Source organism: Calidris pugnax, unplaced genomic scaffold (assembly GCF_001431845.1).
Source record: "Calidris pugnax isolate Ruff unplaced genomic scaffold, ASM143184v1 scaffold81, whole genome shotgun sequence".
NCBI lineage: Eukaryota > Metazoa > Chordata > Aves > Charadriiformes > Scolopacidae > Calidris > Calidris pugnax.
The window spans coordinates 12,069,144-12,129,728 of record NW_015090880.1 but is presented as its reverse complement, the minus strand read 5'-3'; the positions used below and the strand labels follow the sequence as shown (position 1 = coordinate 12,129,728).

Here is a 60,585-nt window from a genome sequence, read left to right as displayed (position 1 = left end):
GGGCGCCGGGCCGGGCCCGGGCCGCCTCCGCGGCGGGCAGCCCCTGCGTTTCCATCTTGGGGGTCCCTGTAGCAGCGGCTGAAACCGGAGCCGCGGGGCGGGGCCGGCGCGGGCAAGCGCGGAAACGCGGAGCGCGGCGACACGGAGCGGGCGCGGCGCTGGAGGCGCCGGGGAAACCCGGAGCGCGGAGCCGAGGACGGGGCGGAACGGGGCCGGGGCTGGCCCGGGGCTACTCGGGCTCTCCTCTCCCGGGGAACGGGTGCCCCGGTGGGGACAGCTGTTGCTTTCGCTGTCTGGCGAGCTGCTGCACTGCCGCTTGTACCTTTAATTCCACTGGCTAGCTGATGTGGCGTAATTGGAATTAGTTCAGTATTCGGGGATTATACGAGATCTCCGCTCTGGTGAGACCCCACCAGTCCTCGGCACAAGAAGGACATGGACATGTTGGACCGCATCCAGAGGATGGCCGTGGAGAGGGCTGGAGCACCTCTGCTGTGAGGACAGGCTGAGAGAGTAGAGGTTGTTCAGCCTGGAGAGGGGAAGGCTCCGGAGATGCCTATAAGCCCCTTCCAGTAGCAGAAGGCTGCCTACAGGAGAGATGGGGAGGGACTCTTTGTCAGGGAGTGTGGCAATAGGGTGAGGGCTAATGGCTTCAAACTGGAAGAGAGTAGATTTAGATTAGGTATCAGGAAGAAATTTTTCATTGTGAGGGTGGTGAGGCACTGGAACCGGTTGCCCAGAGAAGCTGTGGCTGCCCCATCCCTGGAGGGGTTCAAGGCCAGGCTGGATGGGGCTTTGAACAACCTGTTCTAGGGGGAGGTGTCCCTGCCCAGGGCAGGGGGGTTGGAACTCAATAATCTTTAAGGATCTTCCAACCTAAACTATTCTATGATTATTCTAGTACTTTCTATTATTCTATTATTATTCTATTCCTCTTAAGAGCCAGGAAGAAGCTGTGCCAGAGCAGAGCAATTTTAAGCTCGCAGCCACACTTGGAGAGTTGCAATAGGTAAAACTTTAGCAAAATACCTTGTTCAGCTACAGTGGAAGTACAGAAACAGCGTTAGGAACCAGCCTCGAGCAATGTAAATTTCCTGTTGGAAGCGTGGCTGTGCCACTGCATCACCCCAGACAGCCCGACTCAAGAGCACCTGGACCTGAGTGACAGAGGGCCATGAGGAATCCCACACAGAGGGGAATGGGCTGCAAAGGAGGGAGGGGAAAAAGGACAAACATAGACAAAAGAGGCTGAGGGTAGGAAAGGGACTCTGAAATGCCATATTGTTGCTGAAATCAGTTGAACCTATGCAAAAAAAAATTCTACAAAGTCAGATAAAGCATAAAAGCTTTTCTGTTTTTCATTCTCAACCAAAGCTTTCTTTGGGAGAATGGTTCAGCTGCCTTCTGGCTCTCCAATACTTAAGGAAAAGGGAAAATTAACCTGTATTTGAATGTGGAAATGACACCAGTTCCCTCCTGCTGTAGGAGCCATGAGCAGTCCCAGCAGATGGTGCTGTGATCCTTCACTGGGCAGATTATTTCTCCTTTTCGCTGAGCAATTTAGCATCACATCTCAAACGTCAAGGATGGGAAACTGCTGGCCAGGCACCCTCAGCTCCAGGGAAGGTGGCATTTTTTGCCTTGAGCACACTGGCAGGTACCACAGTACTAAACAATACAAAGATGAATAGTTCATAATAAATATTTCCTCGATATTTTGTCCTTAGTGGATTTTCCACTCGGAGTTAAGATGAACCTGTGGAGCAGCTCTACATCCCTTAGTACAGAAAAGCCAGTGTGTTTTCTGGTTGCTCCTCACAATAAAACAGTACCCCAGTGCTTTTGGGCTATGAAGCGTAGAGTGGTTTTGTACAATAACAAGGCAGTAACTTTGGACCCAGTCCAGTGTGGTTATTAATGATAGGTAATGCATAACATATGTCAAAGCAAAGGCTGTCAAATCTGGCTGACAACTACTCACATCTCAGTCGCATAACTTGGCAATGGGGGTGTTTTTTCCATAATATAAAGCAATTCCAATCAACTGCAGATTGCACTTCACAGAAGGTTCGGTTACAAGCAGATGCCAGGCTCTCACTATTCATCTGGAGACATGTACAGTACGTGAACAGAGTAAAGAACTGATTTGTGATTCAAAAGAAATGGTTTCCTTTACTTGGCACCAGAGGCAATACGGAGTTGCAGAGTTTGCTCACCAGGCAAGTACCACAGGGTCTAATGGTTGTGTAGTTTCTTGAGACCCCACAGTGCTGAGGACGGCAGCTCGTCACACCCCATCTGCAGCTACCAGAGCATATTTACCTGTGTAACCCCTTTCCCTTCCAAGGGTGACGATGCTGTGCCAAGGAGACTGAGCAACAGGCCACATCAAGCCCAGTTCCACGTGCACAGCAGGGCAGGGATTGCTGATGCTCTGTGGTCCTCTCTGGATGAGGCCCACGTGCAAGGGCCATGCTTGGCATGAGATGTGATAGCTAGGAAGAGTTATTTTTGTACACGCACATGTATAGATGTGGATGAAAAATAGGTTTCTGTAAATATTTACATGTATGTATCTACGTATACGTATGTGTATAGGGGATTCAAAGTAAGCCTCAACTTCTGGTTCAGCATCACAGCTAGTTAGAACAAAATACTCCAGTGAGTTACTGTTAACACAAATACAAGAGTAGGTTCAGGTGCAAAATATGAGGTTTCTTTCAGTTGCATCGAGGCACACTGGGTTGTGTGCCTTCCTAACTCTTCCCAGGAAGAAGAGGGGAGAGCAAAAAGACCTTGCTGTCTCTATTTTAGTTTATAATCAACTTCTGTGTACAGGAAGCCCAACACCATCTTGTCTTTGGTGCTTTAGTTTGTTTCACATCAGTTGTGTTTTATTTCAGAAGGAAGGTCTACATGATTATTTTGTTATAGTGCTTTGCTAATTGCACCGTTCACACCCAAAGGGGTGAGTAGCCCATGTTTTTGCATTAGAAAGCAGCAGCCAGTACTAAGGATCTAGGTTTTCTGGAGGTTTCCATCCATTTAGAAGCTGCTTATGTGCAATGGGCTTCTACAGAACAAACTCATCGTTGTGTGGCAGCAAAGCACACACAACATGAGATTCACCAGAACAGCACCATCTCAGACTGATCCAGAATTTGGCTCACGCTAATTTATAATGAGTTGTTCCGTATTTTCATGGCCTTGCTTTAAGATGTTTGGAAATGATCTAGTACTTACTGCCCTCAGGCTTTTCCACCTACTTACCTGGCACTGCATTCTGTTCCTGCTTGGGGTGAAGATTTCAGGGAAAACACAGATGCAGGCTGGCTGCGCTTAACCAGCTACAGCTTATCTGTCACTTGCTACTGCAATCACCAAATGCTTTTATGGCAATAAAAGAAAGCTCGAGTCTAGCACATGTGATATCAGTACATCCTCCACCAGCTGAGGGATAAGTTTGTTCACACACTCACGTGTTTGGCTACTGGATTTCATGGCTCTTTGTTGATAGCAGCAGAGTTAGCATTAAGAGTTCCAATTTCCATTCCACATTTGATCTATCAGACCTAAGAGTCTCCTTAATTTATGAATTACCCAGAATAAGTGGATTTTTTTAAATTTTTATTTAATTATCAGGGACGAAATTCCAGTTCCTTTCCTTACAATAAGTAGTTTCTTATTGCAAACACTGTTCCAAACATGTTAGTGAAAAGACTGTTCTTGACATCACTGGATCTGTCACAGACAGATACAGCTTTGCCTCATCAACAAGTCAAAGGGGAAAAAAATAACTCACATGGAAAAGGCATTTGCAAGGCTTTTATCATTTGTCCAGAGAGCGAAATGGGCTATCAAGGAAGCAATTTCAAATGTATCTGCAAGGACAACATTGCACTAGGAATACCACTAACGTTTCAGGGCTTGCTCCAAGATGTTCTCATCCACCACCTTGTGAGGGAGAGTCACCTTCAATGTAGTGTTCTCTTTCATTGCCTGGCAGATCGTTTCATAAGCGTAGTCATTACCCGACCAGCAGCGTCTGGCGACCTGTCAGACCAGAAAATTAATGGGTGTAAAAATCGTACATTTCTCTTGCCACATCCATCTTACACAATATTTGCGCAAACCTGGAACCCGATTTCATGCCAATAAATCTTTCAACCCTCTGCCAGTTTCTAGTTTCCTTACTTATTTTGGAAGTAGTTTTTGTAATATCTACTTCATTTTTATGAGTAGTATTTGGATAGACTTGGTACATTTTCATGCAGATACATAACATTAGACAGATAATATTGGTAGACTAATATTTGCATAGATAATATTTGCTTACTCCATTGGAGACGTCCCAGCTGAGCATCATCTTAGCCCGTTCTTCAGCCTCTGTGGACCCATCCAAAACCAGGCCAAATCCCCCATTGATCACTTCACCCCTAAGAAATATAAATGTAAGAGAATTAAATCAAAATATTTCAAACTAATCCCAAAAAATTCACAGAATTTGTTGAGTTCCACGGCAAGAAGAAGGATGAGAATGTAGAAATAGTGATGAATAAGAAATACTATCTGTGACCTCTTATATGGGGGGGAAAAAAAAAAAAAAGGAATTTAGCAGGGCAAAGGCCTTGTTTCCTGACTTGCAGCAAACCTATTCCATCTTTTTTGTAATGCCCAGCCAGCAGTCAGTATTTGCTCTAAGCAGGAATCAAAAAAAATTAAGGTTGCGCTGCATCTCCTGCAGACTGCACGCTGTCCTGGCTCTAGAAACGAGTCAAGAAAGGTTAGTGCTTCCGAAGGGCTGGAGAGTTACCTATCTCAGGGTATTTTTAAAGGTTAAGCTATTCATGTTTGCTACACTGGAGCCTGCCATATAGATAGGATCATGAGGAGGATCGTGCGCTTATTGAAGCAGACAGATGGATCTATTTATATTCCCTCGGGACAAATGAGAGAGCACAAGTATTTTATTAAAGAAGCGTTAACCACCACTTAATGCACATCTGCCTCCATCATTTGAAAAACAGTCCTTCATTTTGTATGAGATACATAGATGTTTAAAAGCATCGGTGCCAACTTTTCAGGAAGCAGACTTATTGGCAGAAGAAGAACAGAAATATGTTAAAACTAACAGATTATACTTGGGAGAAACACCAGTCTGGTTCTTAAAGGACAGGGAAAACACGTAGAGCAAAACATCTTGTCTGACTTCAGAGTCTGGCCTGCTCAAGTTCCTGTTTCGTTGCATATGGTGAATAGTGGTGAACGCAGACAGATCATTATCTGTTGCTGTAAATCCAGGAGAGTTCTGGCATTATAACTCAGCATCAGCCTGAGGGACGGGGCAGATCATACACCACATGGTGTGAGAGGCTACTAATGCAGATCCCTGGAGGCAGGATTTTATCCTCTGTGTTTTATAGTTAATATAATCAATAAGTTTATAAAATTTACATAGCATAACATCAGACATATCCCTGAATCAGACAGGAATTAGGTGTCTTCCAGTCCAGAAAGGAATAATTTATTACTGTATATTTTCTAGCGGTAACATAAGCTTCTCAGGATATGGGGAAATGAAGCTACATTGGAGCCTCACAGACCTGGAATATGCTTCCTGAAACTAGAACTTGCATTTTCTTGTTTTCAGTGTAATCTTGTTACTTATGTGATGTTAATTCCCTTTCACTAGTTATATACACTACCTGTCTAAGCAAGGAACTTCACTGTGCTGTTCTGTGAATTCCCTCCACTTTACCATTATTGGATATATTATTATTACAAATTTCTGTTGAAAGGCACGGTTTTCTTGAAACTGACAGTTCTCACAGCAGAATGTCAGTGAATGAATCAGTTTCTCATCATTAAGAGGAGAATCTGAAACAAAGTTATGTTTTCAATTGAAATGTTTGAATATTGTAAGCTCTCTTCAAAATAAAGTGTTTCTTTTTGATTGACACTGTCAACACTTTTCAGCCTGGAATTTAATTCCCAGGATCTTTTTACTGTGTGAAATCTTCCATTAGTTCTGCTCTTAGTCTCATTTTAGGTTGAAAACAAATATCCAAACACCTGTATTTCTTGCAAATTCTACTTTTTGAATAGCTGATGTTGTTACCATCTTCTCCAAAAGAGGGGACCAGACTGGATGACAATATTAAAAATATAATTGTATCAAGACCAGGGCCAGTCACCTCACCATACTTTGCTGTTTCTGTGTACAGAAACCAAGTTAGCACTATTTTTACTGTCAAAGTACCAAGCTAGAGTACTCTTAGGATGTCAGTGATGCCATGGCAATGTAATTGGGATCACAGTATCAGCACACCTCAAGACAGCCTACTGCCAATAGCAGAGAATAAGAAAGTCAGACCTCTGGAACTTCATAAAGGAATACCTTTATAAGGGTATTCCACATGGGAAGATGATGGTCTTCCAGTGGCAAAGATCCCCTCTGTGCACAGCATCCCAAAGAGCATCCTTTGAAGCTTAAGCATGAACAGCGAGTGTCTGATCTCACTTGCACTCCATAAATTTGGAGCCTCTCCATTGATTTCCATGGAGTTACTCCAGTGTAAATCAGAATCACTCATCAGAATCTGTCCTACTGTCTAAAAATCACTCATAAATTAAATGCCAATGTTTGTTAGGATGGATTTTTTTATCAAAACCTCTCACTTTTAAAGGGGAGCTCTCTGCCTTCATTAGCATTGGGTCACATTTTCAGGTAATTAAAGAAACATGTGGCATTTTGACCTAAGCTACCTCCTATAATTTCCAGATGTCTCCTTCGAAGGTGATCAAAGAAAACAAGGCCTCTCTCACAATCAAGATGTCACACTGCCAACATTGCAGTTCGATTCTTAAATTGCTTCTGCCTTTTTTATACTACAGGTTACTCAGGCTCCGTGCTAATATACATTCTCCTGCAAATAAACAGGCAGCAAGAAATGAATAACATTCATTTGCTGTAATTATAGTCAAGACTATGTTAATCTTAAGTCTCTCAAACAGCACATGTGATGCAGATTCCAGCTAAATAAATATTAAGCCTGCTTTTTCTGTTTGTCCCACAAGGATATAGCAGAGAAAAATCAAAGCAGGTAAAAGGCATTTCTCCAGATTCACGGGAAGACACAGCAGATCCATTGGCAGTTCCAGGCAAGTCCAGCCTCTGCAGGGAGAGCTGGCAGCTCAACACCACGCAATTGCATTTTCTGAACTCCCTGAACAGAAACTTGCCAAGGACAACTTGATTTCTTTCTAATCACGTGCATATTTGTTTATAAATATATGTATAAGCTTCCACGTGCACTTTCACATTTCCAAATCAGCTGATGACAAGAAGATTTTGTCAGGCACACGGAGATTTCTTTATGGCAAACTCAGCTGAACTTTTAACTCTCCAAAGAAAAAGAAAAACAGGGTCCTAAAATCTAAAGGTATTTGTCTCTTCCAGGCAAAGAAAATAATTTGTTATGGTTAGGGGTTGGGTTTGCTTCTTTTATCAGATTAAAATTATTCCTCTCTTTCTCCTAAGGTCACAAAGGGATGCAGTGATTTAACTAGCCAGGGTTGTGCCACGATTAGTTAAGCAGAGCAGAACTACCTGTCGTGCTGTGGCTCTCAGGGGCTCTCCAGACCACAGCATCTAATGACTGGACATCGTTACCACATGGGAGTCTCAGCACAGTGTCTGATTAAGACTCATGCAGAGACAGGCCTAATTTTCAGGCTCTGCATTCTTCACTAAAGCACAGTAATTTAATCACAGAGGGCTATGACTGCTCCTCAAAACAAGGTGAGCAGACATAGTTCCACGATAACAAGCCACTAAGCAGCCATAGGAAATGTCAAAAAGGATAACCAAATTCTGTTTTTCCATTGATATCTTCATTTCAGAGAACAGCCAGATGCTATTTTTCCGATGCACGACCTAAATGACAGCATCTCTGCTCTGCCTTGGGGAAGAGCCTCTTTCTAAACTCCACTTAAGAAACAACTGAAACACCACAACTGAAATTGCAGCGTGGTCAGTGCCGGTTTTCTAGAAGTAAGGGCGTCTCACCATTCAGCCGATCTCTTTGAATTGCGCAGAGGGCTAGAAATGTGCAGGAGGGATTTGTCTGACAGAGGCCAGAGAGACAGGGAACATGATCTTTTGCATCCTTTGAATGAAGTATCACCAGTGCTCAGAACGTTTGTGGCACAAGCAATTATTTTAGCAAGTCTAATGATTATCATAAAAATATTCCAACTATTTTGCACAACAGATAGTGGAAAGATATTTTCTTTGCTTGCAGTTCATAAGCAGATATTTTAAAATGTTAAACTCAGCTAAGGCTATTCAGACAGATCTAGTCTTGCTATCTCTGCAGTCTGAGACTGAAATGTCCAGAGTAAGCAGATATTCTGATACATATTTTCCATTCAGAATTATGGAAGTTATGAATAAAATCCTGGCCGTGGTGGTTATCGCCCTCAGAAAGCTTTTTTATCCCACTGTTTAATTTTGCTCTCACATACCTTCTATTCAGTAGTTACTTCACTGAACTCAAAGGAGTTAAAGTACAGGAGAGGGAATTCTCCATCTGACTTGAAGGGCTATTTTCTAGATCCAGCTCATCTGGATGAGTAATAATTAAGTATCAAGTGTCTCTGAGGATAACATCTGCTACAAGTTATTTGGCTTGCAGTTGTTGGCATATTCCAGAGCTGGATGGAACAGGGAACTGGGAGGATTTGCTACAGAATTTAATAGAGGGTTGTGCCCCTTTTGACTGGCAACACCACAAAATGAGGATATGAGTGTAAATGGGAGAGACTTTGCTGGACTGTGCTGGAAGGAACAAACCAGAACTAAAGTCAAGCTCTCCTTTTCCCTACACCCCCACCAATCCAGAGTAACCTTTTAGTAGCATACAAAGGAGATCAGTTTCCCTCTCCATACAAGGTATTTCTTTCATTCTGCTTCTCAGTTTAGGCATTTCTTTTAGTCCTGCATGTTATGTGAAGGAGGTGGTCATTCCAATTCTTGCTTGGCTGTGGTCTTTTATCCTACCAGGGATGAGCAATGGCAAAAAGATCACTGGGGGGTTTGCTGGCACCTGGGCTGCTATGTATCAATAACCCCTCATTGCACTTTAGCACATGGGCATTTATATTGGGGTCCTAAGGTCACAGATTTAAATACAGCTTAAAGGGAAACCCAAACATAATCCATCCACTAACACTCCGGCTGTGCATGTGTGAAGACAACTTTGGAAGCAGGATCTGTTCAGAAAGACCAAGGCACACTGTGCTTGTTTGGCCAATTAAGTTCTCCAAACTATGCTATGGCCAATGTCCAAAACACTTTTTCTAGACATAGGGGTATTAATTAATAAATCATTATACACTACTACACTTTACCTTATAATACATGCTTTCAGCCCTTTTCTCCAAACCCATCCTTCCCATGATCATGACATTGTACTACTCCAGTAATAGACACATCTTTCCTGCAATTCCCTTCGCCACACATGTACACAGTGGTGGTAACAGGATTCAGAGTCCAGCTTTAGAAACGTAAATAAGTTCTTACCAGCCAACTCCACCACCGTTGTGCAACGCGACCCAGGTTGCTCCTCTGAATGCATCTCCTACAAAATTTTGTACTGCCATGTCTAGGAGAAGAAGAAGGGTGTTATCATGGCTCTGACATGCCGCATTCATTGTATGTTGGGGTGCTCACTCCTTCCACTGACACCTTGATTATGGCTGTGTGAAGGCAATGTTGGAGGCAGGGTTCACTCACAGTTTCTCTCACAGATACACAGTGAACATCTCATCACAGTGAACAGGCAAGAGAGATTTTCCTCCCGCTCTTTGCCCCTACCCTTCAAATGCCAATTTCACACTGTGGTTTGTGAGGACTCTGGTGCTTTCTGCATTTGTGATCCAGTTCAAGCAGTTGAAGAACTTAACTACTCAGCTGGGAGATACCTCCTGAGGGTGGAAAGAAATACAATCCTCTCCTTGGGGATGCCTCCGTCATAAAAGAACAGGCTGGACACATCCATGTGGAGGGTTTCAAAATGGGAGGGACACCTGGAAAACTACACACCTTGCAGTTCTCAGAAGCCTGAAGTATTTTCAGATCAGACTGCAGAGTTAATTTAGAAAGACAGTATAAAGCTAAGGAGTTGCATTTTAGTAACACAGTTGTGATGAAAATAATATTTGCCCCGATTCTCTGAACATGGGGGAATTTTATCTTGAACATGAACTGCTGAAATCGCACAGGAGGTTCCTTTTGTTTTTTGTTTTTGTTTTTTTGTTTGTTTTTTTTTAAAAAGAAGAAAAGTAATTTAGCAGACAAATGTCATTTGACTAATATCAAATGCGTCATTTCCACTGAAATGTTCACTAGAATCTTGTATGTTCACTAGAATTTGTGCTAGAGGAGATAACCAGAAAGGTAGAAAGAGGTACATGCAGAGGATAATTGGGTAACATTTCCTGAATTTTGTAATTTTCTGTGCTTTTAACAGCAAAAAATAAGAGACAAACAGCAGTATTCCTAACTGCCACATTTGCACCCCCACCGTTGTTACATGTATGATGGAAAAATGAGTTTACTTGAGCACTAATCTATGTTAAACCCTGTCAAAAGCCCCATTATGGCATCTTTCATCTGGCATTATGTCACTTTAATAACCCAATTATCATAATTACAGTGCTGTCAAGAGGGAATGGGAGAGATCAAAATCCCCATATTCTAAAAATGCACAGATTTCCTCAGCCAGTGGTACGAATGGAGGTTGGACAAGAAGCATGGCAAGTGGACTAATGATGTAATAACGCCCTTCTCCCTGGCTTCGATAAAGGTCACAAACTGCAAATGTTTATGCTGAACTACGCTTTGCCAAGCAGTGGTGACCCATGTTTGCCAAGGATCAGGCTGAGGTACTTACTGCAAAACAAAATAAGACAGGCAAACACTCTGGAAAATTCCTGTGTGCTACAGAGGAGCCAATTTCAGCTGAACCAGCTCAAATATAGTGTTAAAAGTACAGGAAAGAAGGGAGGAAGACCTAAGATGTTCTTCTATTACCTCCAGAGGCTCATCTGGTAAAATAGAGTTGGGCTTGGTTTCAAAGACCAGTGAAATCAGTGGTCAATAGGCTTTAGATAAGCCCTTTGAGAAGGCAACTGGTTTATGTAAATCACAAAATGTAAAGAAAAACACATAGCATGGTGAGCAATGGGGTTTTAGAAAGCCTTGTTTCTATTGCCTTCTTCTGAGGGCATTGCCCGAGGTTTCCTTACATTGCCAAGCTCTTTGGTGAAGACATTACTTTGGATTGCTTTTTTCTGTGCAGCTGCACCATTTTCTCACAGCTTGTCAGAATCAAACATCATTTGAGGCATTGATCCATCTGGCCTATTAGAACTAGCCAACATGCTCAAGAAGTGTTGAAGTGGGACTGACAGACACGGCTAAAAGCCTCATTTCATCAGGAAATCCAGTTAAGATGGCAGGGAACTTTCCTCCTTAGAATTGACCCATAATTTGGTTCTATTATGAATTCCCATAATGGAAGTAATTCAATATGCTCAGCTACCTCGATCATAATTTCTCCTTCTGCAGCAGCTTGTATCCTCCAATCTCAAGCCACTTTGTGATTGTCAATTCATGACATGCAGAAACACTACTGGGTGAAAGCCATTATCATAATTCCCACTTTATGGATAGAAAATTGAGGAAGATTTAGGTTACAAATTGCTTAGTGCTTCACACATTTTTTTCAGGTCTCCAATCTGATATTTCTTGGGTTTATTTTTCTAAAGCACCATTTCACAAACTTAGAAGCAGAGGCTGGTTAGCTCAGGTCAGGTGTGTAGAATTAAAGGCTCCTTTTGTGTAGCAAACCTACGTGATTTGCCCACAGTCACATTCTAAGTGAGCAGCAAGGCTTGGAGTCTAATCCACAACGCCTGACTTCCATTCTTACACTTTTACTATCCAAGTATGTTCCCTTATGACCAGAAAAGTTCCTTTCAGAAACTCCAGACTGTTTTCCTGAGTCCTCAGGCAATGAAGTGAACACAGCTGTGAACCTTTTTGCTTTAAGCAAAATACTATTATACACCTGATTTTGATTTTGTAGATCCCAAGGAAATACAGCTGTAATTCTGTAAGATCAGCTCTTTGAAATAATGAGGTGCAAAATTAAAATCAAACAGAAGATACAGTCCTGAGATAGACTGCTCTCCATTTACATTCAGGTAAATCTGGTGCATCTCCATTGAATTTTCAGCATTCTCCTGGACCTCTATTTAACTAGCTCCACATTCATGTTTGTATCACTATTAAATCCCACAAAGCTTCTCAAGAAAACACATTAATTAGGACTAACGGGTTAAACAAAAACATTTTTAAAATGCTGCATAAAAACCCTGTTTCTCTTTTAAAGCAATTTCCTTGTTTGCCCAGACAGACAAGTCTCAGGTGCTCTGCTGACCTGCACAAAACGCTGATCCATCATAGATGTTTGATGTTTCTCTGTAAGGACTGTCGGTCCCACTCACATCATGGTGATCTCTGCTGAGGACTACTGGAGCCTGCAAAAAGCCAAGGACAAGGAAATTGAATCCTTCACAGACTGTCAATGCTACCTACTAAGTATCATCATTTGCTGAATTCATGTCTGTCCTTTCAAACCTCAGCTTTGACCCCTCTCCTAAACCCCCTGAAATATATTCTCTGCCTCCTATTATTTATTATAAAACTGTTGTTCACATACCCACCACCATCCTTTCATAACTAAAAACAAGAGCTTGGTTTTATGCCAATGGCATCCGCAAAGGAGGGCAGGGAGGAGAAGGGAAGCACTATGGTTATTTCATCTGAGCATTTCTTTGCTGGAATTTCAAAGACGTTTCAGTATGGAAAAATCTTCATTTAAAAAGCATCTTGTTTGCTGTTGGAAAGGAAAACTAACAGTAAGAAATTTTACACTGGTTCATTCTTTTGGAAGACTTCAAGACTAAAAATAAGTTACCAACAAAAATCAGTGATTTCATACAGCTCAAACAAGTCCATTCTTGGTCTGGAATTTAACTGACAGTATGAATCTAGAGCAGCTTGCAGGTCTTCTTTATCATTTGCCATGCACAGGGTTTATATGAGAGTAATTCCCTCTTGGCATGGTGTGGTCTGGAATTAGCTGGCTCTGGTTTACACTGGCAGCGAATTAGAAAATCATTGAAAATAGACAGGAGCACCCAGCTTGCAAGAGGGGAATGGATATTTGCAGAAATGAAAAAAAGGACGCAACAAAATCTAAAGGGCCTGGGAGTGTGACCTTGTCAGCCATAGCTCCAAGGGTGTGCTCTGTCTAGTCAGGTTTATTTTTTAAGACTAGCTTGCAATGACGTTCATTTTAAATCCTGAGAAGGTCAACAGCATTTGAAATATTTTAACAAACATTTTCTGAGTAACAAAAATCAGACCTTTTCTAGCTAGAATCCATTCTAAGTTTTACTTGAGTTTGCCCCTTTAAAAAAGGTAATTTTAACTCAGCTAGAAAAGAGATGGAGATGAACGAGTGAACGTGTCTTGGTCTGATGCTGCAGTACACACAGGAGGTAATGGTATAATTACTGAGTGGTGCCTTCAGGATCTTGATCCGCCATGATGTCACATTGCAGTACTCATTGTCATCTGCAATACTGATGAAGAACTTAGAAAATCCTTACACAATCTTGCCCATCGTATGTACTTTTACCACCACCACATATGGCCAGTGGGATTTTATTCAGATAATTAAGATATTACTTATTGCACACTACAGTGGCAGCATCAAGCCTAATGATTTTGTTCATTCACATATGCAATGCAAATGAAAATTGATTGCAGGGCTGGCTGTAGTCTTAATATGGCTGAAGACGAGGGACAGAAGCACTGGGCAGTGGCACAGTCTTCTGTACATTTAACGTTTGGGGCACACTGCTAAGGAGTTACAGTCCCTGCCTTGTGTTTCTAGCAAATCACAGCAGGATTGTTGTGCTTGTAGATGCCCAAATAGAAAATAAGGCAGATTCCCAACATGAAATAAAAGGTAGCATATTTCAGAGAGTTCCTAAAGCTGTCTCTCTTCTATTATGTAGTGCAACAGTAGTAACATGCAGAGAGGAAGGCTGAGCTTTAACACATGCTAAAAGAATACTGGTCCCATGTAAACAGCAGGCACTTCTGCTCTCACTGGTTGGAGCCTTTTCTCCTTTCCCACCTGCCACCCCAGTCTCAGATACTAAACACATTTACCAGACCATTTCAAGACAAAAAAGACAAACCTTAATCCTGCCTTCGGAAATCGCTCGATTAATAGCCACCGCTATAGACACACGACCTCTCTGATCAGAATATAAGATTCTAGCTTGAGAGCCAACAACCTGGAAAATAAAAATGCCACAGTGATAAGGTTCTTGTGCAACTGGCTTATCTTCAGGCCCCAGATAAATGGAGTCACAGGATTGACCCCTTCTGTAGGAGAAAGTGAAGATTATTTCTTCGACAACATCCAGCTTCCAGAAAAAAAAGAAATTAAAGTCCCTCTTTGAACTGAGTTTTATCTCCATTCACACAATCAGTGAGATGTATTTCTGTATTCAGCTGCTACTGTCCAATAAATCCCACTTTTTAAATCAACCTGATTGCTAGTCTATAATCCCTCTATCAACAAATCCCTTATCAACAGCAGAGAAGCAGAGATTTGGAACTGGTGGTGGTGGGCTGGAAGGGAAGAGAAATATGGAATGGCAAACAACAGCAAAGAACATCTGTGCTGCACAGCCATGCTCCTCTCCATCTTTTACCCCACAGACCAATCTGGCTTCCAGATGAGGAGAGCACATGTGAGCCCTACAGTGTTACCTGTTATTGTCACAGTGAGAGCCTGCCCTAAAAGAAACACAAAGGATGCTTCGCTGGCATCCTGCTTCCCACAGCACAAAAGGGCAGCAGTCCTTTGGCCTCATCACCTGTTTTAAAAAGGGTCCTGGGAACTGCAGACATGGAGAGATTGGGCCAAAGCAATGCCAAGAAGGACATTTTGAATAGTGCTCTAAAAGAAAGGTAGTTACAAATGAGGTGGAGGGTGAATCATTGGCTTGTTTCGCTCCAGATGTAAGACTAGATATTACTGGATTATTTGAACACTTTCAGATGAGGAAGAGAAGGGTAGGAATTGCTTCAGCTCATCCTAAAATCCTGCTGTGGAGAGATATTTAAGTTCTCAGCCCTGGGAGTTAACAGCCAGTGTTTTCATTCACACCCATTCCTGCTTTTCACTCCAGCACTCCAAAACTGCATTCTGGACCAGGAGTAGTCACATGTGCTGAGGCTGTGCACTTACCAAGCTGTGCCTGCCAGCTTCCCGAATCCAGCGGATGTTGTCATGGTACTGCTGCTTCACAGATGTGCTCACTTGCAAGAGAAAGCAAGAAAAGAAAAGAAGTTTTGAAAATGAATGCAATATGCCCTGAATTTAATTTAATTCATCTGACAGCACTAGGAAGTCAAATTCTCCTCTCAGATACAAGCACACATATAGGAAATGCTATATAGAATCTTCTGTGCAGCTGATGCAGTAACTGGCATCATATATTTAGAGAAATAGTCACCCAGGAGGCAGCTGGAGTTATAACTTCCATACAGATCTTTAGCAAACTAAATTAAACCTTGAAATAGGGGTTACATGTACTGTTCATTTTTGTTCACCTGGCTTTCTGCCTTCTAAATGCCCAATCCCTTTCAGAGCCCATGTTAAATTAGTAGCTTTAGGAAACTCCATCACAGGGGGTACTACAGTCCAGTCTCACATCAGGTAGTGAATAACTCCTTCGAGTCAGCCAGCAGAAATTCTCATCAGCAGCTGGCAATTAGTGCTTGTGGATAAGTTACAACACTGGGATATAGATTTATAGCACAGCAGTTGCTCTGTACTAAATGGTGCACACAATTGTTTTTATCCCAAGACAAAACTGAGGTGTCTTATTCTCCAAAGTGAGGTATGTTGCCTTGCATTACTACAAAAGGCACAGGAAAACTTGTTATGGAGTAGCTACTTTATGTGCAAGTCCATCCCTCTTCCTTGTTTAGATATATATGTTATTATATAAGAAGAGAGTTACATATTTTTATATTTTATTCTTTTTAATATCCTTCAGCCTTTCTTCCACAATTATATCTGTGCCATTTCATCTCAATCAGCCAAAGAGTGAAGTGAAAGACAAAGGAAACATGGCCTGTATCTGTCAGATACATGGTGAGCTCAGTACAGTCAGCTGCCTCCAAAGGCATGGCACCACCTGTAGCAATGGGTGACAAGGGGGAGATGGGGTATGGAATGGGACAGAAGCATTGTCTATCAATTTTAGGGGCTTTTACATTTAGGCATTTCCATGCAGGCTGAGTGTGAGCTCAGATGAGGTTACAGCGGCTGAAGAAGTCACGTCCTGCAGGCTTTTTCTCAGGGAGGGGGTTAAGCTATTGCCTTGTCCTGAGAGATATGGTCAGTGACCAGGACTCAGCTGGTGTGTGGCAGCGCACTGAGCCACAGTGACTTGCTCAGGCATTGGAGCTTCAAGTTATAACCCTTTCTGCAGACGCCAATATAGCATGTTCCCCACCACTTTCATTCAACTCTCACCCATTTTCAAGTCAAATTGTAATGTACATATAACTTATGTTTGGAAGGCAGTCAAACTAGAGAAAGTGCACACTGCTAACTTGAAATTGTCCCTGGTAACTGAGAAGAGTGTTTAGACTACTGTCTTTCCACTAGGCAATGTGTCAGCAGAGATCCATAGTAAAACTAGAAAAAGGAAAGAGGAAAGGCAAGATACTCATATTTAATCCAGGTTAAACATGTTGTTAAAAGGAAATGTAAAATATGCTCATGCCTGCAGAGGCGGGCCTTCCATATAGAGACTTTTAATGATCCTAAAAAGACCTGTCAGCTCTTAGCTTCGCAGGAGTGAAAGATAAAACAGCTGCTGGTGCTGTCCTAGGATTGTGCTGCCATTTATAAGCTTTAAAGAAACATCTTCTAGAAGGTAATGGGTAGTACTCACTTAGATTGCTACAGATATTTAATGAGAGTTTACAGGTGTTACTCTAGAATACCAAACAGAGAATGAGTTCCTTTCTATCACCTGTATAAGCTACCTCAGTGACTACTTATCGTATTTTATACTTCACAGTGCACAAACTTATAGAAAAGATCCTACTGTCTGTTAATTCTATAGAACATATTCAGAAGAGAAGCCAGATGAGAATACTGGCTACAAGGACATATCTCAACACAGCACATCTGTCCCTCCCTGCCAGCTCCAATAAACAGTCATATTACAATATGACATCAATACAGAGTTTAGCTCCCTTTGCTCTTGGGAGATCTGTATTGTTGTTATGCATCAGCTCAGCCTTCAAACTACCACAGATGTCATAATTACAATCATCAATGCTGCATCTCTCCTGCAAAGGCTAACTTAGAAGCTTGTGTTCCTTAGGAGTGGAAGCAGGTAATAAAACTGCATAGGACCTTTTCAGTTTGTGAGGTTTAAGCACAAAAATTCATCTCCACAAAAGGAGAAGAATGGTTAACGTTGGACTCAAGGCCAGGTCAAAAGTTTAGACTTGGAATGCAACAGACTTCAGCTCTGTGGAGTTTTCACTCAGCCTTCATAACAGATTCTTTTATAAAATTCAAAGGTAGGTCCAGATTTTAGATGCATATCTGCGTGAGGATATCCAGACCCTGCAATTTGGTCCAAGCCCAGGTCCCATAGGAAGTGGACAGCAAGTGGAATACTCAAGAACTTGAATCCGTGAATGGCTGTTTATTTTCTGGCCAAATTCTGTTTTCATTTCTCTTTGAAATCTTATCCCCATTGTCCTGCCAAAGTCAACAGCAAATCCAATAATAGCCTTGCCCTCAAGCCTGTTTTCACCTGTTGGGATTTTTTGAAATGTCATTTTTCATTTAAATGACGAATATACATGCAAGAGTATAATGCTTTTTGTCTGTGAGAGCTCTCTCCCCAGCTTTACATTCCCATCTATATAAACACCCACATACAGCACACACAGTAACTGATTTATTTCCTACTCTTGCAATGCAAACCATCCAAAGGCCATGCAGCAGTTTGATCTTGAGAGGAGACAACTGGAGATTGAAGTACATGCCAAAAAAAAGTGGAAATTTTTGAAGATAGATCCAGCACTATAGTATTGGATTTCACCCTCTCTTCAATTAAGTCGAGGGACCAGGTTTAAAAGCATGAAAGCGTCAATATGCATACAACAAGGTAGGCACTTCTGTGTGACACTTCATGCACCAGTGCTGTTTCTTGAAGATGACTCCTAAGGAAAGCTTAGGAAAATAGAACTAAGGACCTTGCAGGGACAGACCCACTCTATCAATAATTCAACTCTTGGGAGGAAGAAGAAGCTGGACACCAGCCTTACATTATAGGAAGACAACACTAGTTTTGTTTCAAATGAGAGGCATATCTGAATGTGGTATATCTTTTTCAGAAATACTGCCCTAGAGCCTTGCAATGTGAACTGTTCCAGAACAAAGAGGACATTCAAAATTTTCATAGTTCTGTCCATATTTCAGTGAAGTCTTTTATGAAAGAAGCAACAAACATTTCAATAGTACGCTCTCCTCCCCGTAAAATACACTTTGGATTTGTGATCCATTTCCTTCTGATCCCTTCCTTGATTCTGAGAAGCACAAAGCTCCACTCCGGAAATGGAAGAGCTGAGGACATCAGTGCTAGGGGACAATGACACTCAAGCATTGAGTCTGCTCCCCAGTTACTGTACAAGTAGACAAAGAAAGGGAAAGTAATAGAGCCTCCCACGACAGCCTAGGAGATTAGGATTCTCATTTGCTGACACAAAATTAGCTTTGTTTCACTTCCCAGTCATAAGCAGGGAATAACAGTAATAGCCCACTTTCAGGGGTCCAGAAGAGTGTAAGTCAGTGTAATTCCTAGACTCACGAGTAGCATACAGAGCCATGCAGATATTCCAGACTGGTTCTACCAGTGAGTAGAAGCAGCTGTCAATTTATTAACAAATGACAAAAAAGACAGACCTCAAAATTGTAATCACAAATAAATGACACTGGATGGAGCACCACACCCATGAAACCTGAGTTTCCTGCCACTGAGCTGCTCAATGGCCTCTTAAAAACCTCCCTAAATTTCCATGCCTCATTCACCTGTGAGACAGGGACAAAGTAACCTGATTCCTTTAAAAAAACTCTTGCAGACCTGCTGATGAAAGACAGTGTTTGCCTTAAACTTTCAAGGTGACAGAGGGCAGAAAAATCTGTACTAAATTAAAAGAAAGGCTCTTTTAGCCAAAATTGCAACAACAGCTTTGGGATCAATAACCTCTCTACATGGTGTTTTTACATTTCACCTACTGGTTACACTCCTTGCAGGAGTTTGGAGAATAGCAAGACTTCCTGCCCACATGGAACAGGCAGGAGACTGCTTTCTATGGTTTCATCCAAAAGCTAACACACGTTTCACAAGTCTCAGTCTTCTTTTTTCCCCAAAAGGACCCCCAGTGATGGAGGCATGGGATGGTGTCTTACCTCCTTGGCGTATAGAGTCTTCCAGCACAGACATGGCAATTGAGTCAGTGGTAGCAAGATCCTGTGGGTCACCTGAGGTACAAACCCAGCGGAATGGCCCAAATCCCAGGGAAAAAATGTCCCTGGGAAGAGAACATGTTTCATTAAGAGATAGTTGAAATTCTTTCCTTATTTATCCTGGCTGCTAGCAGTGCTTTTCTTTCATTAGCTGGAGACAGAAGAATTTGAAACATTTTCAATGAACTAATCTAAACAGAAGCATCAAGGACCACTAATTGAGAAATTAAACAGTGCTATTTCATGCAGCCATTGACTGGTGTATAAAAATACAGTCAGGCCAGAATTCTGATAGAAATGTTGGGCAGTTCAATCAAGCAAGTGCATCATCCAATGAATTGTAATTTCATCAAATATACTGTCCCTGCTTCCTGGTCTTTTTGTCCTTAACCAAGGCTAGCTCTGAGTACTTCTATACCATCAGACAAGCACAGGTTGTGAACAAGTGCCAGAGTCTAGACTCATTTGCTGTCCACATTGTTTATACACAATAGTAAGACGCGCTTCAGTTGAGTTCCAGAAGAAGAGATCTAGCCTGGTTGGTGCCTTACTCTATGTTCAAGCTCTTATTCACATGGTACAGGCAAGTTAAGCATGAATCAGAGGCAAAAGGCGTTATAAACCCAGACCCACAACAGATCTCCTGAGCTCAGCTTTTCCTACAAACAGTATGCAGAGCTTGGGTAGGAAGTACAGTCAGTGACATGGGCAGAAGAGTGTCCTACTTCAGATATGCTCTTAATTTCAGTGTAGACATAGACTGATGAGTTGGAATTGAGCTCTACTGCTCTGAAGAGACAAGCTCTTTGTTTTTAGCACCTAGAAGTGCATATAATTACAATATGAAGCTGTGACTTGGCTATTCACTTGAGTAGAACTGCTTAAGGAAAATGGGTACAACAAAAGAGAAAATGCAGCAATTTATGTAAAGGAATGAAGAGTTTTGATTTGGCAATGTTTTAGCTTACTGTTCACAAATCTGGTGTTTGCTTTCATACGACCTTTTAACTCTAAGAAGGATAAAGCTTTACACCAAATTATCAAGACGTGTCATTCCTTTTAGGACAAAATATCAAGTAAACTCTGACAGCAGAGGCTTTGCTATGTTAATCACATACAACACATCCCTCCAAGTCTGGCTCTTCTTGTCCCCTGTATGCAGGAAAATGCAAGTAGTAACTCTCAGGAAGCCAATAGAAAACATGAGCATGATGCTTACAGCCAATGGGATATCTTCCTAAACCACACTGGACATTACTGCAGGGCAGAGAAAAATAAGACTAGCTTTGGTATAACACCTGTGAGAACAATTTTCCTACTGCTACTGTTGACTCCTTTTCATCCTTTATAGCACACTTGATTTGCACTGAGTGGACTCTGTGGTACTCTCCCCCTAAACAGAGGGAATCACAAGGCTTTATTCCAAACTCTCCCCAACATACCCCATGATGTGCTGAACATAAGAAGGGTATCGAAATTCTGTTTTATTGGCTCCTTTTTTCTCAACATCAGCACCTATAAAAGAATTTTAATAGTCAGAGACTTGATGAAGAAAAACTATAAAATGTAAAAGCAGACAGCACCTGGGCTCTGCCTCAGTCAGAGTGGGTGAGGGGTCTCAAAGAACAAGAGAGACTAAAGGATGAGAATAACACAGTGGCACACCCTATCCTACCAAAATATACAGCTGGGAAGATGCATGCAGGATTGTCCTTGTTTCCACATAACTCCAGGATCTACTCACCAGCCCTTTGAGCTTCCAAGAGAAAAGCATTGCCATAATCCCAAAAAAACATGCCCTTATCAGCTAGTCTGTTAATAGCAGCCACTTGTCTCCTCAGACTGAAATAAAGAAGGAAAAAAATATTCTTGAGATTGATAAAATATCAAAAAGAATAATTTCACGAACTCATTAAAGTCATGGGAGTAGAGGGAGACAGAGGGAATGGAAAGATCCCAGAAAAATTCAGACAAATCCATAAGATATGGTTTCAGTCTTTGTAGAACCTGTTATCCCCAAATCTTAAAGTGGTTTATAGTCATTAAGGGAACTTCATTAATTTGCAGAGAGGTGTCACATCTTTCAGCAAATAAATGCAGCCAGCTATGAGGCTGGATGGTAGTAACAAAAACAGCCTACACAAAACTGCAAACAAAACCTAAACTAACTGGGAGACTACATGGAAGTGTACTTATTGTCCCAGATCTTTAAAACCTAATGGAATTTAGGAATTTATAGAAGTGAAGCAAATAATTAATGTTCAGACCTCTGATCTTATACACTAGAGACCATTCCTAAAATGGGGGGTAAGTGATGTCGGCCAGATTCTGAGTGATAGCTATAAGTACGAAGTTGGGAGTTATTAGTACTGTAGCTCTACTCCAGATTTTCTACTGAAATATCAAACAGGAACTTTTTTTACAAGACAGACAAAGATCTGATCACTTGCAAAGCAACTAAACTTAAAGGTCAAAAACATGTATCTCCAAAACATTTACCTCTCTTGTACCAGGGTCCGGAACTTCCCTGGATTGGTGGAAAGGAGCTGCTTTGCTTCCTCAAAGCCAAGCTGTACTGGATAGTATCCCCCGCTGAATGGGTTATGACACGAAGTTTGGTCAGACCCCAGATCAACCAGCAGCTCTCCAGTTGTCTCCAACTCATGTACTAACCTCTCCCTGGGGAACACAATGAATGGAATGTGTGAACAGAAGCCGTCATTTCACATTCTAACGCTTCTTTCAGGTGAGTTTCTTTCATCCCAAGAGGTGGTTTATAAAGGTATGCCCTTGGCAGGCTAAGCCCTTGTTTTAGTGGTCAGGAGGTGGGGAAATGATGATGTTGAAGATTTAGGTGCAACTTTTATACTTCTCATTTACGTGAGCAGGAATGCTGATAATAAGTCAGATGCCAGCATGACATACCTGTCTTATTGGTCAGTCTCAGCCCTCGTGTGACAGCAAGATTTACCATTGGATAAAGCCTAAAGACTGCCAGAATATCTATCCATCATCTGATTATTTTTATTCAATCAATACCTCAACACTTCTATTCTTCACTGAAGTCAAACACATTTTCTTGATATCCAATTAACAAGAGGTTAGAAAGAACAGAATACTTCATCCAAGGAAGAATCTTACGGATTTATTTCCCTAAGAAATTAAATGTTCCATAAGAAAAGGAGAAGGTACATAGGAAGCAACTGGGAACTGGAACTGCAGGATGAAGACACCTCGTTTGACAATACAGTTTTTCATGAGTATTTGGAGTAATGAACTCAGCACTAGGTTTAATGCTTCTTCTCTTCCAAGTTTGAGAACTAATTTCAGGTTGACTAACAAGCAAGAGCATTAATATATCCATTATCCATATATCCTACTTACCATAGATCTACCACATTGCCATGGTAACCCAAACTAAGGGCAATTTTATTCTTTCTTGCATCTCTAGAATAGATTAAAAAGAACGGTTGAAGAAATGCACCTCATGTAATCCCATCTTGCAATGTACAAATCTCATACAGAGTCAAACCCAGCAAAAAAGCCTTTATGTAGTTTCCAACACTCATCTAGGCAACAGATTTTTCAACCTTTCTGTAATTGTTAATCTCCAATTCCAGAAAGCTTGAATGATGCTTTAAGTATAACATTATTTATAATTGCTCTATGCATATTCATGAAACTGAATAAAGACACATTTAACATATATGAATGATTTGAAGCATTGGTAGTGGTTTGCAGAATGCATTGGTAGTCACTAGTAATGACTGCTAATGTTTGGAAGGATGGATTCACATTGAAAAGCAGACCTGGAGTAAGAAGAGGTGTCCCTCAACCCCTTCTATACACACACTAAAATGGCTCAATGCAGAAAGGTGTACAGCAAGGATTAGGAAGATAAAGCAGAGATAAACCCACTCAATTATGTTACAAGACATACCTAAGGCGAGCAATGCAATGGTCCAGGTTGTTAGAGATTTCCATCAACCATCCCTGCTTGTGACGTTTCAAAAGTGCTGCTTCATCAACCTAAGAGAAATAGCAGAGATCTTCAAACTCCTGTTTCCCTTGTTCAGTCACTTTTACCTTTAGTTTTTCAATTTCCCTGGCAGAAAGAGTAGCAAATGGGTAAAGGGAATGGTCCTGCCTTGAGTTTAAGAATATGGAGTGATTGTTCAAATACTTATTTTTCACCTCTAATTTTTTTTCCAGTTTATCTTCTCTTTTCCTCCAGACTTGAAGCAAAAAAAACCAAAACCAAACAACTCTTTGATACATCAATTCCCATAATATTTTATAAACCAAAAATTATCATTAAAATTGTGCAAGAGGTAATATTTTTATACCAAATTTAATCATTCATTTCAATGATTACATTGAAAAAAAATGAAAGCCAAATTTTTTCCAATTTTTTTTTCAAATCTGACTGTTTTTAGTGAAAATAAAATTTCTATTTAATTAAGGATATATTTTCTTTGGTCAGCTCAGAGATAGACATTTCTGCCAGACTGCCCAGGATGATGCAATGGGTTGCTGAATAAAATTGACCTTCACTTTTGTTCTTTGACTGCTGGCTGAAAATCTCAACCAAATATGGAAAAGAAAAGGGGAAAGCATTTTCTTGTCCCAGCTGGCTAATACCTCTGAAAAATGGAATGGATCAAAACAAAACTACGTCTTTAATTACTTTTTGTTTGAACTTTGAAGCTCCAAACAAGCTCAATCCCAAATCTGTACTCTCCTCTGGGCTCAACTTCTGTGTGTGTCAGTGTGTATATGCGTAGGAGGCAGCTGGATAAAAATATAACTGGACAGACAAACTGTGGAGGCTTTGGCAGAAGTTCCATATTAATGGCTCAGTGTATAAACTTGCACATCGTTAATACTTTCATAATGAGTTATCAGCAGCATAAAGCAATTGGCAAAATTAATTCGAGCCAATTTTCTGTGGTGGCAAGGGATTTAAACACCCACAGTGATGTGTATGCATAAGAACACAACGCGAGTACCTTCTAGTATTCCATTAAAGCATTTTTACTTCTTTATAATTCATTCCCATCATTTTCATTCTATTATTTCCCATTAACAAAGTATTTATATGTAAATTAAATAAATTCTGTATTGAGGAGTTGCTTGAACACCAGGAAGCCTTTTCTTTCCTAATTATTCTTAGTATGAGAAATCTTCCCTCATTTCCTACATCAGTGATAAAGACTATCCTTCCAAAACCCCAGATTATGATAATATCAGTGTCACTGCCAATGGAATTATTCAATAAAGCCAGGTGCCCTGGGGGACAGCTTCTTTGGGAGTTATTTAAATCAGCACAGGAGGAAAGATATTAAACGGTCTGTATGAATTACAGGAATTGGGTTCATTTAAAGCTCAGCATAACACAGATCAGATCTATTTAAATCTGTACCACATCCTACGTATTTTACTTCAGCCCTCTCTGACAGTCTTTCACAGACTTACTAGCATACTCAAGAAAACCAGCTTCCTTTGAACCACACTTTCAAAAATATGCGCATTTTTTGATCAGTATCTCAGTAGTTTAAAAAATTCACAAATATGATGAGCTACTGTCAGCTCCGGTGTAACCCTAGAGAGCTTAGTGCAGCTCAGAGGAGATAGTCTGGCCCTCCACACAATTATTTCATAAAATTACAATCTGCTTGGTGTCAAACAGAAGAGGTAAAAGACTTGCACCATTAATCCCTTCTGTCTGAGCTTCGGAAGCTCTGGCTGACAAAATGACATCTCTTGCACAATTCATCAATGTCATTTGCATAAATAGTTCCTTAAATAAATAATATGTACATATATATAGCTGTCCACATGTGCTCCCGAGACTCATTTCCGACAAGGATCATCTCACAGGAGATAAAAAACAGGCGATTTTCAGTCTCCTGAACAAAATCATTTGCAGTTGTAGAGATGAAAAGGACAAAGGACTGCTGTGAATCGCATTCACTGGAATCTTTCTTTTGTATTTTAGCATTTGAAAGATCATGATGACAGAGTAGAAGCCTGAATAAAGACAATTTATTCAATAACAAATCCATTAAACTTTTTTCATCTGCAGGGAGTAATCGATGAGATCTCAATTACATGCAAAACTCATTTGCTAACAAAACCACTTTTGCACCATCATTGTAAAACAGATGAAACGCTAACCTTCCATCAATAAGACCTGAGCTAGCCAGAGCAGGCCACATTTACTGCATGCCACAAGAGCAGTCTGACTCATTATGTTTTGAAGTTTAATTATAATTACCATCGGTCAGACTGCAATATTCTTACCCTTTTCAGCGCAGCAAGTGACATGCCCACAGCAGATGTCTGCCAGCTAATTCTCTCTATAAATGACTTTGGCTGAGAAGGCTGAACTCCCACTCCAGTCAGCTCCGACTGGACTTTACTTCTCAAAAATCTCTCTTTCACTGGAGCAGTAACAAGAGCTCATCAACTGCAGACAGTCAAAAAAGCTCAATGCATTTTGGTCGGTCCTATATCTGCTCCACTAAGAATGTTTCCCCGGTGTATTGAATTCAAAGGTAGCCATGAAGAAAGAAATGCATGGAAATGTTTATTGTTTCTCGATAGTCAGTATCATTAAAGATATTCACTGCCATTTTCGCAGAGCAACATTTTCTGTTAAAAATTGTTGCGGTGTTTTTGTAGCCCATCCTTCCATCCGATTTGTCCGAACAGAACCCTATGATAGGCATAATAGCTGAAAAATGCACATATTAGGAGAAACTAATGTTATTTTTTTATATGAAAATGTATTTCAGTCAAAACTTACAGGGACACATACTTAACCAAGATTATGATGTTGGTGTTCTGCATTATATATGATACTTAAGGATATCTGTGGATCCAGTGTGTCCTGTCACACACTATACTGATTGCTTGGACATTAGCAGTCTTTGAATCACAGATGGTTATCAGATTCTCTTTGTTTATGGGAGGAAATAGCTGGGCTATTTTAATATATTTGGAACAGAGCAACATTACATCAGGATGAAAGACTCTCTACAAAGAATATATGCTGTGGGTGAGCTTCAGGGAACAGGGAAAATGGTACAACAGAACTTCTCCCCCATCAGTATTTTCCCTTAGCAAGAACTTCCTTCATTGTCTACAAACTGTAGTTCTCCTAAGTGTAATTATCCTCACCATCTTCATACTGAAGCCAACTTTAAAATTCCCCATTTTACAAAATCCCATTGATTTCAGAGAATCACAACACTGAGCAACTTTGCTAGTCCCAACCTTGATGAGTGAATCCTACCAACACTTTTAACAGGTACTTTCCTTTACACCTGATAAGGTTGCCAGAGGCATTGAAGATTAATCACGATGTAACTAACACCTTTTTAACGTAGACTTTTTTGGCAATAAGAGGGTGCAGTTCCCATGGGAGTTGCCTGTGGATATTGCACCCATTCACACATGGAAAAAGGGTAGCTCAGGCACTGAGAAAGGCTCATCTGATGGCATTATTCTTCATTATTTGTGAAGCAATCATAAGATGATCCAGTTCATATCCTTATAGTGAGTGAACAAATAGAGGGTGAAATAGCAGTGAAAAAATGCTCAGCAATGAACAGGACAGAGATTTTAGAAAATAGTATCTTTTTTTTTTTTTTTGAGTTTGGCTTGTCAGAATTACTTGAGGAACATGCCAGATCAAGAGAAAGAGGGTTCCGATTCAGCACATGAAGGAGAAATGACAAAATGAAAGCAGCATTGCTCTCACCTCTGCAATGATCCCCACGCAGCCAGCAATGACCGCAGCCTTGGCTTGAGCCCCACTCATCCCTCCGAGACCAGAAGTAACAAACACCTTTCCAGACAGGTCTTCTGCCTTCAAGTAGCGACGTCCTGCATTGAGCACTGTCAGCTGCACACAACGCAACAGAGCGATTATCAGGAGCTATTTTTCCTAAAGTCCCTAAAATTTAAAGATCTTCTGTCCCTTTTGCAAACAGAGTCTGAGACTTCAGGGGTCATTGGGACCATGAAACTGTTTTAATCTTTTAAGAAGGAAACATGTTACAAAGTGGTGTCGGGAAACTGTGATTAAGTTTATTTCTCTCACCATGAAATAGAATGGAATAATAAGTGGTTCCCAACATGCTGCTCTTGGGGTATAGAGACTTATTCAGAATGCCTGCAAAAGACAGCTGAGCTAAGCAGCTAAGAAAACAAGCTAAGAAAACGCTTTTATCTAATCTAACACATTTGGGCAATTCATAGTTCACTTATTGTAGCTAGATATGAGCTCAGATTGAGACCTTGATTGCATATTCTCTCAGGTTTGTGTTCTGGATAAGATGCCATGGACTAGCTGAGTGGAAGGACTCTAATTTTTTAAGGAGTGAGCAATGAGATTTTCTTTGATAGCCAGAACATCCTCTCACAGCAATCCAACCCACACCACACACCAGTCACTGTGGGAGATACCCTCCACCAAAAGCTATAGACACACCAACCTCTCCCCAGTTTCTTACCACTGTCCCATGGACTATTCCCTGAGGTCCAATGTAGCAGTAGCTCCCTGCAGTCATCTGGCCATACCTAGCAATAGCAACAAACACAATTATACCACATTACTCAGGCAGGAATGAATTCTGTACATATCTACATATGTTTCTCATATAACAAAAAAAATGTCTCTGCTTTGATTCGTTGTTAAAGATCTGCTATTATCACTGTATTTTCGGAGGATCATTTAGCTCTTAAAATTGAGTTCAAAAATGCATGGATCAAAAAATCGAGTGTCAAATTGTTCTGGCATTTAGCATAGTGACTTGGACACAAGGACACTCCTTTTCACATTGTTGGTGTCTTTATGCCATTGTCTTTCAGTGGCACTCACGCTTCTAAGTCACATAGTCACTTTTGAAGTTGTTAGCCCAAAATGGTTATCCATATTCCTATGAAATTCCCAGGAAAGTGGCACTGGACATTCTATTCCTGCCCGTTCTTCCAGCTTCCTTATCTGTACACACTCAGCTCTCCAGTGCTTTTAATCTATTCTCTCCATGGTACACAACAGAATAATAGTCCTGCTCATCAACTAGATGAGCAGTAAAAAAGTAGGTAAATAATCATCGAAGAAAATATAAAAAATGGTAACTTTCTACTTCAAAGCTTTCTCTTAGTGTAAAGGATTGTTTCATAACTTGTGTTTTCTGTAGATCGCAAAACAACCACTGAAAAGTGGAACCAGTCAGTCCTATAAGTAAGTTATGATTAAGGCTTCAGACTGTAATTCAGCCAAGTCCCACATATAAACCTAATACTAATTCCTAGCAGATTTCAACTACATCCTTATATATGTGGCTGAACATAACTCAGACTCCCAAGTAATTCCACTTAAGTGTTCATTAATGCTTTGTAGCATCAGGACTTTATGCAGCACAGTAGGAATCCATCTGCATTAGAAATTCTAACCAGCCACTGCTTGATGTATGAATTACATTTTAGCTAAGTATTTGATATATTTTAATACTGAGGTATTTTCTTACATTGTTACTCCCAAAGCAAACATCTTTTCATATTCATCTCTGGTAGAATAGTTGGGAATAACCTAAGAAAACAATCAAAAGAAAACCCAGATAAGCAAATTAGAGACTTAAAGAGATCTTTTTAACAGCCTACATTTCTCTATGTCACACACATAGAAAAACTGTGAAAAACAGGAAGAGCAATTCAGGTGTTTTATTCCATGCACTCCAATATTATAAAAGAGATGTCTGGTCTTTCTGGCAGCGTGAGTGTCATGCAAGTTTTAAGGAAAGCAGTCCTCTAGCCACAAAACTGGCCTGCAGAGAGACAGATATTGAATGTCTCAAAAGACTGGCAATGAACCAGCACGTTCACTTGTCCAGCTTTTCTTCCAAGCAAAGCAGTCCAGATATCTGAGCATCTGATGAATAGTCATCTGTTTGCCTATTGAGGGCTTTTAAATCTTCCAAACTGAGCCTAACGGAACTGTTTTGATCAAGAACATGTAAAGCTCAGGCTTGGTTAGAACAGAAGTTGTCTAATAAGGAGAAGGCTGTTCCCTCCATCACTGCAGATCAGCACACTTGAGGTGAGAGTGACTGCTCTGGAATAAACGCTGCAGAATTTGGACCCCAGATTCTCCCTTGTGGTGTTGTAAATTCAGGTAGCATAAATAATATTTTAAATCAACAAATACTTGAAAACCAAGCAGAAGAGGAGAAAAAAGAGAAAACAAGATAGTAATACCTACCATGCCATTAGTAATGATTAATCGAGGAGCATACTTATGGCTGGGGAAGAGTCCCAGAGGATGTCCACTGTACATTACTAGGGTTTGCTCTTCGGTCATCTCTGACAAATAGTGCATTACCAACCAGAACTGAAAGCAAAAGCAAGGGAAGTGAGGGAATATGTTTCCATCTTACATTTATGTTTCTTTTTGACTCTGCTAAACTTTGAACATGAAGGCTGCTATAGAGATAACGAGGTGTATTCGCATACGGAATAAGAGCCAGAGCTCTCAACACATTTTTGCTTTTAATAAAGTCCATTAAGAGACATCACTCAGCAGGAAACATAAATCACCAACTAGAAACAGTCTGAATAAGTTCCAGAATAACTTTCCAGTACAAATCCCAGAAATCCTTCATTTTTAAAACCGTTCTAATTTTATCTTGAGGTTAACCATTTGGATCTGGCACTTTTCTGGCAATCCTTCCAAAGCCAAACTGCAAAATTTTCCCTACAAAATTATTAAAATACTCATGCATATTGTTGATCTTAACCTGAAATGGATAATTTAGCATCTTTTGGTGCTTGTCATCTTTTCAACGAATGGATATTACAGTGTGCATTAAAAATGAAATATTTTTTCTTTTCAAAGAAAAAAAAATCAATTTTCATTATTGACAATGAAGAGAGTCCTTGAGGCACCCAGGAGTACACAAATAAACACACCTCAACTTTATCTATGTTATTCAACAGTTACTCTTGATGTATGCCAAAAAATAGGTTTTGACCATCTAAGCTGCCTATAGATTTGACTCACATCCATCATTATCTATCACAAAACCCATTATATTTCACAGGACTTTTAGTATGTGACAACTTGGCCTGAGAGGATCTTTCCCATCAATATTGGAATTCAACAATAGCTTGAAACTAGAGTTTCTGTAGGGGCACAAAGTTTTGAGAAAAAATACGGAACTGCTGATCAAAGAGACAGCAATATCAGTTGTCATGAGCACTTAACCTCTCTGTGTCTTTAATCTGAATTAAAAATTGGACAGATTTGAAGCCAGTCCCTTTTAACCCAGCTAATTTCCAAGCTGCAAGTTAAAATGAGCTGGAAAGAGTTACTAGAGTTACTGTCTTGCTTTACCTTTTGTTTCATGAAAAATAATAAATAATCAAATTCCGTTCCTAGGACAGAACAGGTAACTAGCTGAACTCTCAATTCTTTAGCAGGCTGGGAAAAACATTGTAATAAAACTAGAAGCTGTAAGATAGTTAGATCTTGTTGCATCGAAAGGCACAATTAGGAAGAAGGAAACAAAAGCCTTTCCTAGCTTAAAGAACAGTTCCGTTATCTAGACGCTTGTAAAGTTAGCTCTGGACAAATTTCTTTCTTTTAAAATTATTCAGAAGAAAGCACAGGTCTGCGTGGATGATATAAACCAAACTGAGCCTTTTCACTAGGAACTTTGCAATGACAGATTTCCAAAAAGCGTGTTGTTTCACAAGCCACAAACAGAACAAAATGTTCTGTCATAACCGAATCATTCATGTGATTCCTACTCTAAGTAAGCAAAAACAAAAATGTTTTGTTTGTCCTGCTGTGAAACAACTGCAGGTCATAGCTCTGGCTTGGATGAGAGCAAGAGAAAAGAGTATTTCTGACTTTGGCAGGGCTTCTACTTCACCTTGCGGCGCAGCATCTGCCTAAGGGATGCCAGTCCAACGCAGGCTACTATGTAAACTGCTGCACTGCCCACAACAAGAATGCTGCAAAACTCGTGTAGTTAACAGGCATCAGTTAATTGGCATTTAGTAATTAATACACAGAATAAAGAAAGGGTGTGCAATGCCCCGGTACTTTTCTTTTTAAAGTCAGAATAGTTTTGCCTCAATAGCTGTCTAAGACTTTTACTTAACTCCCGTTTACTAGATTAGGAAACTGAGTTTTCTCTCAGCCACAAACAAAAAATAACAGTCAAAGTGGGAAGAAAATCCAGGTTCCATTCTACCATGAGGGATCCGTTTCTCTCTCCTCGGATTTTTAATAAGCAAGAGGCCAGACTGAGACAAAGCCACAACAATCTGCATACATGATCCTCTATGACAAAAGTTTGCTCCTTAAATCAGCTTTTTTTTTTTACGTAAGCTACAGAATCATAGATTCATAGAATGGTTTGGGTTGGAAAAGGCCTTAAAGATCATCTAGTTCCACTCCCCCTGCCATAGGCAGGGACACCTCCCACTAGAGCAGGTTGCTCAAAGCCCTAAAAACCCAAACCTGACCTTGAACATTTCCAGGAATGGGGCATCCACAGCTTCTCTGTTCCAGTGTCTCACCACCCTCACAGTAAAGAATTTCTTCCTAAGACCTAGTCTAAATCTCCCCTCTCTCAGTTTAAAACTGTTACCCTCGTCCTATTGCTCCACTCCCCAACAAAGAGTTCCTCCCCATCTCTCCTGTAGCCCCTTTAGATATTGGAAGGCTGCTATGAGGTCTCCCCAGAGCTTTCTCTTCTCCAGGCTGAACAACCCCAACTCTCAGCCTGTCCTCATAGAAGAGGTCTGATCATCTTGTGGCTCTCCTCCGGACTCACTCCAACAAGTCCATGTGCTTCTTATGTTGTTATGTTACCACTAATGTGCCTGTAGAAGCTTTTCTTGTTGCCCTTGATATCCCTGACTAGATTTGATTCTGTCTGGGCTTTAGCTTTCCTAACCTGATCCCTGGCTGCTTGGACAATTTCTCTGTATTCCTCCCAGGCTACCTGTCCTTGCTCCCACCCTCTGCAGGCTTCCTTTTTCTGTTTGAGTTCATCCAAGAACTCCCTGTTCATCTACATAGTCCTCCTGATGGTTTTGCCTGACTTCCTGCTTGTTTGATTTGCTTGGAAAATAACTCAAGATTGCACTTCCTTAAATCAAAGCCTTTTTTTTTTCATTCTACTACTTGTTGTGAAAAATGTTGCAAAAGTGCCAGAAACAAGCAAGAAAAATATACACATTTTTGTTTCCTATAATTTATTTTGACTCTAAAATTATCTCTCCAAAATACACAGGCACATACAAATATATCAGAGAAAGACAAAAAACTGGTCTTTACATCATCATACACAGCCTGGTATGTTTATGGTATTATGTTTAGTATTTCTGTTGGGCTGTCTGTGTTTCCCTTACTAAATAAAGCTCTCGCCATCTATGCAGTTCATAACTGAGCATTCCTCTATCCAGACAGGATGCTTTGGAGCTTTTTGAGACAACGACTGCCAAGAATTATCACAAACTGCCTAAGCAGAACGTGCGTGGGGGAGGGTGAAACTGGTTTCATCAAACAAGTTCCAAAAGCAGCAATGTCCTACCTGTGCCCAATTGCTGAAGACCTGTCCATTTCCTCCATAAGTGACAAGCTCCTGAGGAAACTGAAAAAGACAATTTAACAATAAGACAAGTACTTTTCTGAAACATTTAACTGTGTCTCCAAGCTATTTTTTTAATCTCAGTAATAAATCTTTACTATAGCTTATTGCAGCCACGCTCCAGATTCTTGAAATCAGAAAATGCCATCATAAAAGCAATCATTAAGAAAAATAAATTATTTTTTTTTTTAAATGAGTTGTGTGTTATTGTTACAATGGTGTGTTGGACATAGTGTGATCCCTGTGCTGCAGTTCTGTAGCAGACAGACATCCCAGTAAACTCCCTTAAACAGGGACTGAGTTTACAGTTTGGTTGCTACTGGCATTTACAGTTGGAAAAGTTTACAACCAGCAGGGCACAGATGTATGGCTTCTCCCCTGCCATTTGCAAAAAGATGCATTACACCGGGTAGTGCTTGTAAGGATCGACCCTGGTCCTGTAATCATCCAGTAATTCTGTCCTTGAGGGATGAACTTTCAAAGATATAGGAAGCATCAGCACTAATTTTTCAACATATGTTGTAGGAACAATGTACTAGGGCTGAGCTCTACCCAGCTCACAGACAGTAACCAAGCTGCTGTAGATCATGGCAGCTTGTGAGCCTTGGTGGTGGTGTTGATGAGCCCTGAGGTCTGAGTGAGGACCAGGACCCACCGTGCAGCATTAGTACTCTGTGAGGAGGCTGCCTTGGCACTACTAGAATGGAACCATTGAGCCAACACACAACGAGCAGCTCTATGAGTACAGGGACTGGCACGTACCTTGGAGCACAGAGCCAGCAAAATGTCTGTGAACAACTAAAATGCTATTCAATCCATGGAGGGAGGATTATCTGCACAAGGATTAATTTCACCTCTATGCCTAAATTCTTTAGGTTTTGTGCAAGTTACTTCCTCTGTATGCTCTCACACATTTGCTGCTGCCCTACGAATCCAGCTTTCTTATTTTCACTGTGCCTTACCTGAGCCACTGAGGGATCCAGATTATTCATGATCATCAACATAATGGCAGCAGCCGATTTGGTCTTGCAGGGATAGTCTCCTATGGGGTACGCTCTGAAACGATAGTCACAAAAGTTTAGGAGAGACACTTTGACTCACAAGGGTAACCACAACAACACACCCCGCAGAAATATCCCTGCAAGTCCACACATCCATTTGAGTTGCAAGCTTTTATTCAAAAAGAAAAAAAAAAAAAAAGGAAAAAATGGAGGTCTGAAATGACATACCTTAACAGGCAAATCAGGTTTTAACTACTATCAGAACTAAGCAAAGAAAAAAACATTGTATTCAGCTTATTATTTGCTGAATCAGTTAACCACAATTGGTTATAAATGTGGTGGCCAAGAGCTCTCACTGCTTTTTAAGTGGATTTTTTGGGGATGCTGGAACTGGCCTCTGTAACGCAGTTGCCAGGCCAAGCTGTTAAGCAATGCCAAGGAAAATAGCATCAATGGAAGTTGCCTTCAGGCTCAGCAGCCCTTGTTATTTAAGATGCTATCTAAGAAAAACACCCAGCTTGAGTTTCAGCCCCAGAAAAGCTCTCAAAAAACAAATTAGTTAGGAGAAATATGGATCTTTTTAGTGACTAAGAAGCATTTCATCCAGAAAGGTGAGGTATGGGAAACCCTCACAAAGGTATTCTGAGGCAGGTTTCCTAGCCCTAATATGCTTCAATGCCAGCTGCTGTGATCATCTCACTGTTATCTTCTCCACCATCTGTTTGTTAGATCAAATTGCTCTAAAACTTCTAGTCCTAGATTTATACTGTAGCTCTTCAGGGCAGGGATAGTTCTTTTGCTGTGTTTTGCTGAGGCCTCCGAGGTATGACACCAAAAGGAAATATAACCATTGATCAAGAGTTTTGCTCTTTCCCATTCTGTGAACACCACCACTGTTGCAGACACTGGAAATTCCTAAAGGGAGGTAGGATCATTTGACATAGTTTCTAAATTATCTTCCTTTTATTGGACCATAGATCTTCAGTGACTGGACACTTGCTTTGTACAGAGAAGAAAACTGAAAAGGTTAGGCTAAAGAGTGCCAACTACAAAAAAAAAATAAAAATTGGACATCCACTGACCAGCTCACAAGCCAAGATCTGGGATGTATATCCTACAGATTTAGCAAATGGGCTCCACCCCTGATCATATGCACTTTATTTCAGGTTCTTACACCAGGATACTAAAACAAATGCCTTGTAGTTATTGCCAAACCAGGAGGGAAAGTATTTGAGTTTTTCCGCAATACTTTTTTTATTATTGTTTTCTGCTTTTCTAAGCTTGATGTGATAAAATAACAGGATTTCTGTGGAATGATAACAATTCATCAAGAGGAGTTATTTCCACATAATGTTGCTTGGAACATAAGAAACCCAAAGTTCAGATATCAGCTGAGTGCGCTGGTATGGGAACACTGCTGTCAAATGGAACAGAACCAAGATGGACTGTGCTCCCTGGGACATACAGAACAAAAATCAAATACTACCAGACTACAGAAAACAAAAGGCATTTTCTTAATCTGAGACTGTAGGAGTCTATTAGAAAGAGTGATCCGTGAAATGGTCACAAAGAAAAAAATATTTGAAGCTGTCAAAGAGTCACTGATGCCAGTGATGGAAAAAAGTTGTTGGACTGTCTCATCCAGGCCTACTTAGAAGGTCCCCTCATCTGCACTTCAGGACTAGGGTCCTATGACGTCCAGCTCTGCAATATCTTTCAGAGACTCTTCCAGTTGTCCTAGACTTAGCTGAATTCTGTGAGAGCTGACCCCAGACTAGAATGGACAGCACAGAAATACAGATGTCTGTGGAAATCAGAGTGCTTCCTAGTTGCTTGCTTTATTCAGATTTCTGTACAGACATTAACCAGGCCCCTGCTGTATGCAAAAAGGAATCAATCAGTCTGAAAAAAGAAGCTAGCCCCTGGCAGCCCTCTCTAAAACTGTTCTGCTTCACAAACATTAGCCCCTTTAGCCCTAGAATGAAGTGATGCTCCAAGATCAACAGGCAACAGGCATAGCATACTAAAAACCAGGGTCAGATACAGGTTCCAATGATGGAAAAATGTACTGCCTTTCTTTTAAGCCCAGAGGGCCTCCTCTGGGACACTGGAAAACAACCAGCCACTCACAGCAGGTCTCAACCCATCCACTCATCTGATCTTACTTCTTGGTTCAGTTGAGACTTCACTTGCAGCAGCTCAGGACTACTGCAAGTTTTCTGTCCAGGTTGCAATCAGAGGCCTTTGAGTAATGACTGGCCTCTAGAAACTAACATTTGCCAAGGGGCAGAGCATTTGGATCTCTCGGTATGGTAAAGCTGGTGTTACCCAGCACAATCCTTTCCCTGTGCTGAGTTTTCCAGCAGCAAGACTGTCCTGGGCCTATCCAGAAAGGTTCACACTGTCTCCCTGCTAGATCCGTGGGACTCTTATGAGGACAGAGAAAGGATGAAAGCTGGAGTATCACTGTTATGCAGTTTTCAGAAGAGCATCCCAAAACATGCAGCATCCCTCACTGGAAATGCAACCACTGCTATCTAATGATACACAGAACATCCAATTTATTCAGATGATGCAGTTCATTAATATGTTATGACATGACTCCTGCAAGAGGCAGCAATGCCACTATTTAAGGGTCAGTTTCACAGGTGAAAGCTGGTAAGCAAATGGCAGTCAAATACAATGTGAACCACCCAGTCCTTACCTCATCTCAATATCTGGAAAGAATCTGTACATATAGATATGGCCGTACAGCCTGAGTTCTTCAGCAAATTCCGGTGCCAGCTTCTTTTGTATTTCAGGTGGGAAATAACGCAAGGCATTGTGCAAAGCCAGCTGCCAAAAAAAAGACAATGAGAGACAAAAATCGAGGTAAAAGAGAAGTAGAGGTAAATCAGACTCAGCTGGAAGCCTGCCTAAGCTATCACAAGGATGATATAATTTAAAAGGCCAAGCTCACACCAGGGGAGCTCCATTCCTACTTCCCTATTGAAGTGTTTCCACCTGCATCTTTCCTTGTAGATTCAATTGCTCTACTCATTTAACCCTCCTCTTCCCACCCCTTCACCCCCGAAATCTCCATGGAGAGACTTTGGAGATTTGTTAAGTAGTGCTTAATCCTATCAATATCAGGCATGGACGAATTCCCTCTCGCAATGCTAGGGGGCACTGAACTACCAAGGAAAAAATTGTTCATAAATCCCTAGACTGAGACCCTGAACTCCTAGAGACACTGAAGACCCCACTGTACTTTCCATTCAAAAAAGGGATTTTAGCCCTGCATGATGTGACAAGCTCCCAGATGAAGATGTTCTTGGGCTAAGTTTTATTAAAGATGCACTATATTTAGCATCCTAATGTATTGCAAAGGGTGGTGGTTTACGTTATTTTACTGACACTACATGTATCACTTCCACATTAGCTGAAGTGATTACTAGACACTGCATTAAATTCTGCAGATGATACTATGTGGCTTATACTCCCTGTTTCCTTCAAAGACATTACCCATGGTTTGCAAAGTACAGTATGTCCTTTTGGACAAAAGAAACCATAAAAAAATCACTATATTTAGTAACAGTATGTTAAGTCATGTCTCCATATTCCATGTTTCATTTGATTAAAACCATAATGAAAATAAATATTTCATAATCTTTAAAAAGCCAATTTCATGCAAAGATGTAAAAAATCTTGTAAGTTCCCCAACAAATGGTGACACTATCCAAAGGATGTTTAGTTGAAGAGACACAAATCATGTGGAATTTCACATCATCTTTATGCTGATTTTTAACAGCTGTGGAAAGGATAGAAAAGGATCAAGTTTGCTTCCAGATCTGATAACAGTCTACAAAACAGCCAGGGAAACCCAGTTTCAGAGAGGGCAGAGTATAGTGAGGATACCTCATGTTTGTGACACCTGTCATTGACAGTTCAAGGAGTTCTGGAAGCAAGTATTTTCTGGAGAAAATGAAGGGGTAGGATGTAGTACAAGAAATAGGTATCTACAACAAAGGCACCTAGAACCATCCAGTCTAGGTATCATCACCATCCATCCTGGTAAGAAGTGCTGAAAAGCTCTGTAAAGCCCTTAGCTCAGTAATAAACCTGCTCATTCAACTGTTACTATGGTCTGGCTCTTACAGCTAGAGAGCTCTCCAGCCCCTTCGTCTGAGCATGCTGGTCTCACATACCTCAGAGCAGACAGAAAGAACAATATCTCTAAATCTAAAAATGCCCCATACTAAGAGAGGTTTTTCTTGGCATACTTGCTGCTGAGCAGGCTTATGGGTCAGACCCTTTCAGATTAGTGAAGCTGTACTGATTTACACCAGCTGAGAATCAGACCAGTAAAACCCTACAAATTAGATTCGCCACTCCGCACAGAGAATGACAAGAGGGAAAACCTATTTACAAGATAAGCAAATGCAACTTCCATCTCCAAATACCACCTTGTTCTTCTCCAGTTAGATAAGCAGTCATTTTTCAAAGGCATGTTATTAGTAAACACCAGAATTCCAGCTACATCCACACCATGTCAAAACATGTGGGGATATTCAAAGTGAATCTCAGCCATCACAGTGGGTTCTAGACATAAGAAATTTCTAAAGTAAGAATAAAATCACTTGCAACAACAAAATCAAGAGGAAAACACTGCCACATTGGGCATTTTGTCTGCCTATGAGAACTACTAGGATGAATGTTTTGCTCCCAGTCTGGCAAGGATAACCCAGTCTTTGATTAATATATTATTTATATTATAATGAAACTGATGGGCAAATATTTTTCTTCACTCTAAAAATACAAGCAAAGTCTGGTTGGATTTTCAAATAGATTCACTTAGACCAAGCTTCTAGCCTATTAATGTTATACATTAGCAGAAGCCTGAATTTTGATGATGCATACATTAATGAAACATGAACTTGGATGTTACATGAAGGGTGGGAAGGATGCCTTGGTTGCACAGACAATAGAGAGCTGCTCTTATGAAAGAGGACTAAGGCTGGGGCTTGTTTAGCTTAACAGAACAAAGGTGACTTTCAATTGCTGTCTTACGGCAGGATAAGTGTCAAAGCAGGAAGGAGCTTCAGAGAAATGCTAGAAGAGGAATAAATAGATGTGAATTAGCCATAAAAACGTAGTCTTGAAATTAGAAGAATTTAAATATAAGAGATTCTGAAGCAGTCTCTCAATAGAAGAGCTAGGGCACTTAAAATTGCTTAGATGGAGCCTGACTGCTTTATGAAAGGGCAATTGCCATATGCATTGGAAGAATTTTGCATATTCATTATTAAGTCATAAACTGAATAACCTGAGAAAGACACTCAAGGAGCAAATTCACAGAGGTTGGACATAATGCTTTTGTAGAAAGGCAATACAAGGCCATTATTCTTTACTTATCACTAAAGCACCATACAAAACGTTATTCTGACCTCCAAGTAGGATTGATTTTACCTGTAACCGGCACACTGCACTCTGATTATTAGACATTGTGCATTTGATATTTAGGTGTTCTTTCTTTTCATAACTTCCACTGACAGAACCTGAAGTTGCATGTGCTCAGCATCTCTGAAAAACTAGGTCCAGAGTTCACTGGTGTCTTAAAAATAGTAATTAATTGCACTTATACTCCTGAGCCTGCTGGTTGTTTTAAAACATCCACTCTGAATTTGCAGAGTTTCTGATTCAGTTCAGCTCACTGCAGTACAAGCATCAGATGCAAAGTCTTCCCCTTAGATCTGCCAGCTGGATCTAACATTTGGTTCTTGTATTTAAGCTCTAGTCACTGGTAGGGTGTCTTTTTTTTTTTATTCACTGGCATTCATACAACAAGAAATGATCCTGCTGCCATTCAATCAAGATTCACACCTCCTAATGTCAAGGAAATGTAGTTAAAAGAACCCATGAAATCCTGATCAGCTGTAAATATCTTTGTTGTGAGATTCTCCCCAGAGATCAAGAATACTAGCCTCTTTGTTAATTGATGCTTGCTGAAGAACCAGTGCCTCTTCAAAAGGAATGGCATTCATTCATTTCCCTTTTCTAACATCATCAGGACTTCCAATTTAAGGATCTTGAGACACTCAAACTCTTAAGATTTGTGGTTTACCCATTTACTGAGGGGAAGGAAGGCATAAGGCAAGGAAGCGATGAGCTAAACTCTACAATAGTTTCATTCTTAGTTCTTCTCTTTCCCAGTGGAGACATTGCTTGCCTCCCACTTGTCCTCTTCTGCCTGATGATATCCATGCCCAGAATCTTTGCTGGCACTATTCTCTGAACACCAGCTGTAAAAGCAAGACAGTTGTTTCATGTATTATTCTTTCCAATAGGTCCCAGTTCAGATCAGCTCAACTGGGAAGTAAACATGGTGATCTCTGACCAGCCATCGCTGTAAACGCCCCACAGGCTGTGAAAATTTAACCAACTTCTTTATCATCCAGACATTCTTGGAACAGGAGCCAACAGGCTGGCATTCCCCAATCCACATATAAACTTTTAAAAGTGGCATCATTTCTGGATGCGTAAAGCAACCATTGTGGTCAAATGTCCTGCTTCTTCTCCAGAAAGTTCAGCAAGAATTTCAGGAGCTATGTAACTTCACAGGCTCTGGTTTTCAGTTCTTTACTAAGGCATCATGAAGCAGCAAGGCTCTGCTGCTCCCTAAGGGATACGGAACCAGAGTAACACAGCCAGCAGGACAGTCACCTCACCAACCACCATCCCATCTCATAGTACCTGGGGGAAGCAAGCAGGGCAGCCCAGAGGTAGCAGCCAGGTTCCACCAGTAAGTCCAGGTCATCAGGCAGGACCATGGCAATATGCAGGTCAGGGGCCAAGCCAGGAGTGCAAGTCATGATCAGGCCTGGTGATGGTTACCACAGAGAGATAAGGCTCAGAAATCACCAGGAAGGTTCCTAGAGGCAAGTCAGCCCGTGGGCTGGAGACCAGACCAATACTGTCCATGGCTGGGCACAGAGACAACCTGTGACAGAGCTAGAGACAGCCACATCTCCAACATACCTAAGATAAGAGCCCCAGGCCTGAGCTTAAATGAAGCCCCTAAGCCTATGGGCAGAGGATGTGGGTGGAGATCTCAGGTGAGGCTCATCAAGGTCATCAAGACCCATTAGTGTCCTCTGGGCCCTGTGACAGAAACGCAAATGATACTGTGATCAGGTAGCAGATGATCATGCTAGGGTAGCAGGAAGATTGTAACATGACATAGCTCTAAGATAAGTAAGGGAACTGCTGCACGGATGAAGACATACTGGGTTTTTTTCTGATTCTGAGCAACACTGAGAAGTGCACGTTCTTCCCAAGCTGCACCAGCTTTACTGAAATGTCAATGAGTATTGAGCATGCAACATCCTTGTTCTGCAAAGGACACACCACGTGTAAGATTTTAGGGGTAGTTTCTTTGTAGCATATTTATATTAAGATACAGATGCTGAGAAACAGAAAGCTAGGGCTTCCTGAGTGGTGGAGGGAAAGAGAGAGGATGTGGCTGCTTCAGGCCTCAGGCAAGAATGCCAAAGGAAGAGAACTCAGGAAACATATAAACAGAATCAGTTCTGAGAAATTACTTGGTTTATCCAAGAAGATTAAAGTTGGTATGATGGGAAGAATTATATACCTCTTCAGCAAGCCCCCAAACACACAGAACTTTATAAATCTCACTTAGAGGATTTCTATTATAACCACAAAATGAGGCCCAAGAAAATGAAACAGTGGCAGTGTTAAGATTTATTATTGTAGGAAGGGCTAGAACTGGATTGAAGGCATATGAAGAGAGGGACAAATCCCGAGGAAATTAGCGAAGCATTATTATCTTAACTTCTATCAAAGCTTTCCCTGCGTGCTTCAATGAGAAAATGAACACAGTCTCATACATAAAGACAAGCCTCACAATATGCTCAGCATTACACGCTGCCAACAAAATCTGGAAGCTTGTCTCAAGACTTTAAAACCACCTTGTAGACAGAGACAGACAAACTTTTCTATAGTTGTCTGTCTACATGCTTTTCTAAGCATGGAACACCTCTTTAAAAAAGAAGAGATCTGACCTTTCAGATATAAAATAAATACCAGCTGAGCCTCTAACTCTGTTAAGAATTTAAGGTGGAAGATTAGGAATAAAATAAATCAGAAAGGAAGGTTTTAAATCTTTAACAGTCTAATAAAAAACCCAACTACGTCTTATCACATGTGGTAGATAAGAAGGAGAGATGAGGGTAGGATGTTAGACAGTAGACATATACCAGAAGATCAGTCTATTGCTGTCTCCCTGCAGCAATTAAAGGAGGCAGGAAACTATCTCAGTTTCTACATAAGGAGTGAGGACTTCATCATTACTTTTCTCTCCCCAGGTAGAGAGTAAGGTTTGGCATCCTTTTAAGACATACCATCTTCCCTCCTACAACATGGACTCCTCCATGCTATAGCAGACTTCTCATGGCGAATAGTGATTTAGCAAAGGCAAAGGATAAAATGGAGATGATTGATTGGCAATGTTCTGGCATGCAGTGAAACTCACTCCCTGCTCCTTTATCTTTACAGCCATCACCACACACCACAGCCCCTTTCTGCACACTTAGTAGCCACACTTCCAAGTGTCTGAGCTGTCCCAGGCACACATAGGATGCCTCAGCCATGAATGCTCCTGACATTGAAGTATATCCTCTTTGGATGTCTCACAGCTGTTCCTCTTTCTACCCTTTGGCTGGGCTCTCCTCTGCTTGTGGAAGTGGACTTTGAAAGAATTTGGCTGTTGATGCCAGTGGGGAACTCCCACGAAGGCAAGGAAGCTGTGTGTAACTTGTTAGTGGGGAAGGAACTTCTGTGTTCTGACCAGAATGTCATACTGTAAGTGATGTTACATGTGATGAAGCACAGACTTTCAAACTAAGGAGCCCACCTTATCCTCTCCCACACAAATTCCTAAAGATGTCCACACATTGACAATTATTTTCTGTTGATAATTTTTTTAAAATCTCTAACATGAAATAATGCAATGATTACTTTAGTGTGTACGTAGACTATTCAAACAAAAAGAGACAGGAAAAGAATTACACAACTAAAGACAAATAATTAACTCAACTCCCTACAAACTTGCCTAAATTCCAGGACACTTCAGACTACTGGTTAAAATAAATTATCTTTGGATCTTTTATGCAAATATACAGATATGTAGCTTGTACTGTGATGTTGATTCACCACAATTGATGTTTACTGTATTTGAGAGGCTAGCTTTCACTGCCATACATATGCAGTGTTTTTGCAACAGCATTCATAATTTCACCTCCAAAGAACATGGCTGGATTGACAGCATTGGAGTCTAATGCCTCTTTCTTAGCCATTTAAAGTCACAGAAGATGTTGTGCAGCAACATCTCCTATCAACCTGCTTACCTCTGGGGAGGAAGAAAGCAAGCAAGCAGAAGAGTTCCCAGTAATTTGTTCTGTTACCTGCTGAAATTATAACACCAAGGAAATACATTTGCTGCAAAGTTAGGTGCACACTCACAAAAGTGTTTGAGGCAATGAGGTCTGCTGCCCCGAGCTGCGTTTATCTGAAAGGAAGAGAAGTGAGGCCCTGTGAAACCCCATGTTACCTTTTTCTCCTGAGCAGTGAGATTAGGGGTTCTCACGGGTGCATGGGGTATTCCTTTCCTCCGACCTCTGTTTTCAGGCAAAGGGGATAGAGGAAGGCCACGACAGATTTCCTTCAGGCTGGTCATAGCTGCTGAAGAAACGTGAGGAGGAAAGACAAGGCAAACTGGAGAGGTACAGGAAACGAGGAATGAAGGGTGCAGGCAAGCAAGGTGCTAAGAGATTGAGGTGTACCACCACTCCAGGGTGATCTCAAAGAGGACAGCCTGTCCTCTAGCTTTTGCAAACAGGCCTGTCAAGCAGAGAGGGCAGGCAGCACAGGTGACACACCTCTCCCCTCTGTGCCATGCCATTGGCTCTTCCCTCCTCCCCCAAAATGAATGATTCACAGTTTTGCTGTTTATTCTCTGGGTGCTTTGTCAGCTGGTGCTGTGCTAAGCCACCAGAGCAAACTCAGTCACTTTCCAAATCATCTGATTCCCCCAGAGTCCTAGTGAGAGTCATGGTCTGGAGCATGAACCTTGCCTGAGACCTCAAGGATTGTGCATTTACATTTCTGTAGTCTAGGAACTAACTAAAGTTAATCATTATTATTCACGTCACTGCTCATACACACACTGTTCAGCTAAGACAGGCGCTCTCTGTTTGACATCTCTAGGCATGGGCTGTTCCTCAGATCTCACCAGTTAACAGTGGTTGTCAAATGACAACAGAAAAATTTCCCCCTTAGGTGTCAGCTCTTCTTAGCTCACAGGCATGAATGGATGTTTGTAGTATTTAACTGGAAATGTACTCATTAGCACTGGTAATGGTTTTCTCAAGATGGGCAATTATTGGGAGGAAGAATTAAGGCTTTCAGTTCTAAGTCACCCTTATACCCTACAGTCAACAACAACTAGAAAGTCTTATGGTGCTGCCATTCAGACATCACAAGTAAATGAATATACTTAATTTTGATTTTCCACTTACAGTGCAACATGAACTTTACTCTCCATTTTGAGTTGTTGTTTAAATTATACAGGAGCTTCTTGACCTTTATTGCATCCATGGAACTACAACTCGTGGCCAGGAAATTTTCTCAAGTGCCAGAGTTTAAGCCTGGTGAAATTAACCGGGAGAAACATTTCAGTTACGAATGAGCCTAAAACCTAGGAATAAAAAAATACTGCCTTTTCCCACAAAGGCAGCAATCAACAAGCGATGACAACAAAGCACAGTTATTAAATGACAGCATCTCATTAATGTCACACTGGCTTTAGCTCTAGGACACGCTGCACATCCCCAGCTCCCACTGAAGATGCTTGAGTTGAAAGTCGGAACATCCCAGGGGAGGTGAGCACACAGCATACTCAAACCCTCTGAAGAATACTAACTGTCATTTATGGCAGGAGAATTTTGTTTTGTAATTATACAGTATTTTAGCTGTTTTCAAACAAAAGGCAAAGACATACTTTAAAATTTTCTATTGGGTTTTCTTATTAAAAACACACAAAAAAAAGGAAGATAAGGGTAAAGTCAGAAAATTCTGACCCAAAACCTATTTAGGATTATTTAACCCAGCCTTACATAAAAACCCCAAAAGGGAAATAAATCTTTCCTTATTCTTCTTTGTATGACCCACATTCTCCAGATCCCTCTAAGGTCTGATCCTGCACATGCACAGGCACAAGAACAACCTCATCTGCATTTGGACTCCCATCAGACCTGCTTCCTTCCATGACACCAAGCAGAAATGAATGGTGTTACATTGCTAGGAAAGATGGAGAGAGGAGGGAATGAAGCTGGGGAGGGGGGGAAATCGCTCCCTGAATTAAAATTATTTCTAGGGCTGAGCAATTTCACCGCCTGATCGCTATGTGTTGGAGCCTCTCTGTGTCCCTGGGAGCTTTGCGTTGGAGTTTCCTGAGCAAATCCAACTTCAAGGTCATGGCCAGTGTTGGCTGGGGCAGGCGGGTGGTGGCAGAGAAGACACCCCAGCTTCTCCAGGGAGCCACAAGTCCCCTCGCTGCTGGGCTTCACAGAATCTTCTAGGTTGGAAGGGACCTTAAAGATCATCTTGTCCAACCGTCAACCTAACTGACAAAAATAGACAACCACACAACAAACAGGGAGCATCATCACTAAACCATACCTCCCAGCACTACATCAACCCGTCTTTTGAACACCTCCAGGGATGGTGCCTCAACCACCTCCCTGGGCAGCCCATTCCAATGGCTGATAACCCTTTCAGTGAAAAAATTTTTCCTAATATCCAGCCTGAACCTACCCTGGTGCAACTTGAGGCCATTTCCTCTCGTCCTGTCGCCTGTGACTTGGGAGCAGAGACCGATCCCCATCTCTCTACACCCTCCTTTCAGGGAGTTGTAGAGAGCAATAAGGTCTCCCCTCAGCCTCCTCTTCTCCAGGCTGAATAACCCCAGTTCCCTCAGCCTCTCCTCATAAGACTTATTCTCCAGACCCCTCACCAGCTTTGTTGCCCTTCTCTGGACCCGCTCCAGCACCTCAATGTCTTTTTTATGGTAGGGGGCCCAAAACTGGACACAGTACTCAAGGTGAGGCCTCACCAGTGCCGAGTACAGGGGGACGATCACCTCTCGGGCCCTACTCACCACACTGTTCCTGATACAGGCCAGGATGCTGTTGGCCTTCTTGGCCACCTGGGCACACTGCTGGCTCATGTTCAGCCGACAGTCGACCAACACCCCCAGGTCCTTTTCTGCCCGGCAGCTCTCCAGCCACTCTGCCCCCAGCCTGTAGTGCTGCAGGGGGTTGTTGTGACCGAAGTGCAGGACCTGGCACTTGGCCTTGTTGAACCTCATCCCACTGAGGTTCAACTTGGCTTGTGCCAGCTCATGTCAGTGATTATGGAAGGAAACCCGGTGCCTGCGCCCAGTTGTAGCCCCGTGTGAGCCATGGCTAGAGAGCACCCCACAGCCACCCCGCTCTCCCCACGCCCGGGTGGGTGCTGTGTCCCCGCTGTCATGTGGCGGGCGGGCTGGCAGAGGGTGCTTATAATTTATTTTGACTCTAAAATTATCTCTCCAAAATACACAGGCACATACAAATATATCAGAGAAAGACAAAAAACTGGTCTTTACATCATCATACACAGCCTGGTATGTTTATGGTATTATGTTTAGTATTTCTGTTGGGCTGTCTGTGTTTCCCTTACTAAATAAAGCTCTCGCCATCTATGCAGTTCATAACTGAGCATTCCTCTATCCAGACAGGATGCTTTGGAGCTTTTTGAGACAACGACTGCCAAGAATTATCACAAACTGCCTAAGCAGAACGTGCGTGGGGGAGGGTGAAACTGGTTTCATCAAACAAGTTCCAAAAGCAGCAATGTCCTACCTGTGCCCAATTGCTGAAGACCTGTCCATTTCCTCCATAAGTGACAAGCTCCTGAGGAAACTGAAAAAGACAATTTAACAATAAGACAAGTACTTTTCTGAAACATTTAACTGTGTCTCCAAGCTATTTTTTTAATCTCAGTAATAAATCTTTACTATAGCTTATTGCAGCCACGCTCCAGATTCTTGAAATCAGAAAATGCCATCATAAAAGCAATCATTAAGAAAAATAAATTATTTTTTTTTTTAAATGAGTTGTGTGTTATTGTTACAATGGTGTGTTGGACATAGTGTGATCCCTGTGCTGCAGTTCTGTAGCAGACAGACATCCCAGTAAACTCCCTTAAACAGGGACTGAGTTTACAGTTTGGTTGCTACTGGCATTTACAGTTGGAAAAGTTTACAACCAGCAGGGCACAGATGTATGGCTTCTCCCCTGCCATTTGCAAAAAGATGCATTACACCGGGTAGTGCTTGTAAGGATCGACCCTGGTCCTGTAATCATCCAGTAATTCTGTCCTTGAGGGATGAACTTTCAAAGATATAGGAAGCATCAGCACTAATTTTTCAACATATGTTGTAGGAACAATGTACTAGGGCTGAGCTCTACCCAGCTCACAGACAGTAACCAAGCTGCTGTAGATCATGGCAGCTTGTGAGCCTTGGTGGTGGTGTTGATGAGCCCTGAGGTCTGAGTGAGGACCAGGACCCACCGTGCAGCATTAGTACTCTGTGAGGAGGCTGCCTTGGCACTACTAGAATGGAACCATTGAGCCAACACACAACGAGCAGCTCTATGAGTACAGGGACTGGCACGTACCTTGGAGCACAGAGCCAGCAAAATGTCTGTGAACAACTAAAATGCTATTCAATCCATGGAGGGAGGATTATCTGCACAAGGATTAATTTCACCTCTATGCCTAAATTCTTTAGGTTTTGTGCAAGTTACTTCCTCTGTATGCTCTCACACATTTGCTGCTGCCCTACGAATCCAGCTTTCTTATTTTCACTGTGCCTTACCTGAGCCACTGAGGGATCCAGATTATTCATGATCATCAACATAATGGCAGCAGCCGATTTGGTCTTGCAGGGATAGTCTCCTATGGGGTACGCTCTGAAACGATAGTCACAAAAGTTTAGGAGAGACACTTTGACTCACAAGGGTAACCACAACAACACACCCCGCAGAAATATCCCTGCAAGTCCACACATCCATTTGAGTTGCAAGCTTTTATTCAAAAAGAAAAAAAAAAAAAAAGGAAAAAATGGAGGTCTGAAATGACATACCTTAACAGGCAAATCAGGTTTTAACTACTATCAGAACTAAGCAAAGAAAAAAACATTGTATTCAGCTTATTATTTGCTGAATCAGTTAACCACAATTGGTTATAAATGTGGTGGCCAAGAGCTCTCACTGCTTTTTAAGTGGATTTTTTGGGGATGCTGGAACTGGCCTCTGTAACGCAGTTGCCAGGCCAAGCTGTTAAGCAATGCCAAGGAAAATAGCATCAATGGAAGTTGCCTTCAGGCTCAGCAGCCCTTGTTATTTAAGATGCTATCTAAGAAAAACACCCAGCTTGAGTTTCAGCCCCAGAAAAGCTCTCAAAAAACAAATTAGTTAGGAGAAATATGGATCTTTTTAGTGACTAAGAAGCATTTCATCCAGAAAGGTGAGGTATGGGAAACCCTCACAAAGGTATTCTGAGGCAGGTTTCCTAGCCCTAATATGCTTCAATGCCAGCTGCTGTGATCATCTCACTGTTATCTTCTCCACCATCTGTTTGTTAGATCAAATTGCTCTAAAACTTCTAGTCCTAGATTTATACTGTAGCTCTTCAGGGCAGGGATAGTTCTTTTGCTGTGTTTTGCTGAGGCCTCCGAGGTATGACACCAAAAGGAAATATAACCATTGATCAAGAGTTTTGCTCTTTCCCATTCTGTGAACACCACCACTGCTGCAGACACTGGAAATTCCTAAAGGGAGGTAGGATCATTTGACATAGTTTCTAAATTATCTTCCTTTTATTGGACCATAGATCTTCAGTGACTGGACACTTGCTTTGTACAGAGAAGAAAACTGAAAAGGTTAGGCTAAAGAGTGCCAACTACAAAAAAAAAATAAAAATTGGACATCCACTGACCAGCTCACAAGCCAAGATCTGGGATGTATATCCTACAGATTTAGCAAATGGGCTCCACCCCTGATCATATGCACTTTATTTCAGGTTCTTACACCAGGATACTAAAACAAATGCCTTGTAGTTATTGCCAAACCAGGAGGGAAAGTATTTGAGTTTTTCCGCAATACTTTTTTTATTATTGTTTTCTGCTTTTCTAAGCTTGATGTGATAAAATAACAGGATTTCTGTGGAATGATAACAATTCATCAAGAGGAGTTATTTCCACATAATGTTGCTTGGAACATAAGAAACCCAAAGTTCAGATATCAGCTGAGTGCGCTGGTATGGGAACACTGCTGTCAAATGGAACAGAACCAAGATGGACTGTGCTCCCTGGGACATACAGAACAAAAATCAAATACTACCAGACTACAGAAAACAAAAGGCATTTTCTTAATCTGAGACTGTAGGAGTCTATTAGAAAGAGTGATCCGTGAAATGGTCACAAAGAAAAAAATATTTGAAGCTGTCAAAGAGTCACTGATGCCAGTGATGGAAAAAAGTTGTTGGACTGTCTCATCCAGGCCTACTTAGAAGGTCCCCTCATCTGCACTTCAGGACTAGGGTCCTATGACGTCCAGCTCTGCAATATCTTTCAGAGACTCTTCCAGTTGTCCTAGACTTAGCTGAATTCTGTGAGAGCTGACCCCAGACTAGAATGGACAGCACAGAAATACAGATGTCTGTGGAAATCAGAGTGCTTCCTAGTTGCTTGCTTTATTCAGATTTCTGTACAGACATTAACCAGGCCCCTGCTGTATGCAAAAAGGAATCAATCAGTCTGAAAAAAGAAGCTAGCCCCTGGCAGCCCTCTCTAAAACTGTTCTGCTTCACAAACATTAGCCCCTTTAGCCCTAGAATGAAGTGATGCTCCAAGATCAACAGGCAACAGGCATAGCATACTAAAAACCAGGGTCAGATACAGGTTCCAATGATGGAAAAATGTACTGCCTTTCTTTTAAGCCCAGAGGGCCTCCTCTGGGACACTGGAAAACAACCAGCCACTCACAGCAGGTCTCAACCCATCCACTCATCTGATCTTACTTCTTGGTTCAGTTGAGACTTCACTTGCAGCAGCTCAGGACTACTGCAAGTTTTCTGTCCAGGTTGCAATCAGAGGCCTTTGAGTAATGACTGGCCTCTAGAAACTAACATTTGCCAAGGGGCAGAGCATTTGGATCTCTCGGTATGGTAAAGCTGGTGTTACCCAGCACAATCCTTTCCCTGTGCTGAGTTTTCCAGCAGCAAGACTGTCCTGGGCCTATCCAGAAAGGTTCACACTGTCTCCCTGCTAGATCCGTGGGACTCTTATGAGGACAGAGAAAGGATGAAAGCTGGAGTATCACTGTTATGCAGTTTTCAGAAGAGCATCCCAAAACATGCAGCATCCCTCACTGGAAATGCAACCACTGCTATCTAATGATACACAGAACATCCAATTTATTCAGATGATGCAGTTCATTAATATGTTATGACATGACTCCTGCAAGAGGCAGCAATGCCACTATTTAAGGGTCAGTTTCACAGGTGAAAGCTGGTAAGCAAATGGCAGTCAAATACAATGTGAACCACCCAGTCCTTACCTCATCTCAATATCTGGAAAGAATCTGTACATATAGATATGGCCGTACAGCCTGAGTTCTTCAGCAAATTCCGGTGCCAGCTTCTTTTGTATTTCAGGTGGGAAATAACGCAAGGCATTGTGCAAAGCCAGCTGCCAAAAAAAAGACAATGAGAGACAAAAATCGAGGTAAAAGAGAAGTAGAGGTAAATCAGACTCAGCTGGAAGCCTGCCTAAGCTATCACAAGGATGATATAATTTAAAAGGCCAAGCTCACACCAGGGGAGCTCCATTCCTACTTCCCTATTGAAGTGTTTCCACCTGCATCTTTCCTTGTAGATTCAATTGCTCTACTCATTTAACCCTCCTCTTCCCACCCCTTCACCCCCGAAATCTCCATGGAGAGACTTTGGAGATTTGTTAAGTAGTGCTTAATCCTATCAATATCAGGCATGGACGAATTCCCTCTCGCAATGCTAGGGGGCACTGAACTACCAAGGAAAAAATTGTTCATAAATCCCTAGACTGAGACCCTGAACTCCTAGAGACACTGAAGACCCCACTGTACTTTCCATTCAAAAAAGGGATTTTAGCCCTGCATGATGTGACAAGCTCCCAGATGAAGATGTTCTTGGGCTAAGTTTTATTAAAGATGCACTATATTTAGCATCCTAATGTATTGCAAAGGGTGGTGGTTTACGTTATTTTACTGACACTACATGTATCACTTCCACATTAGCTGAAGTGATTACTAGACACTGCATTAAATTCTGCAGATGATACTATGTGGCTTATACTCCCTGTTTCCTTCAAAGACATTACCCATGGTTTGCAAAGTACAGTATGTCCTTTTGGACAAAAGAAACCATAAAAAAATCACTATATTTAGTAACAGTATGTTAAGTCATGTCTCCATATTCCATGTTTCATTTGATTAAAACCATAATGAAAATAAATATTTCATAATCTTTAAAAAGCCAATTTCATGCAAAGATGTAAAAAATCTTGTAAGTTCCCCAACAAATGGTGACACTATCCAAAGGATGTTTAGTTGAAGAGACACAAATCATGTGGAATTTCACATCATCTTTATGCTGATTTTTAACAGCTGTGGAAAGGATAGAAAAGGATCAAGTTTGCTTCCAGATCTGATAACAGTCTACAAAACAGCCAGGGAAACCCAGTTTCAGAGAGGGCAGAGTATAGTGAGGATACCTCATGTTTGTGACACCTGTCATTGACAGTTCAAGGAGTTCTGGAAGCAAGTATTTTCTGGAGAAAATGAAGGGGTAGGATGTAGTACAAGAAATAGGTATCTACAACAAAGGCACCTAGAACCATCCAGTCTAGGTATCATCACCATCCATCCTGGTAAGAAGTGCTGAAAAGCTCTGTAAAGCCCTTAGCTCAGTAATAAACCTGCTCATTCAACTGTTACTATGGTCTGGCTCTTACAGCTAGAGAGCTCTCCAGCCCCTTCGTCTGAGCATGCTGGTCTCACATACCTCAGAGCAGACAGAAAGAACAATATCTCTAAATCTAAAAATGCCCCATACTAAGAGAGGTTTTTCTTGGCATACTTGCTGCTGAGCAGGCTTATGGGTCAGACCCTTTCAGATTAGTGAAGCTGTACTGATTTACACCAGCTGAGAATCAGACCAGTAAAACCCTACAAATTAGATTCGCCACTCCGCACAGAGAATGACAAGAGGGAAAACCTATTTACAAGATAAGCAAATGCAACTTCCATCTCCAAATACCACCTTGTTCTTCTCCAGTTAGATAAGCAGTCATTTTTCAAAGGCATGTTATTAGTAAACACCAGAATTCCAGCTACATCCACACCATGTCAAAACATGTGGGGATATTCAAAGTGAATCTCAGCCATCACAGTGGGTTCTAGACATAAGAAATTTCTAAAGTAAGAATAAAATCACTTGCAACAACAAAATCAAGAGGAAAACACTGCCACATTGGGCATTTTGTCTGCCTATGAGAACTACTAGGATGAATGTTTTGCTCCCAGTCTGGCAAGGATAACCCAGTCTTTGATTAATATATTATTTATATTATAATGAAACTGATGGGCAAATATTTTTCTTCACTCTAAAAATACAAGCAAAGTCTGGTTGGATTTTCAAATAGATTCACTTAGACCAAGCTTCTAGCCTATTAATGTTATACATTAGCAGAAGCCTGAATTTTGATGATGCATACATTAATGAAACATGAACTTGGATGTTACATGAAGGGTGGGAAGGATGCCTTGGTTGCACAGACAATAGAGAGCTGCTCTTATGAAAGAGGACTAAGGCTGGGGCTTGTTTAGCTTAACAGAACAAAGGTGACTTTCAATTGCTGTCTTACGGCAGGATAAGTGTCAAAGCAGGAAGGAGCTTCAGAGAAATGCTAGAAGAGGAATAAATAGATGTGAATTAGCCATAAAAACGTAGTCTTGAAATTAGAAGAATTTAAATATAAGAGATTCTGAAGCAGTCTCTCAATAGAAGAGCTAGGGCACTTAAAATTGCTTAGATGGAGCCTGACTGCTTTATGAAAGGGCAATTGCCATATGCATTGGAAGAATTTTGCATATTCATTATTAAGTCATAAACTGAATAACCTGAGAAAGACACTCAAGGAGCAAATTCACAGAGGTTGGACATAATGCTTTTGTAGAAAGGCAATACAAGGCCATTATTCTTTACTTATCACTAAAGCACCATACAAAACGTTATTCTGACCTCCAAGTAGGATTGATTTTACCTGTAACCGGCACACTGCACTCTGATTATTAGACATTGTGCATTTGATATTTAGGTGTTCTTTCTTTTCATAACTTCCACTGACAGAACCTGAAGTTGCATGTGCTCAGCATCTCTGAAAAACTAGGTCCAGAGTTCACTGGTGTCTTAAAAATAGTAATTAATTGCACTTATACTCCTGAGCCTGCTGGTTGTTTTAAAACATCCACTCTGAATTTGCAGAGTTTCTGATTCAGTTCAGCTCACTGCAGTACAAGCATCAGATGCAAAGTCTTCCCCTTAGATCTGCCAGCTGGATCTAACATTTGGTTCTTGTATTTAAGCTCTAGTCACTGGTAGGGTGTCTTTTTTTTTTTATTCACTGGCATTCATACAACAAGAAATGATCCTGCTGCCATTCAATCAAGATTCACACCTCCTAATGTCAAGGAAATGTAGTTAAAAGAACCCATGAAATCCTGATCAGCTGTAAATATCTTTGTTGTGAGATTCTCCCCAGAGATCAAGAATACTAGCCTCTTTGTTAATTGATGCTTGCTGAAGAACCAGTGCCTCTTCAAAAGGAATGGCATTCATTCATTTCCCTTTTCTAACATCATCAGGACTTCCAATTTAAGGATCTTGAGACACTCAAACTCTTAAGATTTGTGGTTTACCCATTTACTGAGGGGAAGGAAGGCATAAGGCAAGGAAGCGATGAGCTAAACTCTACAATAGTTTCATTCTTAGTTCTTCTCTTTCCCAGTGGAGACATTGCTTGCCTCCCACTTGTCCTCTTCTGCCTGATGATATCCATGCCCAGAATCTTTTCTGGCACTATTCTCTGAACACCAGCTGTAAAAGCAAGACAGTTGTTTCATGTATTATTCTTTCCAATAGGTCCCAGTTCAGATCAGCTCAACTGGGAAGTAAACATGGTGATCTCTGACCAGCCATCGCTGTAAACGCCCCACAGGCTGTGAAAATTTAACCAACTTCTTTATCATCCAGACATTCTTGGAACAGGAGCCAACAGGCTGGCATTCCCCAATCCACATATAAACTTTTAAAAGTGGCATCATTTCTGGATGCGTAAAGCAACCATTGTGGTCAAATGTCCTGCTTCTTCTCCAGAAAGTTCAGCAAGAATTTCAGGAGCTATGTAACTTCACAGGCTCTGGTTTTCAGTTCTTTACTAAGGCATCATGAAGCAGCAAGGCTCTGCTGCTCCCTAAGGGATACGGAACCAGAGTAACACAGCCAGCAGGACAGTCACCTCACCAACCACCATCCCATCTCATAGTACCTGGGGGAAGCAAGCAGGGCAGCCCAGAGGTAGCAGCCAGGTTCCACCAGTAAGTCCAGGTCATCAGGCAGGACCATGGCAATATGCAGGTCAGGGGCCAAGCCAGGAGTGCAAGTCATGATCAGGCCTGGTGATGGTTACCACAGAGAGATAAGGCTCAGAAATCACCAGGAAGGTTCCTAGAGGCAAGTCAGCCCGTGGGCTGGAGACCAGACCAATACTGTCCATGGCTGGGCACAGAGACAACCTGTGACAGAGCTAGAGACAGCCACATCTCCAACATACCTAAGATAAGAGCCCCAGGCCTGAGCTTAAATGAAGCCCCTAAGCCTATGGGCAGAGGGTGTGGGTGGAGATCTCAGGTGAGGCTCATCAAGGTCATCAAGACCCATTAGTGTCCTCTGGGCCCTGTGACAGAAACGCAAATGATACTGTGATCAGGTAGCAGATGATCATGCTAGGGTAGCAGGAAGATTGTAACATGACATAGCTCTAAGATAAGTAAGGGAACTGCTGCACGGATGAAGACATACTGGGTTTTTTTCTGATTCTGAGCAACACTGAGAAGTGCACGTTCTTCCCAAGCTGCACCAGCTTTACTGAAATGTCAATGAGTATTGAGCATGCAACATCCTTGTTCTGCAAAGGACACACCACGTGTAAGATTTTAGGGGTAGTTTCTTTGTAGCATATTTATATTAAGATACAGATGCTGAGAAACAGAAAGCTAGGGCTTCCTGAGTGGTGGAGGGTAAGAGAGAGGATGTGGCTGCTTCAGGCCTCAGGCAAGAATGCCAAAGGAAGAGAACTCAGGAAACATATAAACAGAATCAGTTCTGAGAAATGACTTGGTTTATCCAAGAAGATTAAAGTTGGTATGATGGGAAGAATTATATACCTCTTCAGCAAGCCCCCAAACACACAGAACTTTATAAATCTCACTTAGAGGATTTCTATTATAACCACAAAATGAGGCCCAAGAAAATGAAACAGTGGCAGTGTTAAGATTTATTATTGTAGGAAGGGCTAGAACTGGATTGAAGGCATATGAAGAGAGGGACAAATCCCGAGGAAATTAGCGAAGCATTATTATCTTAACTTCTATCAAAGCTTTCCCTGCGTGCTTCAATGAGAAAATGAACACAGTCTCATACATAAAGACAAGCCTCACAATATGCTCAGCATTACACGCTGCCAACAAAATCTGGAAGCTTGTCTCAAGACTTTAAAACCACCTTGTAGACAGAGACAGACAAACTTTTCTATAGTTGTCTGTCTACATGCTTTTCTAAGCATGGAACACCTCTTTAAAAAAGAAGAGATCTGACCTTTCAGATATAAAATAAATACCAGCTGAGCCTCTAACTCTGTTAAGAATTTAAGGTGGAAGATTAGGAATAAAATAAATCAGAAAGGAAGGTTTTAAATCTTTAACAGTCTAATAAAAAACCCAACTACGTCTTATCACATGTGGTAGATAAGAAGGAGAGATGAGGGTAGGATGTTAGACAGTAGACATATACCAGAAGATCAGTCTATTGCTGTCTCCCTGCAGCAATTAAAGGAGGCAGGAAACTATCTCAGTTTCTACATAAGGAGTGAGGACTTCATCATTACTTTTCTCTCCCCAGGTAGAGAGTAAGGTTTGGCATCCTTTTAAGACATACCATCTTCCCTCCTACAACATGGACTCCTCCATGCTATAGCAGACTTCTCATGGCGAATAGTGATTTAGCAAAGGCAAAGGATAAAATGGAGATGATTGATTGGCAATGTTCTGACATGCAGTGAAACTCACTCCCTGCTCCTTTATCTTTACAGCCATCACCACACACCACAGCCCCTTTCTGCACACTTAGTAGCCACACTTCCAAGTGTCTGAGCTGTCCCAGGCACACATAGGATGCCTCAGCCATGAATGCTCCTGACATTGAAGTATATCCTCTTTGGATGTCTCACAGCTGTTCCTCTTTCTACCCTTTGGCTGGGCTCTCCTCTGCTTGTGGAAGTGGACTTTGAAAGAATTTGGCTGTTGATGCCAGTGGGGAACTCCCACGAAGGCAAGGAAGCTGTGTGTAACTTGTTAGTGGGGAAGGAACTTCTGTGTTCTGACCAGAATGTCATACTGTAAGTGATGTTACATGTGATGAAGCACAGACTTTCAAACTAAGGAGCCCACCTTATCCTCTCCCACACAAATTCCTAAAGATGTCCACACATTGACAATTATTTTCTGTTGATAATTTTTTTAAAATCTCTAACATGAAATAATGCAATGATTACTTTAGTGTGTACGTAGACTATTCAAACAAAAAGAGACAGGAAAAGAATTACACAACTAAAGACAAATAATTAACTCAACTCCCTACAAACTTGCCTAAATTCCAGGACACTTCAGACTACTGGTTAAAATAAATTATCTTTGGATCTTTTATGCAAATATACAGATATGTAGCTTGTACTGTGATGTTGATTCACCACAATTGATGTTTACTGTATTTGAGAGGCTAGCTTTCACTGCCATACATATGCAGTGTTTTTGCAACAGCATTCATAATTTCACCTCCAAAGAACATGGCTGGATTGACAGCATTGGAGTCTAATGCCTCTTTCTTAGCCATTTAAAGTCACAGAAGATGTTGTGCAGCAACATCTCCTATCAACCTGCTTACCTCTGGGGAGGAAGAAAGCAAGCAAGCAGAAGAGTTCCCAGTAATTTGTTCTGTTACCTGCTGAAATTATAACACCAAGGAAATACATTTGCTGCAAAGTTAGGTGCACACTCACAAAAGTGTTTGAGGCAATGAGGTCTGCTGCCCCGAGCTGCGTTTATCTGAAAGGAAGAGAAGTGAGGCCCTGTGAAACCCCATGTTACCTTTTTCTCCTGAGCAGTGAGATTAGGGGTTCTCACGGGTGCATGGGGTATTCCTTTCCTCCGACCTCTGTTTTCAGGCAAAGGGGATAGAGGAAGGCCACGACAGATTTCCTTCAGGCTGGTCATAGCTGCTGAAGAAACGTGAGGAGGAAAGACAAGGCAAACTGGAGAGGTACAGGAAACGAGGAATGAAGGGTGCAGGCAAGCAAGGTGCTAAGAGATTGAGGTGTACCACCACTCCAGGGTGATCTCAAAGAGGACAGCCTGTCCTCTAGCTTTTGCAAACAGGCCTGTCAAGCAGAGAGGGCAGGCAGCACAGGTGACACACCTCTCCCCTCTGTGCCATGCCATTGGCTCTTCCCTCCTCCCCCAAAATGAATGATTCACAGTTTTGCTGTTTATTCTCTGGGTGCTTTGTCAGCTGGTGCTGTGCTAAGCCACCAGAGCAAACTCAGTCACTTTCCAAATCATCTGATTCCCCCAGAGTCCTAGTGAGAGTCATGGTCTGGAGCATGAACCTTGCCTGAGACCTCAAGGATTGTGCATTTACATTTCTGTAGTCTAGGAACTAACTAAAGTTAATCATTATTATTCACGTCACTGCTCATACACACACTGTTCAGCTAAGACAGGCGCTCTCTGTTTGACATCTCTAGGCATGGGCTGTTCCTCAGATCTCACCAGTTAACAGTGGTTGTCAAATGACAACAGAAAAATTTCCCCCTTAGGTGTCAGCTCTTCTTAGCTCACAGGCATGAATGGATGTTTGTAGTATTTAACTGGAAATGTACTCATTAGCACTGGTAATGGTTTTCTCAAGATGGGCAATTATTGGGAGGAAGAATTAAGGCTTTCAGTTCTAAGTCACCCTTATACCCTACAGTCAACAACAACTAGAAAGTCTTATGGTGCTGCCATTCAGACATCACAAGTAAATGAATATACTTAATTTTGATTTTCCACTTACAGTGCAACATGAACTTTACTCTCCATTTTGAGTTGTTGTTTAAATTATACAGGAGCTTCTTGACCTTTATTGCATCCATGGAACTACAACTCGTGGCCAGGAAATTTTCTCAAGTGCCAGAGTTTAAGCCTGGTGAAATTAACCGGGAGAAACATTTCAGTTACGAATGAGCCTAAAACCTAGGAATAAAAAAATACTGCCTTTTCCCACAAAGGCAGCAATCAACAAGCGATGACAACAAAGCACAGTTATTAAATGACAGCATCTCATTAATGTCACACTGGCTTTAGCTCTAGGACACGCTGCACATCCCCAGCTCCCACTGAAGATGCTTGAGTTGAAAGTCGGAACATCCCAGGGGAGGTGAGCACACAGCATACTCAAACCCTCTGAAGAATACTAACTGTCATTTATGGCAGGAGAATTTTGTTTTGTAATTATACAGTATTTTAGCTGTTTTCAAACAAAAGGCAAAGACATACTTTAAAATTTTCTATTGGGTTTTCTTATTAAAAACACACAAAAAAAAGGAAGATAAGGGTAAAGTCAGAAAATTCTGACCCAAAACCTATTTAGGATTATTTAACCCAGCCTTACATAAAAACCCCAAAAGGGAAATAAATCTTTCCTTATTCTTCTTTGTATGACCCACATTCTCCAGATCCCTCTAAGGTCTGATCCTGCACATGCACAGGCACAAGAACAACCTCATCTGCATTTGGACTCCCATCAGACCTGCTTCCTTCCATGACACCAAGCAGAAATGAATGGTGTTACATTGCTAGGAAAGATGGAGAGAGGAGGGAATGAAGCTGGGGAGGGGGGGAAATCGCTCCCTGAATTAAAATTATTTCTAGGGCTGAGCAATTTCACCGCCTGATCGCTATGTGTTGGAGCCTCTCTGTGTCCCTGGGAGCTTTGCGTTGGAGTTTCCTGAGCAAATCCAACTTCAAGGTCATGGCCAGTGTTGGCTGGGGCAGGCGGGTGGTGGCAGAGAAGACACCCCAGCTTCTCCAGGGAGCCACAAGTCCCCTCGCTGCTGGGCTTCACAGAATCTTCTAGGTTGGAAGGGACCTTAAAGATCATCTTGTCCAACCGTCAACCTAACTGACAAAAATAGACAACCACACAACAAACAGGGAGCATCATCACTAAACCATACCTCCCAGCACTACATCAACCCGTCTTTTGAACACCTCCAGGGATGGTGCCTCAACCACCTCCCTGGGCAGCCCATTCCAATGGCTGATAACCCTTTCAGTGAAAAAATTTTTCCTAATATCCAGCCTGAACCTACCCTGGTGCAACTTGAGGCCATTTCCTCTCGTCCTGTCGCCTGTGACTTGGGAGCAGAGACCGATCCCCATCTCTCTACACCCTCCTTTCAGGGAGTTGTAGAGAGCAATAAGGTCTCCCCTCAGCCTCCTCTTCTCCAGGCTGAATAACCCCAGTTCCCTCAGCCTCTCCTCATAAGACTTATTCTCCAGACCCCTCACCAGCTTTGTTGCCCTTCTCTGGACCCGCTCCAGCACCTCAATGTCTTTTTTATGGTAGGGGGCCCAAAACTGGACACAGTACTCAAGGTGAGGCCTCACCAGTGCCGAG

The 60,585-nt window shown here is 41.5% G+C and overlaps 2 protein-coding genes across 2 annotated transcripts; both read right to left on the bottom strand.

Moving 5' to 3' along the window:
* Nucleotides 1-3,610: 3,610 nt before the first annotated feature.
* UROC1 (urocanate hydratase 1) lies at nt 3,611-44,273 on the bottom strand. The gene is made up of 20 exons (XM_014946904.1): nt 43,997-44,273; nt 37,094-37,224; nt 34,351-34,444; nt 33,332-33,391; nt 29,989-30,117; nt 29,258-29,319; nt 28,238-28,304; nt 27,484-27,627; nt 23,659-23,747; nt 23,103-23,165; nt 22,218-22,397; nt 21,463-21,560; nt 21,161-21,233; nt 19,662-19,783; nt 15,402-15,472; nt 14,341-14,439; nt 12,507-12,606; nt 9,584-9,665; nt 4,337-4,436; nt 3,611-4,053 (listed from the first exon to the last, which is right to left on the bottom strand). The coding sequence occupies exons 1-20, from the start codon at nt 44,120-44,122 to the stop codon at nt 3,913-3,915; spliced, it is 2,031 nt and encodes a 676-aa protein (XP_014802390.1). The 5' UTR covers nt 44,123-44,273; the 3' UTR covers nt 3,611-3,912.
* Nucleotides 44,274-47,276: 3,003 nt separating this feature from the next.
* Nucleotides 47,277-58,290, bottom strand: LOC106890699 (urocanate hydratase-like). Its single transcript, XM_014946654.1, has 4 exons — nt 58,014-58,290; nt 51,111-51,241; nt 48,368-48,461; nt 47,277-47,408 (listed from the first exon to the last, which is right to left on the bottom strand). The coding sequence occupies exons 1-4, from the start codon at nt 58,137-58,139 to the stop codon at nt 47,277-47,279; spliced, it is 483 nt and encodes a 160-aa protein (XP_014802140.1). The 5' UTR covers nt 58,140-58,290.
* Nucleotides 58,291-60,585: the final 2,295 nt, after the last annotated feature.

Excerpts from the sequence above, each read along its gene's own strand:
- UROC1 (XM_014946904.1), bottom strand. The coding sequence starts at position 44,122 with ATGACCAGCCTGAAGGAAATCTGTCGTGGCCTTCCTCTATCCCCTTTG. Across the intron at positions 29,320-29,988 it reads TAATCATTACTAATGGCATG|GTTATTCCCAACTATTCTAC; the intron begins GTAGGTATTACT and ends TTGTTTTCTTAG. Across the intron at positions 4,437-9,583 it reads AACGGTGGTGGAGTTGGCTG|GGGTGAAGTGATCAATGGGG; the intron begins GTAAGAACTTAT and ends TATATTTCTTAG.
- LOC106890699 (XM_014946654.1), bottom strand. The coding sequence starts at position 58,139 with ATGACCAGCCTGAAGGAAATCTGTCGTGGCCTTCCTCTATCCCCTTTG. Across the intron at positions 48,462-51,110 it reads TTTCCAGATATTGAGATGAG|AGCGTACCCCATAGGAGACT; the intron begins GTAAGGACTGGG and ends CTATCGTTTCAG. Across the intron at positions 47,409-48,367 it reads TGGATCCCTCAGTGGCTCAG|TTTCCTCAGGAGCTTGTCAC; the intron begins GTAAGGCACAGT and ends TGTCTTTTTCAG.